Below are 72,089 nucleotides of genomic sequence, written 5' to 3'. Positions count from 1 at the left end.
CGTTTGGGCATTACAACATAATACATAGACCGTAATACAACTGCGTCTATGACTAATAATCCACCTTCCGGTTATCATCCGAACCCCTTCTAGTATTAAGTTGCAAGCAACAGATTATCGCATTAACCAATGTGTGCAAAGTAAACAATAGAATTACCCTTAGATAAAACATTGTTTTTTCTCCCTACTAGAAACAACACATCTACAATCTTAGAAGTTATTGTCACTCTTCCAGAAAACTAGAGTCATGAACCTACTATCGAGCATAAATACACCCTCTTGGAGTCGCAAGCATCTACTTGGCCAGGGTATCTACTAGCAACATAGAGCATGCAAGATCACAAATAACATATGACATGGATATATAATCGACCTCAACATAGTATACAATATTCATCGGATCCCAGCAAACACAACATGTAGCATTACATAAAGATGAACTTGATCATGTAGGGCAACTCACAAGATCTGAACATGAGGCACAAATTGGAGAAGACAACCATCTAGCTACCTCTCTATGGACCCATAGTCCAGGGATGAACTACTCACGCATCACTTCGGAGGTGGGCATGGCGATGTAGATGCCTCCAGCGATGATTTCCCCCTCCGACAGGGTGCCGGGAAGAGCTTCAGAACCCTCTCTGCAATGGCGGCCACGACGGAACTTTTCGTGGAGGGAGGCTCGGGTCTTCAGGGTTTTCCCGAGATGGTGAATAAATAGGCGGAGGGGCGATGTCGGTGGAGGCCAGGGTGGGCCACACCACCCCTAGGTGCGGACCAGGGCTAGCCCGCGCCTAGGGATAGAGTGGCCGCCCTGCTGCCCCCCTTCGACTCCCCTCTGGACTCCGTCTTCGTTACGGTAAAATACTAACTTCGGCTTTTCTTTCGTCTAATTCCGAGAATATTTCTTGTACAACTTTTCTGAAATACAAAAACAGCAGAAAACAGGGAACTGGCACTGTCGTTGCCTAATCGACGGTACCTCGGAGGAGGGATCCTCACGAGGGGGAGAAGAAGTAGGGGCCATAGGGCGGAGTGCACACGGGACGGTGGTACGCGAGTTACCCAGCTTCGGAACACCCGCACGATGACGAGGCCTACCGCTGCTTGTCCGGAATTATCCGGGCGCTTTCGCGTTGTTACAATGAGTTGTGGTTGTGCCTCTTGGGCTCCCGGGATCCGGCTTATAAAGGCGCACGGATCTAGGGTTTACATGGAGAGTCCTAGCCGGATTACGTGATAGCCTAACTACGGTACAATGTCTTGCCGTGTACGCCACGGATCCGCCTTCCATATACGTCGACTCGGATCCGGGTTCCTCATGGGCCTCCACGGATCCGGGTTCCTCCCAATGTCGGTACGGATCCGGCTTACCGATCCCGGGGCCGGACTTCTTCCTTCATGATCAACAAGAATCGGGCCGCCCGATGGGCCACATGCCTCATCACCATCCGTGGGCCACCCGGGCTTGCCGGATCTAGGCACTGTCGATGGTACACCCATGAAGTATAGCCACAACAGTAGCCCCTAGAGTTCTCCGAGTTTCACCTGCTGTTTCCGCCTCGCTAGTCCATCATGGTCTCCGACAATATTGGTAACGCGGAGAAACTTGAAGAACTCCAACTTCACATTTTCTTCTTTTCCCAACTTTTTAGTCGGAAAATGCTCCCATCCTGCGGGACTTCATCCATCGACGGTACTGGATACGTTTCCGGGTTAGTTCCCCGCTTGCGAATGAAAGCTTTTTATCTCCACGCGATTACCCGGAATCTTTAAAAGACTCAAACGGCTCCGCCAATTCTGGCGCCATTTTCGCGCGATTTCTGCGGTAACTTATCTCTAGCCATTTTTACCGTTTAGGGTTTGGGACACGTGTCACGCATCCAACGGTGCGATGCTTGCGTTCCGACCACAGGATGCGGAGCACGAATCTCATCCCGCCGGCCTATAAATATCCGCCGTCGATGCCTCAATCCTCATTCACCCCCCTCTTCACCTCTCTGCCAAGCGCCGCCTCAAGCTCCTTCTCCGCCGTGCCGGAATTTCGCTGGAGCTGCTTCGCCGCCGCGTCGAGTTCATCTTGTTCTTAACATCATCGAGCCACCGCGCGGAAACCTCGTCGCCGGCGACTCCGACCACCGCAGAAGCCATTACGGTGAGTTCTCGAACCTTGCTCTCGCGCCGTAGTTGGTAGGGATGAATTTGGAGAAGACGATGCTGGATCCGACTAAAGAACGTTTTTCCGCGATCTTTTTTACATCTTCAGATGTCTTCCACGACTCCGCCTCCTACCAGTGAGCCGATCATGGCAACGCCCATCTCCTCCGCTCCGCCTCCCTTCGTCCCAGTCCAGCTGGATCCCACTAAGGATTCCGGCAAGGACACCGAAGGCATCTCAGCTGTCCCGGAGAAAGCCTCCGAGGCGGAGAAGAAGGCGGAAGAGGCTGCTGCCAAGAAATCCAAAGCCCGCCAGTGGGATTCAGAAGCCAAAGGGAAATGGTGTCTCTGTGAGGGCTTCTTGCAACCCGGAAGCTGGAGGACAACTCCGAATGCCTTAGCTCCAGTCCCCCAAGACGACGAGATGGTGCTGACGAAAGCGCTAGTGGAGCGGGGCTTCTCATTTCCGCCTTCGGACTTCTTCCTGGAAATCCTCGAAGGCTTATGGGCTCCAGCCCCACAACATCTCGCCGAACAGCCGTGCTTGCGATCAGCAATCACGTCACCCTCTGCGAGGGCCATCTCCGGGTAACTCCCGAGCTCTCCCTGTTTCAATACTATTTCACTGTCAAGAAGGAGAGGATCCGGCAGTCCACCGAGTTGGCGACATGCGGATCCATCACCTTCATGATCCGCCCGGGCCGCGTCTATCCCCACACCGACCGTCACGAATCCGCGCGGTACTGGTCCGGGGGTTTCTTCTATTTGAAGGACGTCTCCGACCCCGCGAGCGCAAGAAAGCTGCCACCGTTCAAGAACTGCCCCGCCACCGAGCTTCCGGCCTGGTCGCATTGCCCCCACCTCTCCGAGTCACTCCAGCTCACGCGCGCCCTCAGGCGGATCTGTAAGCTGACGGAGGAGGGGCTGACGGGAAAGGACTTGACCCTTTCCTGGTTCACCAAGCGGATCCAGCCGCTCCAACACAGGGACCGCTTGATGTTCCAGTACACAGGGCGCGACGACCCGATGCGCGCCACAAAAGACAATCTCTCCGCCGACGCCATCGACAAAAGGATCCGGCTCCTCATCAAGATCCCACGTGAACTTCACGTTCACGTGTGCAACAAAGACATCCATATGAACGGTTCTGGAACCGCAGTACGTCGGCTTGACTGTAATCTATTGTTTCTCTTTGCATTCAAACTTTTGTCTAAGTGTTTAACTCTGTATTAGCTCGAGGCGCTCGAAGAAAGCGAACTCGGAACTATCCTCCGGGTTCCTTCCACCGGCAACACGGATCCGGAAGCCGCATCGGAGGCGGAAGCTCCCGAGGCTTCCCGCCCCGCTAAGAGGAAGAAGCCCGCTCCTTCCAGCCCCTATGCGAAACGCGCCCGCGAAGTGCTTAGCACCGCGGCTTCCTGAAGCCGGAGGCGGAGAAGAAGCGCCTCAAACTGATCAATACCAGCAACAAGGGGCAGCCTGCCATCCAGCACTTTTTCAAGCCTTCCAGGTAAGCGTCTATTTCCGAGATCCAAGTTCTGGTTTCACGCTCAAACTCTTATTATACTCTTTTGCTTTTTCTGAAGCTCCGGAAGCCAACCCCCCAAAGCTCCAAAGACCCTGAAGAAAAGAACCAAACCGTCTCCGGCTTCAATTCCAGTTACTCCCGAAGTTGAAGTTCCGCCCAAGGCTTCATCCGCCTCCAAGCCGGATCCCAAAGATGTCATCAACCTTGATGACCTTCCGGAAGATCCTGCTGACCATGGGGACTCCGCCAAGGGGGCCTCCTCGTCCGCTCCTCCGCCAGACCAACCAAGCGGCGCTTTCGCGGAGCCCACAGAAGAAGAACAGGAGCAAAAGGCAAAGCTCCTCCAAGTTACCAACACAACTCGGGTCGACCCTCGACCGACTCCGTCCCTTCAAAAACTTACCGTCGCACAGCGCCATGCGGAAGTCTCCGCCATGCTGAACAAAGTGTGGGGAAAGCCGGACGAGGAGATCCGAGAGCTTGCCGACCTGGAGGACGGCCTGAAGGTGTTTTTCGCCAAGCACAAGGAAGTGCGGCAGGTAATACTAGCCCCCAAGCATTGGGTGATATATTTCCGTGTAACATGTATTATCTGATGCTTTCCCAAAATGTACCTTAGGCGGAAATTTAAAATTTTTATAACTCAAAGACTTTGAATTCCTCGCTAGCCCCCAAGATTTTAAATATCCGGCTAACTCCTTGCTGCTTCGCAGACCACGCGGAAATTGCATGAAGATTTGCGCGTGCACGTGCTAGAGCAAATCACGAAGATCCAGGGGCTGCGCCAGAATGCGAAAAACAGCCAAAAGGCTATCCAGCTGCTTGAGACCCGCCTTCGGGGTACGAGATCCGGGTCTTACTTTTTGTGCTGATATAATTGTCCAAAATGCATAATATGTGCAACTTTTTGCCTACAGAGGAGAATGCCAAGCACTCCAAGTTTGACGAGCTATCCGCCAAAGTCCAGAGCCGGAGGCGGAGAACGAGTCCCTCAAGACCTTCATGAAAGAGTCCTCTGACAAGGAGAATCAGGCGAGGAAGGAGCTCTCCGAAAAACACGCCCGCGACCTGGCGGAACTGAACGACAAACTCAAGAAGAACCAAAGTCGTGTGACTTCCTTGGTATCGAAGAACAAAGTTCTGGAGACGGAGGCGGAGACCATCGACAAACTCATCTTCCGTAAGTATCTTTCCGCCTGGCTGTTCCGACTACCCTCGTATGCTTTATTCTCCGAAACAGAACTGAGCTTCCTTTTCCCACAGCGAGCCTTGGCTTTGAATGGTCGAAAGAGTCTAACCTGAAGAGGACGGAGGCATACGAAGAGGTGCGAACTTCCATTGGCGCACTGTTTGAAGCTTGTCGCGGAATTGCCAAGACTCTGTCTTTGAAGAAGGCCAAAACTTCCGTGATCGACACGATGACACAGCTCATGGAACAAGTGCCAGATTTCATCAAAGATTGGCAAAAATCTTCTGCGCGCGGAGTCGCCTCTCTGGTCTTGGCCACCCGCAAGGCTCATTTCCCCTCGCTCAACTTTGCGGATGTTGCGCGCGGAGCTCCAAAAGGTTCCGACATGGGCGCCATCCTCGCGGAAACCCAAGGGTACGAGCAGTTGTTCGTCAGGCGAGTGAATCACTCGTTCTGGTACGGCAAGCACGCTTTGCCCAAGGGGTTTTCCGATGCAGAGGAGGAAGAAGGCGAGCCGGAGTTTTACGGGGAAGGCTCCGGGTCGAGCATCGATCGCTCCGAAGGGGGCTCTGACGATGGCTCCGAGGCCGGCTCCGGCGACAGCGACGGCGACGGCTCCGCCTACCAGGAATCTGAAGAGGAGAGCTCCGAGTAGAGTTCCTGTTTGAACAATGAAACACAGTTGCATCATTTTTGCCCCGAAGTGGGTTTGTAATAAGACTTAAATTCTTAAGTAGCTAGGGACGAAACGACTATGCATGGGGCGGAAACACTTATCCTGCTATCCGTTAATATTATGTGCATGTTTCGTTTTGTGTCGGAAAGCAAGTGCTGATTTCGTTGTTTTCCGGCTTGCTCGCTTGACTTTCCGCGAGCCGGAAGACCTTAGCCGGAGACGCTCGCCAGCAGCGACGAAACCCAATGGTAATCCGTCAAAAACCGCCGAAACAAGCCCCCAAGCATAGGTGCCGAAAATCGCTACTAAGAATCCACGAGTTCGCAACAGATAACAATTTAATCAGAAGACTTAAGCTTACGTCCTAAAGGACGATTTTCGAAAATCACAACTTTTTATACACGCCTAGGCGGAAATATCCAGCTCAACGGTTTTAGTCGGAAAACACACATGATCTAAAATGAACAAGTAAAGGAGGTAAAAGACTCGAAGAGTGAACCATAAGCTTTATTTCATTGATCATGTATAACTATTACAGAGTTTATAACTCGGAAAGAATACGCTAAGTGTGGAAAGGACGTAGCCGTGCGATGTTCCAGGGGCGATCTCGTCTCGTCGTAGATGTCATCCGGATCCTCACGCTTGCGTTTCCGGCGCCAATTAGCAGTGTCCGTCCCTCGGCCTCTCGGAAATCAACAAGGTAGTACGATCCGTTATGAAGCACTTTGCTAACGATGAAGGGTCCTTCCCATGGGGACTGCAACTTATGGTCTTTCACCTGCCGAAGGCGGAGGACCAGGTCTCCTGTCATGAAAGAGCGATTCCGTACTCGACGACTGTGATAGCGTCGGAGCTTCGCCGATAGATGGCGGAGCGCCGGTCGCCCAAATTCCGAGCTTCCTCGATCAGTGTCCACAGAATAGCCGTCTCGGCCTCGTCGACCGTTTCTTCATTGTAGGCGGAAACCCGCGGTGAATCGTGGATGATGTCGGAAGGAATCACGGCTTCGGATCCGTATACCAGGAAAAATGGGGTAAACCCCGTTGACTCGTTAGGGGTAGTTCGCAAACTCCACAAGACAGACGTCCAATTCGTCGCCCCAAGCTCCACTGCTCGTCGCAGCGGTTCTTCAAGGCGTGGCTTGATTCCTGATAATATTAGACCGTTAGCCCTTTCAACTTGACCATTGGATTGTGGGTGAGCCACAGATGCAAGGTCCAATCGAATCCCCATTGTCTCACAATAATCCTTCAATTCACCCTGAGCGAAGTTTGTGCCATTATCTGTGATTATGCTGTGTGGGATGCCGAATCTCATCACGAAGCTGCAGACAAATTTTAGCGCCGTAGCACCGTCGGCTTTTCTCACTGGCTTTGCCTCGATCCATTTGCTGAATTTGTCAACAGCGACCAAGAGGTATTCACAACCGCCAGGAGATGATCTTTTTAACTTACCAACCACATCGAGCCCCCAGACTGCGAATGGCCAGGTGATAGGTATGGTCTTCAGCTCTTGGGCTGGAGCGTTTGGTTGAGTAGCGTAGTACTGACAACCTCGGTAGGTCTTGACTATTTTGTCAGCGTCTTCTTTAGCTGTGAGCCAATAAAAGCCTAGCCGAAAAGCTTTTGCAACGAGTGACCTGGGAGCGGCATGATGCCCGCAGTCCCCTGCATGGATCTCTCTAAGGATTTCAATGCCATCTTGATTAGAGACGCATTTGAGAAATACCCCTGTTGCGCTTCGTTTGTAGAGCTGTCCATCAACAATTGTGTAGGATCTTGCTCGTCTGATGATCTGTCGCGCGAGGACCTCGTCCTCTGGCAACTTCTGATCGATGAGGTAGTCCAGGAAAGGTTGCGTCCAAGCCGGAATGATAGCCATCACTTCTCTAGCCGGAGATACTGCCACGTCTGGGTTTTCCGGATTAGCGCCCTTCACCGAGGGTATCCGTAGGTGCTCCAGGAAAATGCCAGGCGGAATTGGTTTCCTGCCGGATCGGAGCTTGGATAGCATGTTCCGCCGCTGCATTGTCGTCTCTCCGGACGTACTTGACTTCGTATCCTAGAAAGCACTTGGCGATCTCGTCAACTTCGCCTCTGTAAGCCACCATGACGGAATTTCGGCGTTCCAGTGTTCCGGCTACTTGTCAGTGCCACCGTGTCGGAATCTCCGCAGCAGATAATGTGCTTGATCCCTATTTCCTTAGCGATGCGCAGTCCGTGTAGTAGAGCCTCGTACTCCGCCATGTTGTTCGTAGCTTCGAGTGGATCTCGCAAAACGTATTGCATTTCTTCTCCGAGAGGGGACTTCGTGGTGACTCCGGCTCCCGAGCCTTGATGCCGCTTGGATCCATCGAAGTGCATAACCCATGTCTCGGTTCCGGCTCCGCATTTGCATCCGGAGCTTCTGTCCAATCTGCGACGAAATATGCCAAGACTCGGGATTTGACCGCGGTCCCGGCTTTGTAGCCGATGTCGAAGGCGGATAATTCAATGCCCCATTTTGCCGTGCGTCCCGTTGCGTCAGCCGTTGTTGAGAATCGTTGACAGCGGAGCCTTGCTCACGACCGTTCATCGGATGTTCTTGGAAGTAATGTCTCAGCTTCCTGCTACCCAGGAATACTCCATAGGCTAACTTCTGAAAGTGGGGGTAGCGCTGTTTGGATTCCGTAAGGACCTCGCTGATATAGTAGACTAGCCTTTGGACTCCATATTCGTGACCTTCTTCCTGACGTTCCACCACGATGACGAGGCTGATGACCTCGTTGGTGGCTGCCGTGTAAAGGAGCATGGGCTCGACTCTCCCGGAGCTGCTAGGATAGGTGGGGAGGTGAGTATCTCCTTCAACCCTTGTAGTGCTGCATCCGCTGCCTCGTCCCTGCATAAACTTATCTCGTTTTCTTCAATAGCTTGTACGAGGGAAGTGCCTTCTCGCCAAGACGGCTAACAAACATGCTGATTGCCGCGACACAACCAAGTGAGCCGTTGCACATCTTTGAGACAAGTTGGCCTTTTTATGCACAAAATTGCCTTGATTTTTTCCGGGTTTACTTCAATGCCCCCGTTAGAGATAATGAAGCCAAGGAGTTTTCCTGACTGGTACGCCAAAGACGCACTTCAGCGGATTCAACATCATCTTGTACCGACGGAGATTCTCAAAGGTTTCGTGAGGTCGCCGATCAAGTCGGATCCTTTCCGAGTCATGACCGCGATGTCGTCGACGTAGGCGTGTACGTTCCGGCCGATCTCGGTCCTTCAAGCACCGCCGCATCGTACGTTGGTAGGTGGCACCTGCGTTTTTCAAGCCAAAGGGCATAGTAACATAGCAAGAAGTGCCAAACGGGGTGATGAATGAGGTCGCCTTTTGGTCAGACTCCTTCATCCGAATCTGATGATACCCGGAATACGCATCAAGAAAACACAAAAGTTCCGCCCCTGCCGTCGAATCAATGACTTGGTCAATGCGCGGTAGGGGAACGGATCTTTCGGGCAGTGTTTGTTCAAGCCAGAGTAATCGATGCACATTCTTAGTATTTCAGTGTTCTTTTTGGGTACAAGGACGGGATTTGCGACCCAATCAGTGTGGATTACTTCTATTACAAAACCTGCCTCTAGTAACTTTGCTAATTCCATTCCTATGGCGCGGCGCTTCTTATCTCCAAAGCGTCGCATAGCTTGCTCGACCGGTTTAGCCCCCGGGTTTATGTTGAGGTAGTGCTCGGCGAGTTCCCTTGGTACTCCGGACATGTCAGAAGGTTGCCATGCGAAGATATCCATGTTAGCGCGGAGGAACTCGACGAGCGCGTCTTCCTATTTGGGGTCCATGTTGGCTCCGACTGAGACCTGCTTGGAATTGTCGCCTTCCTTGAAGTTGACTTTCTTGGTCTCTATCGCGGCCCCGAAGGAGTTTTTCTCGCTCGGAGATCCGCTTCTTGGTGGTCTCGCATTTCGCCGGATCCACCGCGGCTCGTAGCCTTTCGGCCTCTTCCCCGCATATCACGTACTCGCGAAGGCGGCTTCGCCTAACTCGCACTCATGAGCCTTTTGTAGTCTCCGGTTATGGTGATCATACCGTTAGGACCCTGAATCTTGAGCTTGTTGTAGATATAGCACACTCTTGCGTGGAACTTGTGGTAGGTGGGCCCGCCGAAGATGACATGGTAGGAGCTCTTGAAGGGCACAACTTCAAACGTGATCTTCTCTTCGCGGAAATTGTGAACATCGCCGAAGGCCACGGAAGTGTGATGTCGCCGAGGGAATTCCGCCTTCTTACCCGGAACCACGTCGTGAAACTCGCTGTTGCTGTGTTTGAGCTGTTCCTTGGTGAGGTTCATCCGCTCCAGAGTCTCCAGTGTACATGATGTTCAAGCTGGCTCCACCATCCATGAGGCACTTGGAGAAGTCATACCCGTCTATGCGGGGACTTACAACCAAGGCGTAGTATTCTTTGGCACAATGGCAGGATGATCCTCTCTGTCAAATGTGCACGGAACTTCCGACCACCTGACGTACCGCGGCACAGCCGGAACTGTGGCGTTCAGGATCCGGGTAGCTGACTTTGTAGCGCGGACTGTTGGGGTTCCGAGGAAGGTGTGGTAAGCCCCCACGCTCTTTTTCTCGAAGGGGTTGGATTTACTCGCGGATCCGGCTTTGGGATCCGGCGAGTTATCATCCTCGTCCATCGCCTCGGAACTGTCCTCCTCCTTGTCCTTGTTCTTGCCCTTGCCTCCTTTGCCGCGTGGCGGTGCTTCGGGCTCGCTTGTATCCTGCCTCCGGGTCGTTCTTTAGATCATTGACCCACTTGCAGTTGCGGTTGGTGTGAGTGGACTTCCCTGTGACCGGATCCAAGTGGGCCAGGCAGGGCATGTCTCTATACTCCTCGTAGGTTTGCGGGGCGCCAGATCCGCCAGTTGTGACCTCAGTGCCATGCGTCGTCGACCCCCGCCGGCTCCGCCTCCACGGCCACGTCCTCTTCCGCCTCCCCGAACCTCCGCGTTGGAACGCCATGGCGACCATGTCGGATCCGCCACTCTTCCGGTCATCGTGGTTTTTGCGTTTATGGCCGTCTGTTGTTGCCGTTATCACGGTTCTTCTTTTGTTGGTGTAGGGGGATTGTCAGTAGCTGCGATGTCACCGCCTCGCGTCATCATCGGCGGCGAGATGGTCGCCGGCAATGGAGATCATCTCGTCCAAAGTCAGTTTATTTGCGTTAGCCAAACAAGTGAGCTTATGCCTCAGCAATCCTCCTCTCTGCAGTCCACCAATGAAGGCGTACATGGCAGTGGTGTGGTCGACGTTTTCGCACTCGTTCCCGCATGCCAACCATCATGTGAGGAAGTTTCTTGAGGATTCTCCCTTCTTCTGGATACAAGCTTGTAAGTCGCTTGCCGTGGCAGGTCTTTTGTAGGTGCCTCCGAAGTGTTTCTCGGAGCGCCTTCGGATCAAACCAGCAAAAGATGGAGTTCTTCTCGAGGTCGCCGAGCCGGATCCGGGCCGGACCTACGAGGTACAACCGGAGCATGCGTGCAGCGATATTAGGGGTTCCTCCGGCAAAGGTTATTGCATTATAGTAATCCTCAATCCAGTATCCGGCCTTTCGGTGCCATCATAATGCTTCAGGTTTCCGGGTAGCTTGAGGTTCATCCTTGGCTTTGGTTCCTCTCGAATCATCCTCGCCAAAGCACTTCGGTCCGATGTAGTCGGTCTCAGTATTCGCTGAGGCGTTCTCGCGCGTCGCGCGAGCCGTGGCGAGGGGACTGTGAGCGAGAGCGAGATCTCCGGCCACCGCCTCCGCCTCCACCTCCGCCGCCACCGCCAGGTGGTGGTGAGGGAGACCTGCGAGGTGGTCGATCCGACTTCTTGCTTCCACCTTTAGATTCTCCCCGGCCTTCCCGGTGCTGGCTCCGGCTCCTGTGGCTGCCTTCACCGTGGCGCTGGCTGCCCTGGTCGTTCCGGCTCCGGCGGGGCTCCGGGTCGCGCTCCTCATTCCGACTCCTCCTAAGCTCGGGCTCACGATCGTTGTTCTGATTCCGGCGAGGTTCCGGCGTGCGCTCCCCGTTTCTCGTTTCTTGAGGGCAGCACGTTGTCGCGGATAACAATTCCACCATGCCCCCGAGGCCCGGTGTTTCCGGCTGGACTACGGCGGCGAGGGGGACGCGGGTAACCATTAGGCGGAGGAGAGGGGTTGCGGTACTTGTCTCGTCCAGAGTACATTGCATCCTTTCCCTTTCTTGGATCTGACGGTGGCGTCTTTGATGGTACGGGGATTGGATTTGGGTGTTCCCTGGCTTTCCTTCTTCGTTCCGAGGATCCGGTTCGCGATTCGTCATTTCGATGGCGATTGTCGTGGGCGTCCTTCTGCGCACTGGAGATGCAATGCTCTGGGTTAGATTCCAGCTTGCGCGAAGTGTCTGCCTTGCTCTGCTGCTTGACCGCTGAAGCGACGAGCGTGCGAACGTAGTCGATGTCAATCTCCTTGTTGCTTCTTCAAGATCTCCGCAGCCTTCGTCATATTGTCCTTTGGGGTTGCGAGCGGCTGTTGCTCCGTTGGAGTTGCGAAAGTGATCCTGCGGGGAGCTATCAACTCACGCCGGACCTTTTCGACCTCCTGGTGAGCTTCAACGATCTTGTCCTCCCAATGCTTTCGGAGTTCCTTGACTTTCGCCAATCCTTCGTCCACCTCCTGCTCCCGCTGGATGAAGTCTTCCACAAAAACTGCGGCGTGCTTCCTTTCCTCCAGCATGGCGGCTGCGGTGTCCTTAAACTTTTTGGCTGTGGCCAACAGCTCCACTCTCTTAGATTCTAACGCTTCTACATCTTCGGGAGTGATGGGTTTGTTAAGAATATCAGAGCGATAAACCGCATCCATGCCTGCTTGTGCGACCATCTCTTCAGGCGACAGGAGGTCCTCCGAGGAAGAATCCCTGCGGGGTCGCTCCCGTGACATTGGAGATCCCTGATGGGATGGCTGGGGGTCGGATTGGGTGCCTGCCTCTTCTGATCCGTGTTCTCCCAGTGCCGCTACCGTTGCAAGTACCTGTTTTGGTTGGGCGGAATCAACTTCAGGCTGATCACCGTATCCATATTCCTTCACCTTGCGATCGAACTCTTCAGTGTACATGGATTGGGTGTCTCCGGAAATTGGGCTTAGGTTGCCCAAAATCGACTCTTCAACCGGATCTCCGCTTTCTCCGACAGCCTCTTGCTGATCCGGAGCAAGCGTTGTTTTCCGGGGCCTCGACCTGCTCGGGACCAGCTCCGGCTTCTTGAGGGGCGGTTCCGGCGGTATGGGCCAAGAAGTGCACGAAGTGACACCTTTGCTTTTCTAACACTCGGGAGACCCGTGCGGATCTCGCATTGGTCTTCCACCGTTATTTCCGCTCGCAGGCGGATTGGGTGGGATTTGATTTTTTCGGATCTAAGGCGGAATCTTCGCGAGGAATTTCCTGCGTCTCGTATTGGATCTTCGCGACCGCGTCCCGCTCGCGGCGGTCGCGTCGGCGCTACTTACCGCTGGTTTTCCGTCGGAATCGACGGTTTCCCCGATGAAGATGTGTATGCCGCCAACTGGGACGATGGAGAGATTGACGGGGTCGGTTTTAGCCGGAATCCAACACTCATCCGGGGGGACGATCGGCAGATTTCCGGCGTAAAGGACACGCGCCCACAGCGATGGTGTCGTCGTAGCCTCCCATGGCGGAACCCTCCCGGTTCCGGCCTCCAGACGCCGCAGGCCCCACGGTGGGCGCCAACTGTCGTTGCCTAATCGACGGTACCTCGGAGGAGGGATCCTCACGAGGGGGAGAAGAAGTAGGGGCCATAGGGCGGAGTGCACACGGGACGGTGGTACGCGAGTTACCCAGCTTCGGAACAACTGCACGATGACAGGGCCTACCGCCGCTTGTCCGGAATTATCCGGGCGCTTTCGCGTTGTTACAATGAGTTGTGGTTGTGCCTCTTGGGCTCCCGGATCCGGCTTATAAAGGCGCACGGATCTAGGGTTTACATGGAGAGTCCTAGCCGGATTACGTGATAGCCTAACTACGGTACAATGTCTTGCCGTGTACGCCACGGATCCGCCTTCCATATATGTCGTACTGGATCCGGGTTCCTCATGGGCCTCCACGGATCCGGGTTCCTCCCAATGTCGGTACGGATCCGGCTTACTGATCCTGGGCTGGACTTCTTCCTTCATGATCAACAGCAACTGGGCCGCCCGATGGGCCACATGCCTCATCACCATCCGTGGGCCACCCGGCCTTGCCGGATCTAGGCACTGTCGATGGTACACCCATGAAGTATACCCACAACAGGCACTATGGCATCTTGTTAATAGGTTAGTGCCGGAAAATGTATAAAAGTGCAACGAGGTATGAGCATCAAAAATTATAGATACTTTTGAGACGTATCACCGACGCATTGATTGTTTTCTTTGGGAGGTATGCACTTGATGCTTCTTTGCTTCTTTTGCAGCGTCAAACTCGTCGGCTTTTGTACTCCGATTGTCGGTACGTGGCTGCTTGTGATCGGTGAGTACGTCTAGTTCATTGAGCACTTTTCTAACTTCAAATTTGGTGGCAATCTTCTGGAAGTCTTTGTCGAAGTTATCGGAACGAGAGAAACTTCCATGAACAGTTATTGTGGTCCCATTATTGTCTGGCATCTTGAGTTTCAGGTACACATAATGTGGAACTGCCATGAACATAGCGAATGTTGGTCTGCCAAGAATAGCGTGGTACTGTGATTCCCAATTCACTACCTCGAACTCGAGTCTAACCTTCCTGAAGTTGTCGTGTGTACCGAAAACAACATCCAATGAGATTTTGTCAAGGGGATATGCGGGTAGGGTCGGGATAATGCCATGAAAACCTGTGTCGGATTCCTGTAGCATATCAACTGTAATACCCATTGTCTTCATTGTGCTTGCGAACAAAAGGTTTAAGCCGCTACCACCATCCATGAACACCTTACTCATGTTGAATCCACCAATATGTGCTTCGAGTACTAGGGAAGCGTTACCAGGCCTGGGTATAGCCGTTGGATGATCAGCCCTACTAAATAAGATGCTTTGCTCTAACCAGTCGATGTATTCTGGTACACTTGCCATGGCTACTTCTGCAAGCTTTACCTCCCGCGTAAACTTCTTAGACTCCCTTTTAGAGATGCCAGCCTTGTGGATCATATTCACTTGCACTCGCGATACAGGAAAGACTTCGGCTGGGACACGAGGACGTTCCTGTAGCTCGAGCGGTTGAATGGAGGTAGTTGTACCCTGTATTGTTGGGTGCGCCCGTGTGTCAGAGTAGGACCTCAATTCTTCACACGGCTTCTGGATCTCGTGGAATTGTCGACAGCCTTTGAGCCAAGTGAGTTGCTTTATTGATGTTATCTTTTGGATTGATGTAGACTTGCAAATAACATGGGGCGTTTAGCTGCTCCATAGTTGGCAGGGAATCGATTATGTCGGCTATTCCCAGGTCCGTTATGGTTACTAGCCCGTCGCTCGCCACATTGCTCGTCATACTGATCATTGCACTAATAAGCGCGACTGGTGGTGGTTTTGTCAGTGCGATCAATTGCTTCGTAGTTGAATTCTCTTCTCCTTTTTCGGCGCTCCTGTCTTCTCCCGATGCTACTCGGGCACCTTCGATTACTTTTATCGTTGTCACTCAGCGGGCGTGATTTTCTTGTGCAATCTTCGCCATCAGCACAACTCCGTCAGTTGAGTTCTGATTGCTCTCTGACTAGCCGAACGCACCTTTGCGTTGTATCCCACTCCGTTTGGGAGACTTTAATGGTGGCCCTATCAGTAGCTTTTCCATCCTAATGATGATCGTTTTCTATGTGCGCAATGTTACCAATGCAGACCTGGTACTGCGTGGGTCAAGTCCTGGCTAGAGAGAGGTTTGTGCTTGCCGATGCTTTCCCTGTCAATGCTGCAGATGAAGGGAGGAACATCCGAGCTAAGTTCGTGCCTGGTGTCACGGTTGAGGCAGTAAGACGATGTCAGATTGATGTTCCGGAGTCATCAGACCCAACAGACATGGTGGACATGGTATGGCGCGGTGATGATGATGATGGAGACGCCAGAGCCGACATCGATGGTGTAGCCGATAGATCAACCGCGGTTGGTGATGAAGTAGTAGACGTAGTTGTCGATCTAGTCATGGTTTTCGCCGCGCTAGAAGCGATCGGGTCCGGGAGCTGAAGAACGCCACCAGACCCGACACGGAAGTGGATGCTCCCGAACTTCATGTCCATCCCGCCGTGCAGTCTTGAGAAGGCCGAACGCAACGCGTTGGTGTGCAGAGTCGAAGGACCCGAAACGAATCGAGTTCCCCGCGTTTTGCGATGATGGAGCCGGTGATGGTGGTAATGCTGGCGAAGATGTCACCGATACGATCGGAATAGCCGATGAAGTGACTTGTACTAGCAGGTTTCCCACAGACGGCGCCAATTGATGAGGGAGATCCTCGGCAATACCCACCATGAGGGGCTTAGGGTTGATGGAATCCTGCAGGTTAACACGAGACATCGGATACCAAACGAATAGGGAGCGATATTTACCCATGTTCGGGGCCCTCGATGAGGTAAAACCCTTACTTCATGCTTGTCTGATCTTGATTTATTGATTAAAATTGGTTACAATGGGGCAGCCGATAGAATGCTATGGTGAACTCGCCGAGAGGCAAGGCTTCTATGGTTTGTGTATGCTAAGTTGCGAGGGTTTCATGTGTTTAGGTTCGGCAGGCCCTCTCCTGGCCTTTATATAGCAGGCCAAGTCTCGAGACTCCTGTCCAAACTCATCTATGTTACATTGAGACCTAATCTATTCTTTCCTTTACCGACATCTTCTTGCCTTGTTCGTCAAGAATCCGTCTTCTCGTAAGTATAACTACTATATTAAAGATGAACAAACATCTTTTTTCATAGAATTTTGGAGTATGATTAGGATTTATTGTGCTGCTAACACGTATGCTATTTAGATAATTTGATTTCTCTAGAGGGCATACCGTGTACACTTCTGGTGTCTTGTGAGAATTTTTAGGTGAGCTTGCGGCTCCTGCATTGTTACCACGTGCACATTCTGGTTCCTTCTTCTCTTTTTAGCTTTAGTGTTGTGTTATATTGCGATGTGGCTTTTGCTATTTAGGTAGCTGCTCAGGTTTTGTCTGGCACTGCTTAACTCTTTACCTGCTAGATCTGTTCTTGCCGCACCGCTTTGATCCCCTCTAGAAAATTCGCGTCAGTGCCCACGCGACACGTCCTCCCTTCATCTCAGGCTTTCAGCCACTTCATCCCCAGCACAAGCCCTTCCGTTTCCGGCGGTCTTGCGACCTCCAACGCGGTGGTTGTCACCGAGGCGAACCCGCCGTCCCCCGCCGACGTTGTAGCTCCCCTCCTGGATGGCTGCTCTCGAATCGACCGTCCGGTTCGCCGGGTGGGTGCACGACGACCAGAAGCGCTGGCGGCTGCTCCGGATCGGGGAGCACTGCATTACCTCGGGCCGCCCTGCTGCCATCGACGACGCCGTGGGAGAGGTGGGGTGCAGAGGATAGTTCCAGCGTAGCGGGGCAGAGGCGCACGAACGGAGGGGATCCGGGTGGCGGCGGCTCTTGGCCTTGCCGCTTCGTGAGCATTGGGGGCAGCTGCGGCGGCCGGCGCTTCTCGGTCGCGAGTTCAACAAGGGGGCACCGCAATTTTATCCAGGCGAGAGAAGGGGTGGCGTGCGGCCAGGCCACCCACGCACGACATGGCTCGACGGCCGCCGCGACCACCTCGCTGTTCCAAGATGCGGCAGCGCTCGACAATCACCTCCGTAAGCGCCACTTCGTGGTGCTGCACGCCAAGCCGCTCGCCGTCACTCGCCGGACGCTTCGCCGGCGACAGGAGTACGCAGTGGTAAGAGCGGTTTCACGCCGGCGAACACAAGAGGGCCGCGGTGACCCTGGAGGGCAGGTGCGAGGAACCATCCACCGCGGTTTCTACGCCGGGTAGGAGACGCCCTGCTTCCTGGATGAGCTCACTGATACGTTTACCTCATGCACCCGTCGACTAATGGTGAGCTCATCACCTATGGATCATGCTACCGCCATGAACTGGATTATGATCTCAGTCTTGACCCAAAATCTTCTGCCGTTTGATTTTTGCTTGCCAGGCTGAACCATGGCTGCCAATAATCCAATATCATGTCGGAAGTAAACACTGAAGTGGAGGACAAGGAGGGGAATCTGAAGCTCAAGGTCGAACTTATGTGCTCATTCAATTCACATAATTTCCATAATTCTTTTTGATATTTTAAGGTTACTGTCTTCTTCTCTTCTCACCTGCAAGCATGCTTTATGAATCCTATTGATATGGCATATATAAGAACTTTGAGCATCTTTGCATCAGATATGTGGTGGCAACAAACAACGACTACATACTAATTATCACAGAACTTTTCAACGCACTCTTTTTTATATTGCCGTCAATTACCATGATCTAAATTGTATCTGACAAAACATGACTCAGAGACGCATTTCTTACAGATAACTGACTGCAGACTGGAGGTTGATACTGATAAATTTATCAACTACCTGTGCCTTGAAACCTCTTGGATTTCCTATGGTCTGCGACATTTTTCCATTAACAACAGAGGTTGACAACAAAACACTTAGACATGTTTGTTCCACGGGTATTTTTTTTCTTCTCTTTAATCAAATGATGATGAATTGAACTTAAAGTTACTTCAACACTCTCCCTCTTTAATCAAATGAGAATACTCTAAATTTGAGCTCTCCGCGAAGAAACAATTTTATTTGTCTTATTACCTCTAGAAATTTCTCTTATCAATGCCTCCGTTGTCCAAGCCACAAAGCTTCAGTTTCTAGGGAGAGGTTCTCTGTCATACTCTGATATGCATAGGACATACAAGTGCGCTCATAATCTGAGTATAGTAAAATGGATGAGTCTGAACAAATTCACCCAGTATACTATCTCACTTTCTTTTCAAAATTCAAACCCTTCACTTGTATGTTACATTGACTACATTATTAGCATAACCAAATTTAGATTTATTTGTACCGAAATTGCTGAACATGAAGCAGAAGTGAGGAACCGGAGATGTATGTAGTGTTTGCGTGCATAGGTATGGTCACACATGTTCGGAGATTTAAGTTGCAAGTTAGCTACACACCCAATGGAGCCATGTTGCATAACCACTTTTAGATTTATTTGTACCGAAATGTCTGAACATAAAGCAGAAGTATATCTTCTTTGATGAATGAGGAACCGGAGATGTATATATTGTTTGCATGCATAGGTATACATGTACGGAGATTTAAGTTGCAAGTTAACTACACACCCAATGGAGCCATGTTCAAGTATGAATTGCATTAGCTTAACTTCCCACTGGTAATCCACTCCTCAGATGAACCAGATATCATCTTGTGCAAATACATGAAGGGTAATCTTGAGCATTGTTTTAAGGGATTCTCGAAAGTTTATATGCAATTTACAGTCTTTAGGACTTCTCGAAAGTTTATATGCAATTCCATTCAGCAGTTTGTCACATTATGTACAGGTTTGTTATTGTTCTGCAGGACATGGCCTTTATCTTTGGTCTGGGCAACACACAATACTTTCGAACTGATTAACACCTATGTGTAGTATATAGCGTAAGTATTCAGCGAACAATTATGCTTGGCGTTAGATTTGCTTTGAAATCAAGAGACATGACCTGAATCATTCACACATACTTCTGATTTCTTTGCTTGGCCATGTATATTTTTTCACATTCTTAATTATCTTTTCAACTGCACTTCATTATTTTCTACATTCAAACTTTCTGGCCAACTATTTTAACAGTTAACTACATTAGAATTTTTTTTAGTGATTGCCTTATGTTTCAATGTTGACACCTTACAACAAATTTTTTCCGCTGATGCATCTCATACTTAGTTAGAAATACATGTAAGGAAGCGTGAACTTTTGCAGGTTTCTTTTCTTTTTTTTTTTTTTGAAACGGAGGCAAAAGCTTTGCCTCATCCATTAATTAAGTAGAAGGTGCACAGTTTTTAGGAGAAAACCGGGCGAAAACCTACAACAACGGGACAAAGCCCACACCTACAAGGGGCACACCCAGCCACCCTGGCTACCCACAAAAGCTAAAGCTCAAGCCGGCCTATGCCAAACAGGTGGCTCTTCAGGAAGAGACCGGCAGCTCCGATTCTGAAGACGAGCCCCGAAGAGGAGAGGCGCAAGACCTGCACGCCGAATAGGACCTTATGGTATATAGTGCAGGCGGATATTTGAATGGACTTACAGGTTAGTGACCGCGACAAAGGTTCCAAGGTTACCATTGAGAGGCTACGGTAAACTTCTGTCGCTTTATTTTCAAGCTTAATGTCAAGATCCACAAGAACATTGGTGTTTTCTATTTTGTTTTGATGTGAGTGCTGGTGGTCCATTTCTGGAAATTATTAAGGGGGTGCATTATTTCTTATTAGCCTATAAAGTTTGGGTATATATATTTGTTCATTAGGACAATGGTTATGCTCGATACTATCAGGACCCTTCTCCATGTGTGATGCTTAGTCCTTGAACTATCATTTAGAATTCAAAAGTGCATCTACTAAGATGTTGCTACTTGACTATTTGAAAGGAGTGAAACATAACGAGTAATCAAGGTCCATGAATTTTTGCAATGTTATCAAAGATACATCAAATCTTCACAGCAGACAGTATTGGCTTAGGCCAAACAACCAACCTCCTCATACTATTGTTTTCATAATTTCCCAATAAATTAAGTTACATCCATAGAAACAAATAATCAGGTTTTTGTGCATAGAATGACTGTAACGGTCATGTTACTTCATAGAATTAGAGAAGCATTAGCTATGATTTAATGCTTTACGTCGACTTGACTCAAAATGCTACTTGACTATTCGAGAGGAATGAAACATAACAAGTAATCAAAGTCCATGAATTTTTACAATGTTATCAATGATACATCAAATGTTCACAGTAGACAGGATTGGTTTAGGCCAAACAGCCAACCTCATGTGTGCATACAGTTGTTTTCATAATTTCTTAATAAATTAAGTAACATCCATAGAAACAAACAATCAGGTTTTTGTGCTTAGAATGACTGTAATGGTCATGTTACTTCATAGAATTAGACAAGTATTATCTATGATTAAATGCTTTATGTCGATTTGACTCAAAAAATACGAGCAAACTTTATACTAAGTAACATCACATACATGCTTATAGAGACGCCTGGTGTGCCCCGTGCACACTTCTTCCTTCTCTGATTTTTGGGTCGAAAGTAGTTTCTGTGAGATCACCACGTGGGAGTCGTTACAGATTTTGTTTGCAGCACCACTTCACCAGATCTATCTTTCTGCTTCACCATAGACCTTTCATTTGTATTTTTTTTCTTTACCCTGCTCTCCTGGAGTCTACCATTTTCAGCAACCAATGCATAGATTCACTACATTACATGTACATGGATAGGCATTGGATTATTGTCTTACTAAACTAAGGCAATTTGCCATTTTCTTTCCTGGTTTAGCTATCTGATTATTTTCTTTTACTTCTAGAGACCTCGAGAATCTTCTCGCCATCGGAGTCCTGACCTGAATCTAAGAAGCCCACGTCCTCATTGGGATATCTCTAGATTCCATGTCAGAGAAGAACTTGGGTCTTCTGCATACATATATTATTTTATTTTACTTCTAGAGACCTCTAGAATCTTCTCGCCACGGAGTCCTGACCTGAATCCAAGAAGCCCACCTGCTCACTGGGATATCTCTGCATTGCCTGTCAGTGGAGAACTTGGGTCTTCTGCATACAGATAGCCACTACCGTTTATCTCACAGAGGAAAGGATAATGCAAAGCCAAGTAAGCGCTTCATGATAGGTGCACTGATGCCTCAAGTTATGCATGTATGAGACAAGGTTGTCATCTTTTTTGTTTGAGGCATGAAATATGGAAGGAACATTGAAAATTGATTCTAACAAAGGTGATGCATCCTGGTGCTTAGGGAAGGCCAAGCCTCTTGAGTTTTTCCATCCATGTATCAGCTTGGCTAACAAAATTTATGATAAGGCAACTGTTTATTTCCTGGAATTCGTCTTAATGTGATCTATGTATTCTGCTTGAGTGTTGGTCAGTATATTAGCTATTTGGAAACATAATGGTAGTGAACATAATGGTAGTGATCAGGTCAGTGTATGCTATATCAGATTTTGTTACCAACCATCTTAGAGCCTATTGGTTAAGTGAGAAAATTTTCATTACTTCTATCAATCCAAGTGTGGCCTTAATTTTCTTACAACCATCATATTACACAGTTGGCGCGGCGTGCCGTCGCGCCCATCCGCGCCCATCCATGCTAGTTCTTTGTAGTAACCGACGTATGGGCCCACCTTAGATTAGGGCAATCTTCATGGGCTCTTTGTTGGGCTAAAAGAGGTAGACTAATGTCGGTTACCAAAAGGATAATGTCCATATCAGGGTTGGCTTCGATTCCTCGGGCAAATATGAAGGACTCGAGTACTTGGCCTCCAGGGACCCCGAAGAAGAACTTCTATGGGTTCATCTTGATGTTGTAGCGGTCGAGGTTGTTGAATGTCTCCCGAAGATCATCGATGAGCGTGGTGGCGTCCTTGGTTTTTACGATGATTTCGTCGATGTAGACCTCGATGTTTCTGCCGATCTTCTCCCAGAGGCAGGCCTGCATGGACCGCTGGTAGGCCGCGCCTGCGTTCTTTAAGCCAAAGGTCATGACGTTGTAGCAGAAGACACCATGAGGTGTGATGAATGTTGTTAGCTCCTGATCCTTCTCCTTGAGCTTGATTTGGTTGTAGCAGGAGTAAGCGTCGAGGAAAGATGGGAAATCGCAGCCCGCCGTGGAGTCGACGATCTCGTCGATGCGCTACAGCGGAAAGTGGTCCTTCGGGAAGTGCTTGTTGAGGCTGGTGAAGTCGATGCACATGCGGAGGACCATCATATCTTTCTTTGGCACCATAATTGGATTGGCTACGCACTTGGGTTCCTTGAGTTCTTGGATAAATCCGGCCTGGCGAAACCGATTGACTTCTTCGCCGATGGCCTTGCGCTTCGGCTCCGACAGGTGGCGCAGTGTCTGCTGGACAGGTTTGGCTTTGGGGTCAACCTTGAGGGCATGCTCAGCGAGTTCCCTGAGAATACCTGGCATGTCGGATGGTTCCCATGCAAATATTTCCCAGTGCTCACGGAGGAACTCGATGAGCGCGCCTTTCTATGCGATAGTAAGGTCAACCGACGTGTTGACTGTTTTCTTCGGGTAGGAGGGATGCACGTGATGATTATTTGCTTCCTTGTCAGCGTCAAACTCATTGATTTTTGTGCTCCGATTATCAGTAGGTGGCTGATTGTGGTCGGTGAGTACGTCTAGTGCATTGTGCTCCTCCTTGACCCCGAACTTGGAGGCGATATTATGAAAGTCTTTTCACAATTATCGGATCGTGAGAAGCTTCCGTGGATGGTGATTGTGATCCCGTTGTTGCCTGTCATCTTGAGTATTAGGTACGCATAGTGGGTTACTGCCATGAATTTGGCGTATGCTGACCTCTCGAGGATAGCGTGGTACTGCGATTTCCAATTTACTACCTCAAACTCGAGTCGTTCCTTCCTGAAATTATCGGGTTTGCCGAAGACAACATCCAAGGAGATCTTGCCGAGAGGGTATGCGGGCAGGGTCGGGATGATGCCATGGAAACCTGTGTCGGATTCTTGCAGCATGTCGGTTGTGATGCCCAACGCCTTCATCGTGCTTGCGAACAAAAGGTTTAAGCCGCTGCCTCCGTCCATGAATACTTTGCTCATGTCGAACACACCAATTTGTGCTTCAAGTACTAGCATGGCATGGCCTAGCCTAGGAACGACCATCGAATTATCGGCCCTGCTGAATAGGATTCTCTGCTCGAGCCAGTCGATGTATTCTGGGACGTTCGTCATGGTGACTTCCGCAAGGTTTATCTCCCACGTGAATTTTTCCAGCTCCCTTTTGGAGACGTCGGTCTTGTGGATCATGTTCACCTGCCCCCGCGGTGGAGAAAAACTTCTGTTGCGAGGTTGGACCTGCTGGTCCTGGAACTGGGATGCGGGTGGCTGGTTAGGGGCGGGTGCACCATTATCGCCAGGTGCGTCTGCGTATTAGAATCAGAGTTCAGTATTTCATAGAAGTTCTGAAACTCGAGGAACTGCTGACAGTCCCTGAGCAGGTGAGATGATTTTCTGATGTTGTCTTTTGAGTCGGTGTAGGCGTGCAAGTAGCAGGGAACGTTTAGCTGCTCTACAGCCGGTAGGTCGAGCACCCGTGGCGGTCGGTCTCGTCGGCTGCTTTGGCTACCTCCGGCTCCACCGCGATTGTTATCCCGACAGTCATCGCGTTGATCGTTGCGTTGGTCATCGCACCAGTCAGTGTAACCAGATGTAACAGTGTTGGTGCCGCCGGTCGCTTCGTAGCCGCAACCTCTCCTCCTCTTGCGGTGATCGTTGTCGCGATCTTGTCGACTCCCCGAGCCATTCACGCACCTTTGATTGTTTTCGTTGTTGTTTCTGCGTGGGCGGGATTTTTGCACATTGTCTTCGCCGTCAGCCCAACTGTTGGCGGTCTCCATCAATTTGGTGATGGACTTCGATATATCAGCCGCCAGCCGACGTTGATTGAGTTCCGATTGCTCGTTGACTAGTTAAACACAGCTTTGTGCTGCATCCGATTCCTTCTGAGACTAAGATGGTGGTTTTGGCGTTGCTGCCACTAGCTTCGCCATCCCACCGCCGATCGTTCCGAACATGTGCAGTATTGTCGCCAACATGGGTTTCGGTTCCGGACTCTGGATCGAAGGTGCCACAGACCTGATATTGCGCTAGCCGTGCAATGGACAAAGAGATGATGTCGCCATGGTTGCCGATGCTTTCCTCGTCAGAGGAGTACTCGATGCCACACACGAAGGGAGGGGCGTTCGAGCTGAGCTCGTGCCTGGTGTCGCAGTCGATGCAGTAGTATGACGTCAGATCCGACGACTCGGAGTCATCAGACCCGACGGACATTGTAGATGTGGTCCGGCACGATGGTGACGCCGATGGTGATGATGGAGCCGACATGATCAGTATTGCCGATGCAATGGTCGATGAAGTCGTGATGGCGTGTAACTCACACGTTCGTTGGGAACCCCAAGAGGAAGGTATGATGCGCACAGCAGCAAGTTTTCCCTCAGAAAGAAACCAAGGTTTATCGAACCAGGAGGAGCCAAGAAGCACGTTGAAGGTTGATGGCGGCGGGATGTAGTGCGGCGCAACACCGGAGATCCCGGCGCCAACGTGGAACCTGCACAACACAACCAAAGTACTTTGCCCCAACGAAACAGATGAGGTTGTCAATCTCACCGGCTTGTCTGTAACAAAGGATTAACCGTATTGTGTGGAAGATGATTGTTTGCGAGAGAAAATAGTAAAACAAGTATTGCAAAGCAGATTTGTATTTCAGTATTTAAAGAATGGACCGGGGTCCACAGTTCACTAGAGGTGTCTCTCCCATAAGATAAAAGCATGTTGGGTGAACAAATTACAGTCGGGCAATTGACAAATAGAGAGAGCATAACAATGCACATACATGTCATGATAAGTATAGTGAGATTTAATTGGGCATTACGACAAAGTACATAGACCGCCATCCAACTGCATCTATGCCTATAAAGTCCACCTTCAAGTTATCGTCCGAACCCTTTCCAGTATTAAGTTGCAAAGCAACAGACAATTGCATTAAGTATGGTGCGTAATGTAATCAACAACTACATCCTTAGACATAGCATCAATGTTTTATCCCTAGTGGCAACAGCACAACACAACCTTAGAACTTTCTGTCACCGTCCTGGTGTCAATGCGGGCATGAACCCACTATCGAGCATAAATACTCCCTCTTGGAGTTAAGAGCAAAAACTTGGCCGAGCCTTTACTAATAACGGAGAGCATGCAAGATCATAAACAACACATATGTAATAACTTGATAATTAACATAACATGGTATTCTCTATCCATCGGATCCCGACAAACACAACATAGAGTATTACGGATAGATGATCTTGATCATGTTAGGCAGCTCACAAGATCCAACAATGAAGCACAATGAGGAGAAGACAACCATCTAGCTACCGCTATGGACCCATAGTCCAGGGGTGAACTACTCACTCATCACTCCGGAGGCGACCATGGCGGTGTAGAGTCCTCCGGGAGATGAATTCCCTCTCCGGCAGGGTGCCGGAGGAGATCTCCAGAATCCCCCGAGATGGGATTGGCGGCGGCGGCGTCTCAGTAAGGTTTTCCGTATCGTGGTTTTTCGCCTCAGGGGTTTCGCGACGGAGGCTTTAAGTAGGCGGAAGGGCAACGTGGGGGGCCACACGAGGGCCCCACACCACAGGTCGGCGCGGCCAAGACCTGGGCCACGCCGCCCTATGGTGGCGGTCCCTCGTGGCCCCACTTCGACTCCTCTTCGGTCTTCTGGAAGCTTCGTGGCAAAATAGGACCCTGGGTTTTAATTTCGTCCAATTCCGAGAATATTTCGTTACTAGGATTTCTGAAACCAAAAACGACATGAAAACAAAGAATCGGCTCTTCGGCATCTTGTTAATAGGTTAGTTCCGGAAAATGCACGAATATGACATAAAGTGTGCATAAAACATGTAGGTATCATCAATAATATGGCATGGAACATAAGAAATTATCGATACGTCGGAGACGTATCAGCATCCCCAAGCTTAGTTCTCGCTCGTCCCGAGCAGTGTAAAACGATAACAAAGATAATTTCTGAAGTGACATGCCATCATAATCTTGATCATACTATTTGTAAACATATGTAATGAATGCAGCGATCAAAACAATGGTAATGACATGAGTAAACAAGTGAATCATAAAGCAAAGACTTTTCATGAATAGTACTTCAAGACAAGCATCAATAAGTCTTGCATAAGAGTTAACTCATAAAGCAATAAATCAAAGTAAGGGTATTGAAGCAACACAAAGGAAGATTAAGTTTCAGCGGTTGCTTTCAACTTATAACATGTATATCTCATGGATAATTGTCAACATAGAGTAATATAACAAGTGCAATATGCAAGTATGTAGGAATCAATGCACGAGTTCACACAAGTGTTTGCTTCTTGAGGTGGAGAGAGATAGGTGAACTGACTCAACATAAAGGTAAAAAGAATGGTCCTTCAAAGAGGAAAGCATCGATTGCTATATTTGTGCTAGAGCTTTTATTTTGAAAACATGAAACAATTTTGTCAAGGTAGTAATAAAGCATATGAGTTATGAAAGTTAGATCTTACAAGTTGCAAGTCTCATGCATAGTATACTAATAGTGCCCGCACCTTGTCCTAATTAGCTTGGACTACCGGATCATTGCAATACACATGTTTTAACCAAGTGTCACAATGGGGTACCTCCATGCCGCTCGTACAAAGGTCTAAGGAGAAAGCTCGCATTTTGGATTTCTCGCTTTTGATTATTCTCAACTTAGACATCCATATCGGGACAACATGGACAACAGATAATGGACTCCTCTTTAATTCATAAGCATGTGGCAACAATTATTATTCTCATATGAGATTGAGGATATATGTCCAAAACTGAAACTTCCACCATGAATCATGGCTTTAGTTAGCGGCACAATGTTCTTCTCTAACAATATGCATGCTCCAACCATTAAGGTGGTAGATCTCTCTTACTTCGGACAAGACGGACATGCATAGCAACTCACATGATATTCAACAAAGAATAGTTGATGGCGTCCCCGAAGCATGGTTATCGCACAACAAGCAACTTAATAAGAGATAAAGTGCATAAGTACATATTCAATACCACAATAGTTTTTAAGCTATTTGTCCCATGAGCTATATATTGCAAAGGTGAATGATGGAATTTTAAAGGTAGCACTCAAGCAATTTACTTTGGAATGGCGGATAAATACCATGTAGTAGGTAGGTATGGTGGACACAAATGGCATAGTGGTTGGCTCAAGGATTTTGGATGCATGAGAAGTATTCCCTCTCGATACAAGGTTTAGGCTAGCAAGGTTATTTGAAACAAACACAAGGATGAACGGTGCAGCAAAACTCACATAAAAGACATATTGTAAACATTATAAGACTCCACACCGTCTTCCTTGTTGTTCAAAACTCAATACTAGATGTTATCTAGACTCTAGACAAACCAAATATGCAAACCAAATTAGCAAGCTCTAAGTGTTTCTTCATTAATGGGTGCAAAGTATATGATGCAAGAGCTTAAACATGAGCACAACAATTGCCAAGTATCAAATTATCCAAGACATTTTAGAGTTACTACATGTAGCATTTTCCAATTCCAACCATATAACAATTTAACGAATAAGAAACTTCGCCATGAATATTATGAGTAAAGCCTAAGGACATACTTATCCATATGCTACAGCGGAGCGTGTCTCTCTCCCATAAAGTGAATGCTAGGATCCATTTTATTCAAACAAAACAAAAACAAAAACAAACCGACGCTCCAAGCAAAGTGCATAAGATGTGACGGAATAAAAATATAGTTTCGAGGGAGGAACCCGATAATGTTGTCGATGAAGAAGGGGATGCCTTGGGCATCCCCAAGCTTAGACGCTTGAGTCTTCTTAGAATATGCAGGGGTGAACCACCGGGCATCCCCAAGCTTAGAGCTTTCACTCTCCTTGATCATATTGCATCATACTCCTCTCTTGATCCTTGAAAACTTCCTCCACACCAAACTCGAAACAACTCATTAGAGGGTTAGTGCACAATAAAAATTAACATGTTCAGAGGTGACACAATCATTCTTAACACTTCCGGACATTGCATAAAGCTACTTGGACATTAATGGATCAAAGAAATTCATCCAACATAGCAAAAGAGGCAATGCGAAATAAAAGGCAGAATCTGTCAAAACGAACAAGTCCGTAAAGATGGATTTTATTAGGGCACTAGACTTGCTCAAATGAAAATGCCCAAATTGAATGAAAGTGGCGTACATATCTGAGGATCACTCACGTAAATTGGCTTAATTTTCTGAGTTTCCTACAGAGAATTAGACCCAGATTCGTGACAGCAAAGAAATCTGTTTCTGCGCAGTAATCCAAATCTAGTACTTACTTTACTATCAAAGACTTTACTTGGCACAACAAAACATAAAACTAATATAAGGAGAGGTTGCTACAGTAGTAAACAACTTCCAAGACTCAAATATAAAACAAAAATACTGTAGTAAAAACATGGGTTGTCTCCCATAAGCGCTTTTCTTTAACGCCTTTCAGCTAGGCGCAGAAAGTGTATATCAAGTATTATCAAAGGGTGGTGCATCTATAGCGGGGTTTGGAGTTTTCTCAACCATGCATAGTATATTGGATACATAAGTTTCAGCGTCTCCCTTTTCATTAGTCTTGGGCTTGCTACTCTCATCGAACAAATTTTCAGGAACAAGCCAAGCATAGTTATTTTCTAGTGCATCATTCATAGCTAGGAGTTTACATGGTATTGGTGCTTTGATCTCCCCACCATTATTAGCATTATTAGTGTACCTTATTCTATCCATGTCCATTTTTTCAAGGAGACCAACAAAATTAGTATGAGAACCAAGCATATTAAATTTAGTAAAGACCTTTCTAGCCTCTCTTGCTAGACCACCAAATTCTCTAAGAAGGGTTTCTAAAACAAAATCTTTCTTTTCCCCCTCTTCCATATCACCAAGTGTGAGAAACATGTGTTGGATTATAGGATTGAGATTAACAAATTTAGTTTCCAACATGCGGACTAAAGCAGCAGCAGCAATTTCATAAGTAGGAGCAAGTTCTACCAAGTGTCTATCTTCAAAGTCTTCAATGGTACTAACATGACTGAAAAATTCTTCTATATTGTTTCTCCCAATTATAGACCCGCGTCCTACCGGTATGTTTTTTGTGGTAAAATTAAAAGGAAACATGATGAATCAAGTAAAGTAAATGCAAGTAAACTAATTTTTTTGTGTTTTTGATATAGAGTGCAAGACAAGTAAATAAAGTAAAGCTAGCAACTAATTTTTTTGTGTTTTGATATAATGCAGCAAACAAAGTAGTAAATAAAATAAAGCAAGACAAAAACAAAGTAAAGAGATTGGGAAGTGGAGACTCCCCTTGCGGCGTGTCTTGATCTCCCGGCAACGGCGCCGGAAAAGAGCTTGATGGCGTGTAACTCACACGTTCGTTGGGAACCCCAAGAGGAAGGTATGATGCGCACAGCAGCAAGTTTTCCCTCGAGAAAGAAACCAAGGTTTATCGAACCAGGAGGAGCCAAGAAGCACGTTGAAGGTTGATGGCGGCGGGATGTAGTGCGGCGCAACACCGGAGATCCCGGCGCCAACGTGGAACCCGCACAACACAACCAAAGTACTTTGCCCCAACGAAACAATGTGAGGTTGTCAATCTCACCGGCTTGCTCGTAACAAAGGATTAACCGTATTGTGTGGAAGATGATTGTTTGCGAGAGAAAACAGTAAAACAAGTATTGCGAGCAGATTTGTATTTCAGTATTTAAAGAATGGACCGGGGTCCACGAGTTCACTAGAGGTGTCTCTCCCATAAGATAAAAGCATGTTGGGTGAACAAATTACGATCGGGCAATTGACAAATAGAGAGAGCATAACAATGCACATACATGTCATGATAAGTATAGTGAGATTTAATTGGGCATTACGACAAAGTACATAGATCGCCATCCAACCGCATCTATGCCTAAAAAGTCCACCTTCGAGGTTATCGTCCGAACCCCTTCCGAGTATTAAGTTGCAAAGCAACGGACAATTGCATTAAGTATGGTGCGTAATGTAATCAACAACTACATCCTTAGACATAGCATCAATGTTTTATCCCTAGTGGCAACGAGCACAACACAACCTTAGAACTTTCGTCACTATCCCAGGTGTCAATGCAGGCATGAACCCACTATCGAGCATAAATACTCCCTCTTGGAGTTAAGAGAAAAAACTTGGCCAGAGCCTCTACTAATAACGGAGAGCATGCAAGATCATAAACAACACATATATAATAACTTGATAATTAACATAACATGGTATTCTCTATCCATCGGATCCAGACAAACACAACATAGAGTATTACAGATAGATAATCTTGATCATGTTAGGCAGCTCACAAGATCCAACAATGAAGCACAATGAGGAGAAGACAACCATCTAGCTACTGCTATGGACCCATAGTCCAGGGGTGAACTACTCACTCATCACTCCGGAGGCGACCATGGCGGTGTAGAGTCCTCCGGGAGATGAATCCCCTCTCCGGCAGGGTGCCGGAGGAGATCTCCGGAATCCCCCGAGATGGGATTGGCGGCGGCGGCGTCTCGAGTAAGGTTTTCCGTATCGTGGTTTTTCGCCTCGGGGGTTTCGCGACGGAGGCTTTAAGTAGGCGGAAGGGCAACATGGGGGCCACACGAGGGCCCCACACCACAGGTCGGCGCGACCAAGACCCGGGCCGCGCCGCCCTATGGTGGCGGCCCCTCGTGGCCCCACTTCGACTCCTCTTCGGTCTTCCGGAAGCTTCGTGGCAAAATAGGACCCCGGGTTTTAATTTCGTCCAATTCCGAGAATATTTCGTTACTAGGATTTCGAAACCAAAAACGAGCAATCGGCTCTTCGGCATCTTGTTAATAGGTTAGTTCCAGAAAATGCACGAATATGACATAAAGTGTGCATAAAACATGTAGGTATCATCAATAATATGGCATGGAACATAAGAAATTATCGATACGTCGGAGACGTATCAAGTCGCAGCCGATAGATCGGCCGCGGTTGCTGTTGAAGCAACAGACGTGGCAGTCGATGAAGTTGCGACTGCCGCGGGGCCTGAAGTGATCGGGTTAGGGAGTCGGAGAACGCCACAGGCGCTAATGTTGAGGTGGACGCTCCCAAACACCATATCCATCCTGCCGCGTAGAACCGAAAAGGTCGAACACGACGAGAAGGCCTGGGGGGTAAACTCGAAGGACCCGAAGCAGATCGAGTCCTCCAAGATCGGCGATGATTGAGCCGATGACGATGATGCCGACGCAGATGTAGCCGGCGCGATCTGAACAACCGATGATGTGCCTTGGACGAGCAGGGTTCCCACTGATGGCGCTAATTAACGAGGGGGATCCTCGGCAACGCCCACCATGAGGGGCTTAGGGTTGACGGAATCCTGCAAGTTAGCACAAGACATCGGATACCAAACGAACAGAAGGTGAGATTTACCCAGGTTCGGGGCACTCGATGAGGTAAAACCCTTACTCATGCTTGTCTAATCTTGGTTATCGGTGAAAAAGGTTACAATGGGCCAGCCTATAGACTGCGTGATGATGATCTCGCCGAGAGGCAAGGTTTATAGGGTTTGGTGTATGCAGGGTTGTGTAGGTAGAATCCGGCATGCCCTCTCCTGACTATTATATAGGAGGCCAGGTCCCGAGAGTCCTGCACGGATTCGACTAGGTTACAGGTATTATCTAATCTATCCTTCCTTTAATCGACGTCTCCTTGCCTTGTCCGTCAAGTAATCATCTCCTTCCATTTTTCCACCTTTGCAACCGATGTGTTGATCCACCTTGGGCTGCAGTGATTCTCATGGGCCCTCTGTTGGGCCAAGGGACGTAGGCCAATGTCGGGTACCCAAAGGGTAATGCCCACATCATCTCTCTCTAGTTTTCTTCTTCGTGTGGTTCCCCAAAGAACTGCACAGGGAGGGAGACAACTACACCCAGCAAGCGGGAGCGCCACTGGGATCCGGATCCAGAAGATCTACTTCCGCAACTTCGTTGGATAGGAGCTGGGAGCGTCGTTGAGCACTGTACACGAGAAAAACTACGAGGTGCTGCACCTACGGCACTCGTCGTCATGGGAGAGGACTTCTACACGATCCTGAGGTTGGCGACGAGAGTACATCTAAATCAACCACGTTCTAGCGGTACGTTAACCGCTATCGGTCTACGAGGGTATGTCACCGATATCATTGATGGCGTGTATTTCACACGTTCGTTGGGCAACCCCAAGAGGAAGGTATGATGCGCACAGCAGCAAGTTTTCCCTCAGAAAGAAACCAAGGTTTATCGAACCAGGAGGAGCCAAGAAGCACGTTGAAGGTTGATGGCGGCGGGATGTAGTGCGGCGCAACACCGGGGATTCCGGCGCCAACGTGGAACCCGCACAACACAACCAAAGTACTTTGCCCCAACGAAACAGGTGAGGTTGTCAATCTCACCGGCTTGCTGTAACAAAGGATTAACCGAATTGTGTGGAAGATGATTGTTTGCAAAGAAAACAAGTAAAAACAAGTATTGCAACAGATTTGTATTTCAAGTATTAAAGAATGGACCGGGGTCCACGAGCTCACTAGAGGTGTCTCTCCCATAAGATAAAAGCATGTTGGGTGAACAAATTACAGTCGGGCAATTGACAAATAGATAGGGCATAACAATGCACATACATGGCATGATAAGTATAGTGAGATTTAATTGGGCATTACGACAAAGTACATAGACCGCCATCCAACCGCATCTATGCCTAAAAAGTCCACCTTCGGGTTATCGTCCGAACCCCTTCCGGTATTAAGTTGCAAAGCAACGAGACAATTGCATTAAGTATGGTGCGTAATGTAATCAACAACTACATCCTCGGACATAGCACCAATGTTTTATCCCTAGTGGCAACAAGACACGGCACAACCTTAGAACTTTCTATCACATCGTCCCAGGTTTCAATGCGGGCATGAACCCACTATCGAGCATAAATACTCCCTCTTGGAGTTAAGAGCAAAAACTTTGCCGCGAGCCTCTACTAATAACGGAGAGCATGCAAGATCATAAACAACACATATGTAATAACTTGATAATTAACATAACATGGTATTCTCTATCCATCGGATCCCGACAAACACAACATAGAGTATTACGGATAGATGATCTTGATCATGTTAGGCAGCTCACAAGATCCAACAATGAATCACAATGAGGAGAAGACAACCATCTAGCTACTGCTATGGACCCATAGTCCAGGGGTGAACTACTCACTCATCACTCCGGAGGCGACCATGGCGGTGTAGAGTCCTCCGGGAGATGAATCCCCTCTCCGGCGAGGTGCCGGAGGAGATCTCCGAGAATCCCCGAGATGGGATCGGCGGCGGCGGCGTCTCGATAAGGTTTTCCGTATCGTGGTTTTTCGCATCGGGGGTTTCGCGACGGAGGCTTTAAGTAGGCGGAAGGGCGAGTCGGGGGCCGACGAGGGGCCCACACCACGAGGCGGCGCGGGCCCCCTTGGCCGCGCCGCCTTGTGGTTTGGCCACCTCGTGGCCCCACTTCGTATGCTCTTCGGTCTTCCGGAAGGTTCGTGGCAAAATAGGCCCCTGGGTCTTCGTTTCGTCCAATTCGAGAATATTTCGTTACTAGGATTTCTGAAACAAAAACAGCGAGAAAACGAGAAGCGGCACTTCGGCATCTTGTTAATAGGTTAGTTCCAGAAAATGCACGAATATGACATAAAGTGTGCATAAAACATGTAGGTATCATAAATAATATGGCATAGAACATAAGAAATTATCGATACGTCGGAGACGTATCAAGCATCCCCAAGCTTACTTCGCTCGTCCCGAGCGGGTAAAACGATAACAAAGATAATTTCGAAGTGACATGCCACCATAACCTTGATCATACTATTTGTAAACATATGTAATGAATGCAGCGATCAAAACAATGGTAATGACATGAGTAAACAAGTGAATCATAAAGCAAAGACTTTTCATGAATAGTACTTCAAGACAAGCATCAATAAGTCTTGCATAAGAGTTAACTCATAAAGCAATAAATCAAGGTAAAGGTATTGAAGCAACACAAAGGAAGATTAAGTTTCAGCGATTGCTTTCAACTTGTAACATGTATATCTCATGGATAATTGTCAACATAGAGTAATATAACAAGTACAATATGCAAGTATGTAGGAATCAATGCACAGTTCACACAAGTGTTTGCTTCTTGAGGTGGAGAGAGATAGGTGAACTGACTCAACATAAAAGTAAAAAGAATGGTCCTTCAAAGAGGAAAGCATCGATTGCTATATTTGTGCTAGAGCTTTTATTTTGAAAACATGAAACAATTTTGTCAACGGTAGTAATAAAGCATATGAGTTATGTAAATTATATCTTACAAGTTGCAAGCCTCATGCATAGTATACTAATAGTGCCCGCACCTTGTCCTAATTAGCTTGGACTACCGGATCTTTGCAATGCACATGTTTTAACCAAGTGTCACAATGGGGTACCTCCATGCCGCTTCGTACAAAGGTCTAAGGAGAAAGCTCGCATTTTGGATTTCTCGCTTTTGATTATTCTCAACTTAGACATCCATACCGGGACAACATGGACAACGGATAATGGACTTCTCTTTAATGCATAAGCATGTGGCAACAATTATTATTCTCATATGAGATTGAGGATATATGTCCAAAACTGAAACTTCCACCATGATTCATGGCTTTAGTTAGCGGCCCAATGTTCTTCTCTAACAATATGCATGCTCCAACCATAAATGTGGTAGATCTCTCTTACTTCGGACAAGACGGACATGCATAGCAACTCACATGATATTCAACAAAGAATAGTTGATGGCGTCCCCGAAACATGGTTATCGCACAACAAGCAACTTAATAAGAGATAAAGTGCATAAGTACATATTCAATACCACAATAGTTTTTAAGCTATTTGTCCCATGAGCTATATATTGCAAAGGTGAATGATGGAATTTTAAAGGTATCACTCAAGCAATTTACTTTGGAATGGCGGATAAATACCATGTAGTAGGTAGGTATGGTGGACACAAATGGCATAGTGGTTGGCTCAAGTATTTTGGATGCATGAGAAGTATTCCCTCTCGATACAAGGTTTAGGCTAGCAAGGTTATTTGAAACAAACACAAGGATGAACGGTACAGCAAAACTCACATAAAAGACATATTGTAAACATTATAAGACTCCATACCGTCTTCCTTGTTGTTCAAAACTCAATACTAGATGTTATCTAGACTCTAGAGAAACCAAATATGCAAACCAAATTAGCAAGCTCTAAGTGTTTCTTCATTAATGGGTGCAAAGTATATGATGCAAGAGCTTAAACATGAGCACAAAAATTGCCAAGTATCAAATTGTCCAAGACATTTTAGAGTTACTACATGTAGCATTTTCCAATTCCAACCATATAACAATTTAACAAAGATGAAACTTCGCCATGAATACTATGAGTAGAGCCTAAGGACATACTTGTCCATATGCTACAGCGGAGCGTGTCTCTCTCCCATAAAGTGAATGCTAGGATCAATTTTATTCAAACAAAACAAAAAACAAAAACAAACCGACGCTCCAAGCAAAGTGCATAAGATGTGACGGAATAAAAATATAGTTTCAGGGGAGGAACCTGATAATGTTGTCGATGAAGAAGGGGATGCCTTGGGCATCCCCAAGCTTAGACAGCTTGAGTCTTCTTAGAATATGCAGGGGTGAACCACCGGGGCATCCCCAAGCTTAGAGCTTTCACTCTCCTTGATCATATTGTATCATACTCCTCTCTTGATCGTTGAAAACTTCCTCCACACCAAACTCGAAACAACTCATTAGAGGGTTAGTGCACAATAAAAATTCAAATGTTCAGAGGTGACACAATCATTCTTAACACTTCTGGACATTGCATAAAGCTACTGAACATTAATGGATCAAAGAAATTCATCCAACATAGCGAAAGATGCAATGCGAAATAAAAGGCAGAATCTGTCAAAACAGAACAGTCCGTAAAGATGGATTTTATTAGGCCACCAGACTTGCTCAAATGAAAATTCTCAAATTGAATGAAAGTTGCGTACATATCTGAGGATCATGCACGTAAATTAGCTTAATTTTCTGAGCTACCTACAGGGAGGTAGACCCAGATTCGTGACAGCAAAGAAATCTGCAATCGCTAGCAGTAATCCAAATCTAGTACTTACTTTACTATCAAAGACTTTACTTGGCACAACAAAACTCAAAACTAAGATAAGGAGAGGTTGCTACAGTAGTAAACAACTTCCAAGACACAAATATAAAACAAAAATACTGTAGTAAAAACATGGGTTGTCTCCCATAAGCGCTTTTCTTTAACGCCTTTCAGCTAGGCGCAGAAAGTGTATATCAAGTATTATCGCGAGATGGAGCATTGACATTACCTTGGGCTTTACCCTTACCTTTCTTGTCCTTACTCTTTGGCTTAGGGAATATATGACTACCCCCGGGTGTAGAGGTAAATTTTATGGTGCCTTCTCTCACGTCTATGACTGCTCCCAATAATTTCAGCAGGGATCTTCCGAGTGTGATTTGTCCTGTTCCTTGTGGAGCTCTTTCCGTGTGCCATTCAGAGTAATTAACCATCATATTATCAAGGAGCTTTGTTGCTTTACCAAGAGTGATGGACATAAAGGTACCTCCAGCAGCTGAATCCAATAAATTCCGCGAAGAAAAATTTAGTCCTGCATAGAAGGTTTGGATGATCATCAAAGTAGTCGGTCCATGGGTTGGGCAATTTTTAACCAGAGATTTCATTCTTTCCCAAGCTTGAGCAACATGTTCATTATCAAATTGTTTAAAATTCATTATGCTACTCCTCAAAGATATAATTTTAGCAGGGGGATAATATCTACCAATAAAAGCATCCTTGCATTTAGTCCATGAATCAATACTATTCTTAGGCGAGAGATAGCAACCAATCTTTAGCTCTTCCTCTTAATGAGAAAGGAAACAATTTTAATTTTATAATGTCACCATCTACATATTTATACTTTTGCATTTCACATAGTTCAACAAAATTATTGAGATGGGCAGCAGCATCATCAGAACTAAGACCAGAAAATTGCTCTCGCATAACAAGATTAAGTAAAGCAGGTTTAATTTCAAAGAATTCTGCTGTAGTAGCAGGGTGGAGCAATAGGTGTGCATAGGAAATCATTATTATTTGTGCTAGTGAAGTCACACAACTTAGTATTTTCAGGGTTGGCCATTTTAGCGAGTAGTAAATAAAACAAACTAGATAAAGTAAATGCAAGTAAACTAATTTTTTTTGTGTTTTTGATATAGAGTGCAAGACAGTAAATAAAGTAAAACTAGCAACTAATTTTTTTGTGTTTTGATATAATGCAACAAACAAAATAGTAAATAAAATAAAGCAAGACAAAAACAAAGTAAAGAGATTGGGAAGTGGAGACTCCCCTTGCAGCGTGTCTTGATCTCCCCGGCAACGACGCCAGAAAAAGAGCTTGATGGCGTGTATTTCACACGTTCGTTGGGCAACCCCAAGAGGAAGGTATGATGCACACAGCAGCAAGTTTTCCCTCAGAAAGAAACCAAGGTTTATCGAACCAGGAGGAGCCAAGAAGCACGTTGAAGGTTGATGGCGGCGGGATGTAGTGCGGCGCAACACCAGGGATTCCGGCGCCAACGTGGAACCTGCACAACACAACCAAAGTACTTTGCCCCAACGAAACGAGTGAGGTTGTCAATCTCACCGGCTTGCTGTAACAAAGGATTAACCGAATTGTGTGGAAGATGATTGTTTGCAGAGAAAACAGTAAAAACAAGTATTGCAGACAGATTTGTATTTCGAGTATTAAAGAATGGACCGGGGTCCACAGTTCACTAGAGGTGTCTCTCCCATAAGATAAAAGCATGTTGGGTGAACAAATTACGGTCGTGCAATTGACAAATAGATAGGGCATAACAATGCACATACATGGCATGATAAGTATAGTGAGATTTAATTGGGCATTACGACAAAGTACATAGACCGCCATCCAACTGCATCTATGCCTAAAAAGTCCACCTTCGAGGTTATCGTCCGAACCCCTTCCGAGTATTAAGTTGCAAAGCAACGAGACAATTGCATTAAGTATGGTGCGTAATGTAATCAACAACTACATCCTCGGACATAGCGCCAATGTTTTATCCCTAGTGGCAACGAGCACAGACACAACCTTAGAACTTTCGTCACATCGTCCCAGGTGTCAATGCAGGCATGAACCCACTATCGAGCATAAATACTCCCTCTTGGAGTTAAGAGCAAAAACTTGGCCAGAGCCTCTACTAATAACGGAGAGCATGCAAGATCATAAACAACACATATGTAATAACTTGATAATTAACATAACATGGTATTCTCTATCCATCGGATCCCGACAAACACAACATAGAGTATTACGGATAGATGATCTTGATCATGTTAGGCAGCTCACAAGATCCAACAATGAAGCACAATGAGGAGAAGACAACCATCTAGCTACTGCTATGGACCCATAGTCCAGGGGTGAACTACTCACTCATCACTCCGGAGGCGACCATGGCGGTGTAGAGTCCTCCGGGAGATGAATCCCCTCTCCGGCAGGGTGCCGGAGGAGATCTCCGAGAATCCCCCGAGATGGGATCGGCGGCGGCGGCGTCTCGGTAGGGTTTTCCGTATCGTGGTTTTTCGCATCGGGGGTTTCGCGACGGAGGCTTTAAGTAGGCGGAAGGGCGAGTCGGGGGCCGACGAGGGGCCCACACCACAGGGCGGCGCGGGCCCCCTTGGCCGCGCCGCCTTGTGGTTTGGCCACCTCGTGGCCCCACTTCGTATGCTCTTCGGTCTTCCGGAAGGTTCGTGGCAAAATAGGCCCCTGGGTCTTCGTTTCGTCCAATTCCGAGAATATTTCGTTACTAGGATTTCTGAAACCAAAAACGACGAAAACGAAGCGGCACTTCGGCATCTTGTTAATAGGTTAGTTCCAGAAAATGCACGAATATGACATAAAGTGTGCATAAAACATGTAGTCATCAATAATATGGCATAGAACATAAGAAATTATCGATACGTCGGAGACGTATCAATCATCTCCATTATTGCATTACTCCTTGAATAGATCTTGGACATATTAGGGTTTGCGTTAAGTTAGGAAATTTTCATATTCTATTGCGAACCCCTATGGTGGTATCAGGCCAATCTATGGGTAGTATGCTTGTATGGTTAGAAGGCATGTTCTACATGCGGGCATCGACTCTATAATTGTTACCCCCTCACGTGTACTTGTTCATTACTGCGGCATTGTTCGATGAAGCGGATCTGACTGACCTCACACGTACACTTACGCGAAATTGGTTCCGCACTTGACTCGTAACTTGTGCCATGTACGTGGCTAGAGGTGTCTGTCGCTCTTACTTTAGCGGTGTGACATTTGCAATGGAGGCCCCGCCATGGGTGTAGTAGAGACAATTATCTAATCGGTGTTGTGGTTGTATGTTCGTAGGTAAGAACAATTCTTTTTCGTGAAAACCCTAACATCCACGTAAAATGTGCAACTAATAAAGTAGAAGAGTCTATTTTCGTTGCAAGGAGGCTTGTAACGTTTTATGGTCATGGTGTAAAATAGTTTTCTACTAGTGGTCACTAGGTTGTAGTGATAGCACGGGTTCAAAGAAATATGTTCATGGATAAAAAAATGTGGCATGTTTCGAAAAAATGATCATGGTTCAGAAGAATTCATGTATTCGAATATACCGAGGTTAAAAAATGTTCATGGTACAAAATATGGTCGTGTTCGATTTAAAACAAAACACACTAAAACAAAAATATATACACGGTTGGTTGAAAATTTCACGAGTTTGAAAAAGAGCATGCTTAGGGATTCGAAGAAATGTTCTCAGGTTCTAATAAGATGTAGTATTAAACTACCGATTTACAAATCAAATTTCTAGATTTATACAAAATTAGAATCAAAATAAGAAGTAGGATCAGCCATACACAAATCTTGATGATATATGAATCATGCATGTAGTGAAAAAAAAAGTAACTATCAAAACATTTTTCGAACTGTACAGCCAGGGTGGGGGAGAAAGAGACATTTTTTTTAGCACAGGGGGAGAAAGAGACATAACCAAGCAAAGCAACGCAGTCGGTTTTATGGGGCCCAATTTGAGCAGGCCATGAAGCCATGGTTTCAGGTGGCGCGGGCAAGTGGTGCGGCTAGGCCCGCTACGAGCCCCTCCCCTGGCGCGCGCAGTGGGGAACTACTATATGCCGACCGGGTCGGCAAGTACGTGGTGCCGCACACCCCTCCGATCCGACGGCTGTTAACTGGGCCGCGGCCCATCAAGTAAATCACGTTTTCTTTTTCATGTTCTTATTATTTTTCCTTTTTCTGTTTATAGTTTTGTTTTAAAAAAATAACAATTTTACATAATTTTTTATGTTTTCGAAACTTGTTCAAAATTTTCTGTCTATAGATTTTACAAATGTTTGATTTTAAATTCGTTCAAAATTTGGAAATCGTCTGTAATTCAAAAATTGTTCAACACTAAAAATTTGTTCAAATTTTAAAAATCGTTAAAATTAAAAATTTGTTCAAATTTCAAAATTCATCCATAATTGGAATTTTTTTCAAGATTACTTTTTTTCAAATTTCAAAATTCTTTCAAATTTGGAATTTTTTTTCAAATTCCGATAGTCGGTCAAATTTTGTCAATTTTGAACATTTTCTAAATTCATTCAATTTTTTAAAATAGAAATATAAAATTAGAGAAAAAAGGAAACACTAAAAAATAGAAAAAAAGAAAACAGAAAACAGAAAAGAAAAGGAAAAGGAGAAAAAACAAGGAAAATCGCCTTACCGGGCCAGCCCACACCGCGCGCGGGGGTGTGCGACGCGGTGCAGGTGCCGACCTGATCGGCATATAGGATTTACTCGGGCACTGCAAGTTCGCACCGCGTGGTTGTCTTTTATTTCCTTGTCGCTAGCTGCACTCTCTATCCCGAGTCTTTGGCCGATAGGGCAGTCCACCGGGGCATTCCGTGTGGAACATGCACTCCGGGCTCCAGAATTCCACAACGTCAATGTCGCTCACTAGTCACTGTCATCGACGCTTCGCTGCTGCCAAGCACAATCATTCAAAGCAAGAATCCGCTGCCCTCAGCTCTCCACTCTCCAGCCATGGCAGAGCAAGCACGCACCTCGCGAGCACCCCTCGTGTGCTTCTTCTTCTGCCTCCAGCTCCTATCCTCTTCCCAGCAGGCGATGAGCAAGTACCTCGACGACGACGACCATGACCTTTGGGTTATACCCACAATACCTTCGCTACCTTTGGGTCGAAAGCACGACTAGACCTAGCAGGTATCTTTTATCATTTCCGTTTTCTAGGTTTCCTACTAAATTACTTTTAAAAATTGTTCATATTTTTAAAAAGGTAAATTTTAAAATATTCATATTTTGAATATAATTTAGATTTACAAAATCAGATTTTTTTAAAACATGTTCAGAATTTAAAAAATATTCAGATTTTAAAAATGTTAAGATTTCGAAAAGAATTTAGATTTTTTAAAAAAATGTCAGAATTCTAAAGGTAACAGAAGGAAAACTTAAAAAAAAACCCAAACGCTAAAAAGTGCTCGGAGGCCAGGAGACACGATCGAGCCTCCGATTGCTGGCCGTCGGATGAGTTCGATCAAGCCAAATCGCGCCGCGCGTCCGGACATGTCGGCACCTGGGCCCGACAATTTCCCACCTGGCCCCGCGCATGACGTGTCAAACAGGTAGACGCGCCGCTCGTCCTCTCTCTCGCTCGAAATTCCCCATTTCAGTTTGCTAGGGTTTCGTGATGCTCCGGCGATTTTCCTTGCCGGTGGAGGGGCCGCGAGGGTGAGGGTGTTGTGCTCGCAGGTAGAGGTAGCACGCGCAGGCACGCGCGAGTTCAAGGTCGTTGTGCTTGTCGGCGGCGGGGTCGCCGGCGAGCCGCGCGGAAGTGCGGTGAGATCTGCGTCGAGGAGCGAGTCGCGCGCGGGAGGGCGGAGAATTCGTCAGCGGGGGTGCTTGGTGACGAACATTCGGGATGGCGACTGCCTGAGGTAATCGTCCATCCTCAAATCCCACTATATTTTGCTCGATTCGTACTGCAGTTGTGCAAATCATGGCCATATTCGCGATTAGGATATGGGGATTCGTCTCACGCTTCCAACCCGTGCTATTTTTTTTTGTCACTGCACCTATACTGCTGATTTATCGGTAGGTGATAGAAATTCGTGTGGTGCGGGTCATCATGGCGCCCATCTGTTGGTCAATCAATCTCCGATATGTCCTTGGTCAGCTGATTTTTCCCATTGTCTTCTGACAGCACGTTTCTATATCAGAGATTTTTGCTAGAATCCCCTTGTTATCTGTAGGATTATAGGTTCCATGAGACATTGGAATTTACCAAGTAGTTTCTGTAATGGTCAATCATCATACCCATATTTTGTGTTCATTTTTGTCCTATTCCTAGATGTAGTAGGCAGTTTAATCAGATAGCATGGCTCAACGTGGCTAAGTTTGGTTATCGAATTCAACATAGGCGCTTTTTTTCACCATAATTTAGTTGCTTTTTATTATCTGCAAGTTAAGTTTTTTTCCAGCTCCATGATTTTTAAGTTGCACACAGAATTTTACTTAGTTGCTTGCTCAACATGGCTAGGTTGCTTGCCTTCGGGACATTTAAATAAATCTGAATCTACTTTCATACCGACTGGAGCCAGAGTGATGCTATAGAGAAAATTGCAGTGGAGACTCTTCTTGGAGATTGCCTTCGTATATTGTGTTGCATCTTCATTGTTAGAAGCATGCTGATAGCTTTACTCACATGGATAGCTATGCCTCACTGATCAGCAGTTGGTTTGCTGTTGTACAGTATGTTAGTTTTTTCATTTTGTCTGAGCCTTCTAATGCTAGAAAAGGTTGGATGCTTTTCATAGATATGAGAGTGGTTGGGTGTATGGGAGTCGTGCGAATGGAAGTAGATGTGATGAAACTTCTTTTCGTAGGCACAACTAGGATAATTTCCGTAGAAAAATGAGCTAAATACACTCAAAATATTGATTGACCTTTTATTGCCAAAGTAAACGCTGGAGAGGCTTGCACGTTGCACCTGACCTGGTTGCCTGTGATTAAGATCTACATGGTACGTTGTGGAACTCAACGCCATTGATATTTTGTTGGGGCACAGGTCAGGGCCGGGTCCTTATCAATCAACAACGTAATATACTCTTGACAGATTTTCTATTAAAGCCCCACCACAGCACCACGCGGTCGATGACTGACCGTCTCCCCACCAAGTCCGGTGATGGTAGGTACCTAAGGTGATTAAGTTGGTTCATCAATGTGATTAAGTTGTCTACTAGAAGTACCTAAGGTGTCTACTAGAAATAAATAAGTTGCATACTTATTTTTTAAAAGTAAGTTTGCTCTTTTTGAGATTTTTATGCCATGAAGAATTATGCATAAGTTGACCTAAGTTTGTTCATCATTGTGATTAAGTTGTCTGCTACAAGTACCTAAGTTGTATGCTAGAAGTAATTAAGTTGCATACTGATTTTTTCAAGTAACTTTGCTCTTTTTGAGATTTTTATGACATGTGTTATTTATAAGTTGTCCATTACTTTTCAATTTAAAATAATTTGGTTCATCATTACGATTAAGTTATCTACTAGAAGTACCTAAGGTGTCTGCTAGGATTAATTAAGTTGCATACTTATTTTTTCCCTTTTTAAGATTTGTATGCCACGTATTATGCATACAAAAAGATCCATAAGTTTTCATTTTAAAATAAGTTGGTTCATCATTGTCATTAAGTTGTGTACTAGAAGTACCTAAGGTGTCTGCTAGAAGTCATTAAGTTGCATACTGATTTTTTTCCAGTAGATTTTTTTCCAGTAAGTTTGCCCTTTCTTAGATGCCATAAATAATGCATAAGTTGGCCATTATGTTTACTGTTAAAAATAAGTTGGTTCATCATTGTGATTAAGTTGTCTACTAGAAGCCAAATGTGTCTACTAAGTTGCATACCGATTTTTTTCAGGTAAGCCTTTTTTGAGATTTTTATGCCATGTATTATGCAAAAGTTTTCCATTATTTTTAAGTTCTATAAAAGTTGGTTCAATATTGTGATTAAGTTGTCTACTGGAAGTAAATAAGTTGCATGCTGATTTTTTCAAGTAAGTTATCGCTGGAGTTGTTGTCAAAGTCCCGGAACACTGCCTCAAAGTTTTCGCTTGGAAGAGGCGGCCTCTGTTGCTTGTCTCGTCTGCCCTTAGGCCTTAGTACAGAGGCGGCCCGCAATGACGTGCCCCATTGGCACGCTCGGGATGAGCTCGCCAAGGATTGTACCACCACATATATTTGCTTTGCTTTCTCTTCCAAATTGTGATGGTGCCATGTTCCTTGTTGTGGTGGTTAAGAGCGACATCTCTAGCTGTGTTTTGATAATTATGTCTAAGTTGGCTTGTGAAAGTAATTGAATTGTTTCAATAATTATGCCTAAGTTGGCTTCTGAAAGCAATTAAGTTGTTTTGGTAATTATTCCTAAGTTGGCTTGTGAAAGTAACTGAATTGTTTCGATAATTATGCCTAAGTTGGTTTCTGAAAGTAAATTAAGTTAGGTTATTCAGTTTTTTTAACAACCCCTAGTCATGCAAGCTACAAATAAATGATAAGTAACTTTTATGCATTTTTCAGTACAACAACCCACAAAAAACTCACTACTGTACTAATATGGTTGCATTCTTCCAGACCAGCAGTTTGCGTTGATGGCAGCATGATCAATGAAGCAAAATGTTATTCCTACATCGATGCTACAACACATGTACAAAGTCAGATAAGAAACATGCTTTGTATTTAGAAATTACAGTAGTCGAAGCTACCTTCTTCTCGAAAACATGTTCCTGAACTTCATCTTTTATGTCAGTACAATATTAATCTTTTGTCGCACAAAAGATATGTCCAAGAACTATTACTAGCATGTTTGATTCCGGGGAGCCTCAATTTTGTGTCACACCTGCTTAATTTTTCCTATTTTGTGCACATTGATATATGGATACAAGCTGCTCAAGTTTTGTTCTACTATGTCATGATATTGCACCTGGGAGTTAAAGTTCTTGCACTTGTACTCCTCTGCTATCCATGATTTTTTCAAGTATACACTTCCATTTTTTATGTTGCCACAGGTATGTTACTACTTACTAAGTTGTACCTATGTAATCTACTAATATGCTTCCTGGATGTAAAGAATTGTGTTCCTTTCCTAGTGCCCCAGCTTTGTTACCAAATGTGGTTTCAGCAAATATCTAGTTGCACAGAGTTTTTGTTCGCACTATCTACTAGAACTGTGTACCCGGAGTTCCTACTTGAACTTGTACCTGAGAATTTTCCTCCAGTTTGTTCTAAATAATATGATTTCTTCTACTCCATGGAAGCTACATCAGATCTATTTTCACCTGAGTTGGGATTTTACGTCAGAAAATAACTTACCTACTATATTAGAAACTATGGTAGAAACTAGTAGTGCAAAGTTGTGATTCTTAGTACTATGAAGTGGTTGCTAAGTGAGTAATATCAAACTGAATTGGGTACAAAATATTCAAAAAAATATACTGTAAGCAACTCAGTATACAAAGTTGTTTTGCCACAACACTAAAGTTGTTTTCAATTTCTTTTTTTTTGAAACATACACAAATGGGATTTACTTTTGAAGATATCGCCGCGAGAAGGCCAACGGTGAAAACGGATCACAGTTCCGACAAACAGTCTAAAAGTTACGACTTTTTAAAATGTTCATGCATGAAAATTAATTGCACGTGTGGGCTTTTCGGGTGATTCCAGGTTCTATTAGGCTCTTTCCTTTTTTAGACAGGTGCACTAGGTACTTTCCATTTTTGGGGTGAAGGCTAGTTAGAACAAACGGGCCTCCGTTTGCTCCCTAGACACGTCCAAAAAAAAATGGCCCAGATGAATTACTGTCCGGAGGGACCGCACAGAGCGGTGAATAGGCCGCTACGAGAGGCCCTCCTATCCCCTGGCGCGCGCACTGCTAGTTTCGCACAGCGTGGTTGTCGCTAGCTGCACTCACTATCCCGAGTCTTCGGCCGGTAGGTCAGTCCACCGGGATTCCGTGTGGAACATGCACGCCGTGCTCCAGAATTCCACACCGTCAATGTCGCTCATCAGTCACTATCGTCGACGTTTCGCTGCCGATGCTGCCAAGGCATCCAAGTGCGCAATCATTCAAAGCAAGAATCCGCTGCCACAGCTCTCCGCTCGAGCTCGAGCCATGGCAGAGCAAGCACGTACCTGCCGAACACCTCTCCTGTGCCTCTTCCTCTGCCTCCAACTCCTATCCTCTCCCCAGCAGGCGACGAGCAAGTACCTCGACGACGACGACCATGACACCTTCTCCGGCGGCCAGCCACGGAGGACCCTCTCCTCCGGCGTGCCGACCCGTAACTCCTCCAACAGCTCGGGCGCCGGCGCGGCCTTCTGCAGGCTGCTCTCCCTCCAGATCCTGGACCTCTCCAACAACCGGCTCACCGGGGAGCTCCCCGACTGCTGGTGGGACCTGCAAGCGCTGCAGTTCATGGACCTCTCCAACAACTCCTTCTCGGGCGAAATCCCGGCGGCCGAGCCAAGCCACAACTGCTCTCTCGAGTCAGTCCATCTCGCCGGCAACAGGTTCACCGGCATCTTCCCGCCGGTCTTGAGGGGCTGCGACTCGCTGGCCACACTGGACATTGGGAACAACAGGTTCTTCGGCGACATCCCTCCATGGATCGGTACCCAGGTCCCGTCGCTGAGGATCCTGAGCTTACGATCCAACAGGTTCACCGGAGAGATTCCTCGGGAGCTGTCGCAGCTCTCTCACCTCCAGCTGCTCGACATGGCTAACAACAGCTTGACCGGACAGATTCCGGTAGCCTTCGGCAACCTGACCTCGATGAGGAACCCAGAGATTGTCTCCAGCATCGGGTCGCTAGACGGGTCAAACTACCAGGATAGGATCGACATAATCTGGAAGGGCCAGGAGCTCATCTTCCAAAGAACCATCCGGCTACTAACCGGCATCGATCTGTCAGGCAATCTGCTATCCGACTGCATCCCCGAAGAGCTAACCAGCCTGCACGGCCTCCGATTTCTCAACCTTTCAAGGAACCATCTGTCGTGCGGCATCCCCAGAGACATTGGAAGCTTGAACTTTCTCGAGTCTCTTGATCTATCGTGCAACGAGCTTTCGGGGGCCATCCCACTGAGCATCTCGGCCCTGTCGACGCTCAGCACCTTTAACATCTCGAATAACCATCTGGCGGGCAGGATACCATCCGGGAGCCAGATTCAGACCCTGGTCGACCCTTCCATTTACAGCAACAACTATGGGCTCTGCGGACTTCCACTAATCGACGTTCCCTGTGCAAATACTTCGCTTGCGTCCGATGAAAGAAACGGTGAAGGGTTCGATCAATGGCTTTGCTACTCCGTGATTGCTGGGGTGGTTTTTGGATTCTGGCTATGGTTTGGGATGCTATTTACCATTGAGACCTGGAGATCTGCTCTTCTCTTTTCTGTTGATAAAATGCAGTGCAAGGTTATGCAGAAGGTGTCACGTATTGATCAGTTTCTTTCGAAAAGAAACACTGATAAATTTTTGTAGCTGTGTTTCTTACTTCTTTACACCAGTAGAGCATCCCCAGTAGTTGTGTGTGTAAGGATATGATAAAGCGTTGTACTTGAACTAGAACATCACCGTGAAGCAATTTGTACAACAAAGGTACAATTTGTAGCATTTTATAACCTTATGTGATTAGATTGATCTTGTCCACAAAATACATTTCTTACATTAATATACAGTATGTATAAGCGGAAAGTCCATAATCCGTCCGAGCTTGCATGCTCCCGATAAATATGTGGTGCACGTTCATCGCTTCATAGGCTCAACTGGTATAGCTATGTGTATTATTAAATCTATAATCCTAGGGAGAAATACATGACGGGACCCATGCAACCACTATGCCCGTATGATTTTTAGGAGATGCAGCCTAGGTAGGACCGTAGGAGTCAGGCCCGGCACCGTGACAAGCACCGGTCAATGTGTTCAGGGCATCTCCAGCGGGACGACGCAAACGGACGTTTTTCGTCCGTTTGCGTCTGCACGGACAAAAAACGCCCTCCAGGGGCGGCACAAAACGTTCGCAGTGTCCGTCCTGACGCAAACGTGGACCAAATATGCACCAGGAATGCGTCTCTGCGGACGCGTCCGCGCGTCCGTTTGTGTCCGGTTGGGCTGCATGCAGCCCTCTCTCTCCTCCTTTAATCACGCATGCGCTTATTCCTAGCCACAAACAGAATCTTTCCCTCTCTCTCCTCCCTAATCACGCATGCGGTTAAATAAATGCGTCCCTGCCGCTGGAGAAGGGGCAGACGCATGCGGACATGCGGACGTTTTTTATGTCCGTGCCCGACGCAAACGGACGTAAATATGCGTCGCCCCGCTGGAGATGCCCTCAGGAGCGGAGGGGCTAGTAGCTATGCTGAGGGCATCTCCAGCGGCGCGACGCATTTTAGCGTCCGCGCGCGTCCGTTTGCGTCGGCCCTTTCGGTCGAAAACGACCGCACGTCCGTTTGCGTCGGGGGTGGCTCCAGCGGCACGACGCATTTTTTTTAGGACGAATCATTTTTTTGAACTGAAACATAATTTTCAAAAACTGAAACATAACTTACATACTTGAAAACATAAAAAAAACCTAAAACGCCTATCGCTGCGCATCGTGGCCGTGCTCGCTCCTCGTCGTCGTCGAGCAAGATGACCTCGGGTATGTCCCACGGCCGGTAGCCATCCGGGGAGCGTACGCCGGGCGCGATGGCGATGCTCGAGGTTGAGGAGGCTGCGACCGAGGCGACGGTGGAGGCGCCCGGTGGCTGCGGCCGTGGCGGCGGATGAGGAGCCCAGCCATAAGGCCGTGGCGGCGGCTGGGGAGGCGCCCAAGGCCGTGGCGGCGGTGGAGGAGGCGCCGCCGAGTCCGGGAGCGCCTGTCGAAGGACTTCATCCGCGGACGAGGCCCGGCGGCATGACGGCCGGTGGCGTAGCGGGGCAACGGCGGCCGCACAGGCGCGTCGTACTCGGAGACGAGGAGGCCGACCTTGGCCATCTCGTCGTCCGTCATGTTGTCGGGGAACTCGAAGTTCCGGCCCTCCGCCATGGCCTGCTGCCATTCGTGGAAGACGAGGCCGACGTAGTCGCCGCTGTCGTCCTTCACGTCCTCGCTATGGTACGCGAGCGCCTCGATGTAGTCGTCGTCGTCGTCGTCGTACATGGCGTAGGCTTCGTCGTCGTCGTCGTACATGGCGTAGGCTTCGTCGTCGTCGTCCTCGTCCTCGCGGTCGTTGTGCTGCGGCTGCTGACGACGCGTCGGCGCCTGCTGACGACGAGCCGGCGGTGCAGGGCCGAAGGGATAATCCCCGTCGCCCATGCAAGCCGGCCCTTCGTCTCGCTGTCCGTCTCCGGTGGACGAGTACGTACGCCAACTCTCCGAGTCGATGGCGTACGCCGGATCGGCGAGGAGGTCCGCCGGTAGATATCGCCTCCGCCGCCGGATCTCCTTGGTCCGCTCGGGCTCGCGCGCCGGTACCGGAGGGATGGGCACCCGGCGGCAGCCGAGCCGCCAGCCGCCGGCGGCCGCACGCCGGACCAGGCGGCCGCACGGCACCCATTTGCCGTGCATGAGCCTCCCCACCGTGACGGGGAGCGGCACCTTCTTGCTGCCGCTGCCGGAGGCCTCGAAGTCGTTCTTCTTCCCCATGGCGCAGCGGCGGGCGTGGTGCGAGTGGAGCCGTGGGCGAAGGAGCAACGCGGCCGCTGGACTTTTAAGGGCGGCCGCGCACGGGATACGATGCCATTGAAGGCGCCGCAGAAGCCCAGCCGCCGCCCGCCAGTGCACGCGCAGAACAGGAAGCTGCGGCATTCATGGCGGCGCAGACGCGGAAGCGCTTACCGCGGAAGCGATGCCCTCCATTAAGGCTCGCTGCCAGGCGGGCCCGGTGGAGACCGCAGCGGACACTTTGCGCGTCCGCGCAGCGTCCGCCGAGATGCTGTTATCACCAGATTTTGGCCAAATCAGGAGATAGGCCGTAAGTGAGATGGGCTTAGAAGATTACACGTGAAGCATCTTTGAAGCGGCCTTACACGAAGAGTTTGGGCTAAATTGCCCGTGTATTTGTATTAGATCGCATCTGAGTTTAGAAGTTAGAGTTTGGCCCGTGCACGGTTAGGTGCACGCCTGAATTAGAAAGTCCCCAGGACTATAAATATGTATCTAGGGTTTATGAAATAAACAACAATCAACGTTCACAACAAACACAAACCAGGCGCATCGCCACCCCTTCCTTCGAGGGTTTCCTTCCGGGTAAGCATCATGCTGCCTAGATCGCATCTTGCGATCTAGGCGATGACGTGTTTATTCGTCTACCTTGTGTTACTCGTGTCTGAAGCGTTGTTGATGGCGAGTAGCACTACCTATCTTAGGTGTTTTGGGGCTTGCATTGATGCTTTTCTTATGCATATCTGCTTAGCAATGCCGTCCCTCGACACCTAGCTGCCTTACGCCTATCTGGGCGTAAGGGAAGCATCTTGCTTGTTCGATGCTTAGTAGATCCGATCTGTTATAGTTGCTCCTTGTTCTTCAAGGATTAGTTTAATATCTGCATGATTAGGCCTTATGCTGGGGTTGGAGGATCCGGTAGCGCGCTAGGTGTTGTTTACCGTTCCTATAAGGGATGTTCCGGGAATTGACGTAATGTTGGTTTTTAGGCCTCTTCTAGGGATAGTTTGCATCATCTTTCGTGTCTGCTAGGCCCAACTACGCGTAGGACGTTCCGGTTAAGCGGTGAAAACCCTAAACTGTCGTAGATTGGTTTAGCTTTGTTTTGATCAAGCAGGATCCCCATGTCATTGCAAATCCAACGTGAACCATGGGGCGATCGGCTCTTTGAGCCGATCCACGGGCAACTCTGAGAGCCGATAGGGCTCGTATTTAATGTTTACGTGTCTACCATGCGGGAACAATCGAAGCAATCTAACACCTTCCCGATCGGGTCTAGGTCGGGTGGCACGCCCTTGCAACCGCCGGGACGTGTGCAGGAAACTTGCGGGATGACGCGAGGTGCCGGGGTCCACTAAGCGGCCTTGGGAGCCTCCCGGCTCTTCGTGTTTCTTAACCACCGCTCGCCGGTGAGTTTTGGCAGGCAACACATTACGGCACGCCCGGTGGGACCATCTTCGACAACATCCACGTCAACACCTGCGTCCGAGATGGCGGACGAACCGATCAAGTACGAGGATCTCCCTGCGGAGCACAAGAAGAAATACGATGAGCTGAAGGCCATCTGTGAAGCCGAACTCATCGGCTCCTTTGAGAAGACCCGTTTGCACGGCATCAGGGTCAAAGGGGACACGCGTCCGTTTCCTGGCGTCAACATGGTGGATCTCAGCCACTCCATAAGGTGCGAGCCAGGGTTCTCTTTTAGTGTCAACATGGCAGGGCTTGTGAGCCGCCATGGCGAAGATAAAGCAGAGAGCAGCCACTCCCGTGGCAAGGATAAAGAGGAGGCCGATCCACGCGACCGGCCCCATGACGATGATAGATGGTACCTAACCGAAGAGGAAGTTAGAAGCGTGCGGTATCAGCGTCCACTCTCCGCGCATCTCCTTAACAAATATGAGCAGCAGTATGACCGATGTCGGCGCTACAACGTAGATGATGAGAGATATCGTCGGTCTGATGTCGAGGACAGGAGGTATCGTCGGCATGACAGAAACAACAACGGGTACGAGCTTCACGCTAGAGGGAGGTCAAGGGAGCAAGATGACATGGATAGGCATTGGGACTGTCCTTTCTTTAAACATTGCTGGGACTCAGGAATGAGCCGATTGCCAACAATCGAGAACTGCCCAGAATGCAGACAGCAAAGGAAGAGGACAAACAAGGTTTCAGTGTTCGAGCGTCTAGGACCCCTCCCACCTCCGAACAAGCGAGCTGAGTCATCCCCTGAAGAAGACTTTGAGGAGTCAGATGGTGAAGAAGATAGGTATCACCGGCCAAGGTGGTGCCCTGATGGACTCAGCCATTCTCAGAAGCGTAGGGTGCAGCGGCTACGAAATCTGGAGGAAGCCGAGGCACAGTACCTGTACACGTTGAGGAAAGCACGGCCCGATCTGGCCGTGAAAATTCAGCAAACATTGGAGACGGTGGCGCGCCCGCCGAAGAAAGTATGGCTCCCTAAACGGACAAAAGCCGATGCAGAGGCATCGGCTGATACAAACATAGTGTCCATGATCCTGACAGAGTAGCAAGGTCCAAGACAATGGATGTACGTGGCGAGGCCGATCCCAGCGATCGGCCCCAAAAAAATGGAAAGCAAAAATCTCATCTCAAGCGTGTCACGTAGCTACAGTAAGAGATCAAGACGTGGTAAAGCTTGACTAAGCATTGCACACGAAGAAGGAGGCCGATTCCAGCAATCGGCCAAAATTATCCTCGACATACGTTTTTACCTGGGTTCAGCATTGATCTAACAGGGAATGCCTGAAGAGCCGATACCCTCAATTACTTGAAAGAATCGGCTCGGGGGGCACTTAGATAGAAAGGACACGAGGATATGAAGTTTGAAGTGGCTGTCAATTGCCCAGCAGCTCAAGATATATTCTTTGATGATGATGGGTATTGAAGTATGGGGGCCGATGCATAAATCGGCCGTAAAAAATTCAAAATTTTTAAGCACAGCCGATGCACAGACATCGACTTCAGAATAGAAAGCCGATGCGCAGCCATCGACTCAAGAGGTACAAACTGTTATAAGCAGAGGCCCAATGGAGCAGTTATCAAGCTACATGGAGAGGCTCTACTGGATGAACTCCTCAATGGAATTGTTGGTGACTCAGATCCTCTCTTCAAGGACCTCCAATTTCTTTTGCAAGTCTTCAAGTTCAGCACTGGGGCAAGTTTGAGGGATCACAACCCGGACCAACAACAAGAACAGCATGAACATGCGGATCAGGTTAAAGGGTGAGTTGCATCGATCGCAAAGAGGATGAGCTAATCTGAGCAGCAAGGCGCAAGAATTAAACTAGGAGGAGTTGGAGAGCCATTACATTTGAGCCTTCTTAGTTCGAGGAATGGATTTGCTGATCCTTCCGAACCCTTTCAGTGCGTCGGCTCTTTGAGCGTAAGATTTCTTGCCACATTTCGATGGGAGCTGGAGAGGCTCGGGGGGCAGCTCACCCTGAAGGTTTTTCGCTTTGGGAAGCCGATTTTGTTGGAATCGGCTAGCTCTGCATTACGACTTGGAGGCCGATGGTGGCCCATTTGGGCTGGCTCACTTCGTTGTTCTCGCCTTGATTGAGGCTCGGGGGTCAGCCGACTGCGTAGATACTCTGTTCTTAAGAAGCCGATTGGGACTTCATCGGCTGGCCCTCCATCATAATCTTCTTCAAAGGGATAGAGCAGGGTTAAAGTATATCACTGAGGAGATTTGCGAGCAGGTGACATCTGTCCTCCAGAAGTATCGGCTTCAGCGTCAAGTCGATTCAGCAGTGGTTCTGGGGCTCTCTTGAAGGCATTGGTCTTCCACATTGTCCACCAGAACTAAAAGTCATCGGTCGAAGAAATGAACTCTCTTGAAGGCTTATTGGACATTGACCAAGTTTACGGTCACTCCTTAGTCGAAAAGATGAAGGGTGGATTATGAGGGACCGATGCGTTGCCATCGGTTCATTGAGCATTAGCATAAAGGAAATCGACAAAATCAAATTGGGGAAATTCTTCATTGATAAACGAGATTTCTTACATAAGGAGCTGATTGCTCTCAAAAGGAATTACTAGGGGGTACATTGCCCCATCTACTACTACTGGCCCTATGCTGAAGATCCTATCTAGGGGCCGTTGCTGCCCTCGTCGTCATCGTCGTCGTCGCCGCCTGTCGGCGCTGCTCCCCGGCCGGCTCGTCGTCGCTCGTCTGTGCGGCCGCCGGCGGGACCCTCGTTGTCCTCGTCCTCCTCGTCGGCGTCGTCGTCGTCGCCGTCGAAGTCGCCGAGGTTCCCGGGCCGGGGCGGAAGCGCTTGGCCGGCGGCTCGTCGGAGGAGCTGTCGTCCTCCTCCTCCTCCTCCTGCTCCTCCTCTTCGGGGGAGGTGGAGCCGTCCCAGGGGAGGCGATCGTCGTCGCTCTCCTCCTCCGATTCCCCGTTGGCGAGGAAGTGGAGGTCACTCTCCCCGTCGGTCGAGGACTTATCGTCCTCAGACCAGATGGAGAAGTCGTGGCTCGCCTCGTCCCCGGCCTCGATGGCGCGGCGGGTGTTGGCCGCATGGGCCTCCTCCGGCTTCCACTCCAGCGTCGGCTCGCGGGAGGAGGAGGACTCGATAGAAAGACAAGATGAAGCAGAGGAGGAAGAAGACATGGTGGCGCAGGAGGGCTTTTGGAGTGCTAATGCGAAGGGGATGAAGAGGAGAACTGTTCGATGCGGTTAAATAAAAGGAGATGGGGTGGAGGTTTAATGTTCGAGCAGTTTTCGAGGATGTGGTGCCAAAAATGTCAAATCGTGCAGAGAAGTTGGGAAGGCAAGTCGTCATGATGAAAAATACTGCGACGGTTACGCTGCTGCCACGACATGACCCTCGAAGGAAAAACGAGTGGTTTTGAAATTATCATTACCAAAACCAGGGGAGCATGTGTTATCACCAGATTTTGGCCAAATCAGGAGATAGGCCGTAAGTGAGATGGGCTTAGAAGATTACACGTGAAGCATCTTTGAAGCGGCCTTACACGAAGAGTTTGGGCTAAATTGCCCGTGTATTTGTATTAGATCGCATCTGAGTTTAGAAGTTAGAGTTTGGCCCGTGCACGGTTAGGTGCACGCTGATACGTCTCCAACGTATCGATAATTTCTTGTGTTCCATGCCACATTATTGATGTTATCTACATGTTTTATGCACACTTTATGTCATATTCGTGCATTTTCTGGAACTAACCTATTAACAAGATGCCGAAGTGCCGGTTCTCGTTTTCGCTGTTTTTGGTTTCGAAATCCTAGTAACGAAATATTCTCGGAATTGGACGAAACGAAGACCCGGGTTCCTATTTTCACCGGAAGCATCCGGAACACCCGGGAAGGACCCGGAGGGGGCATCGGGCCCCCAGACCATAGGCCGGCGCGGCCCAGGCCCTGGCCGCGCCGCCATATGGTGTGGCCACCCCTTCGACCCTCCTGCGCCGCCTCTTTGCCTATATAAAGCCTCCGTCGCGAAACCCCTGATACGAAAAACCACGATACGAGAAACCTTCCAGAGCCGCCGCCATCGCGAAGCCAAGATCTGGGGGACAGGAGTCTCTGTTCCGGCACCCTGCCGGAGCGGGGAAGTGCCCCCGGAAGGCTTCTCCATCGACACCGCTGCCATCTCCACCGCCATCTTCATCACCGCTGTCTGCTCCCATGAGGAGGGAGTAGTTCTCCATCGAGGCTCGGGGCTGTACTCGGTAGCTATGTGGTTCATCTCTCTCCTATGTGTTTCAATACAATAATCTCATGAGCTGCCTTACATGATTGAGATTCATATGATGATGCTTGTAATCTAGATGTCATTATGCTAGTCAAGTGAGTTTTACTTATGTGATCTCCGGAGACTCCTTGTCCCACGTGTGTAAAGGTGACAGTGTGTGCACCGTGTGGGTCTCTTAGGCCATATTTCACAGAATACTTATTCACTGTTGAATGGCGTAGTGAAGTGCTTATTTATATCTCTTTATGATTGCAATATGTTTGTATCACAATTTATCTATGTGCTACTCTAGTGATTTGTTATTAAAGTAGTTTTATTCCTCCTGCATGTGTGCAAAGGTGACAGTGCGTGCACCGTGTTAGTACTTGGTTTATGCTATGATCATGATCTCTTGTAGATTGCGAAGTTAACTATTGCTATGATATTATTGATGTGATCTATTCCTCCTACATATGCATGAAGGTGACGAGTGTGCATGCTATGCTAGTACTTGGTTTAGTCTGTTGATCTATCTTACACTAAAGGTTACTAAAACATGAGCATTATTGTGGAGCTTGTTAACTCCGGCATTGAGGGTTCGTGTAATCCTACGCAATGTGTTCATCATCCAACAAAAGTGTAGAGTATGCATTTATCTATTCTGTTATGTGATCAATGTTGAGAGTGTCCACTAGTGAAAGTGTAATCCCTAGGCCTTGTTCCTAAATATCGCTATCGCTGCTTGTTTACTTGTTTCTTCAGCGTTACTACTACCGCATTACTACCGCTTGTTTACTCGTCCTGGGCAAAGCACTTTTCCGGTGTCGTTGCCGTTGCTACTGCTTATTCATACCACCTGTATTTCACTATCTCTTCGCCGAACTAGTGCACCTATTAGGTGTGTTGGGGACACAAGAGACTTCTTGCTTTGTGGTTGCGGGGTTGCATGAGAGGGATATCTTTGACCTCTTCCTCCCCGAGTTCGATAAACCTTGGGTATCCACTTAAGGGAAACTTGCTGCTGTTCTACAAACCTCTCGCTCTTGGAGGCCCAACACCTGTCTACAAGAATAGAAGCTCCCGTAGACATCAAGCACTTTTCTGGCGCCGTTGCCGGGGAGGAAAGGTAAAAGGCACTCATACTACGGTCTCAGGTAAAGTATTTTTCTGGCGCCATCGTGTGTGTGCTCGAAGCTATTTCCTTTAGATCCTGCAATTGCATCTTGTTGTTTCTTGTTTACACTAGTTTGGCATAATGTACAAGAGTGAGCTTCTTATTCTATTTCCTGATTTAAAACATGGATTGTTTGATGCGAAAATTAAAAAACCTATGAAATCTTGTTTGCATGCTGGTAGTAATATTAGTATGAACGCTTTGAACACCATTATTGATAATGATATAGAAAGTTCTAAGCTTGGGGAAGCTGGTTTTCATGATCTTTTTAGTCCCCCAAGCATTGAGGAGAAATTTTTCTTTGATGATACTTCGCCTCCTATTTATGATGATAATGATAGTGGTCTTTTGGTGCCACCTACTATGGAGAGTAAATTTTGTTGTGATTATACTATGCCTCCTACACTTGATGAGAATAATAATGATAGCTACTTTGTTGAATTTGCTCCCACTATTACTAATAAAATTGATTATGCTTATGTGGAGAGTAATAATTTTATGCATGAGACTCATGATAAGAATGCTTTATGTGATAGTTATATTGTTGAGTTTGCTCATGATGCTACTGAAAGTTATTATGAGAGAGGAAAATATGGTTGTAGAAATTTTCATGTTACTAAAATGCCTCTCTATGTGCTGAAATTTTTCAAGCTACACTTGTTTTATCTTCCTATGCTTGTTACTTTGCTCTTCATGAACTTGTTTATTTACAAGATTCCTATGCATAGGAAGCATGTTAGACTTAAATGTGTTTTGAATTTGCCTCTTGATGCTCTCTTTTGCTTCAAATACTATTTCTTGCGAGTGCATCATTAAAACTCGCTGAGCCCATCTTAATGGCTAAAAAGAAAGAACTTCTTGGGAGATAACCCATGTGTTATTTTGCTACAGTACTTTGTTTTATATTTGTGTCTTGGAAGTTGTTTACTACTGTAGCAACCTCTCCTTATCTTAGTTTTGTGTTTTGTTGTGCCAAGTAAAGTCTTTGATAGTAAAGTAAGTACTAGATTTGGATTACTCGCGCGTGAAACAGATTTCTTTGGCTGTCACGAATCTGGGTCTAATTCTCTGTAGGAAACTCAGAAAATTATGCCAATTTACGTGAGTGATCCTCAGATATGTACGCAACTTTCATTCAATTTGAGAATTTTCATTTGAGCAAGTCTGGTGGCCTAATAAAATCCATCTTTACGGACTGTTCTGTTTTGACAGATTCTGCCTTTTATTTCGCATTGCCTCTTTTGCTATGTTGGATGAATTTCTTTGATCCATTAATGTCCAAGTAGCTTTATGCAATGTCCAGAAGTGTTAAGAATGATTGTGTCACCTCTGAACATGTTAATTTTTATTGTCCACTAACCCTCTAATGAGTTGTTTCGAGTTTGGTGTGGAGGAAGTTTTCAAGGGTCAAGAGAGGAGGATGATATACTACGATCAAGAAGAGTGAAAAGTCTAAGCTTGGGGATGCCCTGGTGGTTCATCCCTGCATATATCAAGAAGACTCAAGTGTCTAAGCTTGGGGATGCCCAAGGCATCCCCTCTTCATCGATAAATTATCGAGGTTCCTTCTCTTGAAACTATATTTTTATCCGGTCACATCTTATGTGCTTTACTTGGAGCGTCCGTGTGCTTTTGTTTTTGTTTTTGTTTGAATAAATTGGATTACATCATGCTTGTGTGGGAGAGAGACACGCTCCGCTGGTTCATATGAACACATGTGTTCTTAGCTCATAATATTCATGGCGAAGTTTCCTCTTCGTTAAATTGTTATATGGTTGGAATTGGAAAATGATACATGTAGTAATTGCTATAATGTCTTGGGTAATGTGATACTTGGCAATTGTTGTGCTCATGTTTAAGCTCTTGCATCATATACTTTGCACCTATTAGTGAAGAATACATAGAGCATGCTAAAATTTGGTTTGCATAATTGGTCTCTCTAAAGTCTAGATAATTTCTAGTATTGAGTTTTGAACAACAAGGAAGACGGTGTAGAGTCTTATAATGTTTTCAATATGTCTTTTATGTGAGTTCTGCTGCACCGGTTCATCCTTGTGTTTGTTTCAAATAAGCCTTGCTAGCCTAAACCTTGTATCGAGAGGGAATACTTCTCATGCATCCAAAATACTTGAGCCAACCACTATGCCATTTGTGTCCACCATACCTACCTATACTACATGGTATTTTCCCGCCATTCCAAAGTAAATTGCTTGAGTGCTACCTTTAAAATTCCATCATTCACCTTTGCAATATATAGCTCATGGGACAAATAGCTTAAAAACTATTGTGGTATTGAATATGTAATTATGCACTTTATCTCTTATTAAGTTGCTTGTTGTGTGATAACCATGTTTACTGGGGAACGCCATCAACTCATTGTTGAATTTCATGTGAGTTGCTATGCATGTTCGTCTTGTCTGAAGTAAGGGCGATCTACACTGAGTTGAATGGTTTGAGCATGCATATTGTGAGAGAAGAACATTGGGCCGCTAACTAAAGCCATGATCCATGGTGGAAGTTTCAGTTTTGGACAAACATCCTCAAATCTCTAATGAGAAAAGAATTAATTGTTGTCAAATGCTTAAAGCATTAAAAGAGGAGTCCATTATCTCGTTGTCTATGTTGTCCCGGTATGGATGTCTAAGTTGAGAATAATCAAAAGCGAGAAATCCAAATGCGAGCTTTCTCCTTAGACCTTTGTACAGAGCGGCATAGAGGTACCCCTTTGTGAAACTTGGTTAAAGCATATGTATTGCGGTGATAATCCGGTAGTCCAAGCTAATTAGGACAAGGTGCGGGCACTATTGGTACACTATGCATGAGGCTTGCAACTTATAAGATATAATTTACATGATGCATATGCTTTATTACTACCGTTGACAAAATTGTTTCATGTTTTCAAAATCAAAGCTCTAGCACAAATATAGCAATCGATGCTTTTCCTCTATGGAGGACCATTCTTTTACTTTCATTGTTGAGTCAGTTCACCTATTTCTCTCCATCTCAAGAAGCAAACACTTGTGTGAACTGTGCATTGATTCTTACATATTTGCATATTGCATTTGTTATATTGCTTTGCATAGACAATTATCCATGAGATATACATGTTATAAGTTGAAAGCAACCACTGAAACTTCATCTTCCTTTGTGTTGCTTCAATACCTTTACTTTGAATTATTACTTTATGAGTTAACTCTTATGCAAGACTTATTGATGCTTGTCTTGAAGTGCTATTCATGAAAAGTCTTTGCTTTATGATTCACTTGTTTACTCATGTCATACACATTGTTTTGATCGCTGCATTCACTACATATGCTTTACAAATAGTATGATCAAGTTTATGATGGCATGTCACTCCAGAAATTATCTTTGTTATCGTTTTACCTCGCTTCGGGACGAGCAAACTAAGCTTGGGGATGCCGATACGTCTCCAACGTATCGATAATTTCTTGTGTTCCATGCCACATTATTGATGTTATCTACATGTTTTATGCACACTTTATGTCATATTCGTGCATTTTCTGGAACTAACCTATTAACAAGATGCCGAAGTGCCGGTTCTCGTTTTCTGCTGTTTTTGGTTTCGAAATCCTAGTAACGAAATATTCTCGAATTGGACGAAACGAAGACCCGTGTTCCTATTTTCACCGGAAGCATCCAGTAACACCCGGGAAGGACCGAGAGGGGGGGCACGGGCCCCCAGACCATAGGCCGGCGCGGCCCAGGCCCTGGCCGCGCCGCCCTATGGTGTGGCCACCCCTTCGACCCTCCTGCGCCGCCTCTTCGCCTATATAAAGCCTCCGTCGCGAAACCCCTGATACGAAAAAGCCACGGTACGAGAAACCTTCCAGAGCCGCCGCCATCGCGAAGCCAAGATCTGGGGGACAGGAGTCTCTGTTCCGGCACCCTGCCGGAGCGGGGAAGTGCCCCCGAAGGCTTCTCCATCGACACCGCTGCCATCTCCACCGCCATCTTCATCACCGCTGCTGCTCCCATGAGGAGGGAGTAGTTCTCCATCGAGGCTCGGGGCTGTACCGGTAGCTATGTGGTTCATCTCTCTCCTATGTGTTTCAATACAATAATCTCATGAGCTGCCTTACATGATTGAGATTCATATGATGATGCTTGTAATCTAGATGTCATTATGCTAGTCAAGTGAGTTTTACTTATGTGATCTCCGGAGACTCCTTGTCCCACGTGTGTAAAGGTGACAGTGTGTGCACCGTGTGGGTCTCTTAGGCCATATTTCACAGAATACTTATTCACTGTTGAATGGCATAGTGAAGTGCTTATTTATATCTCTTTATGATTGCAATATGTTTGTATCACAATTTATCTATGTGCTACTCTAGTGATTTGTTATTAAAGTAGTTTTATTCCTCCCGCATGTGTGCAAAGGTGACAAGTGCGTGCACCGTGTTAGTACTTGGTTTATGCTATGATCATGATCTCTTGTAGATTGCGAAGTTAACTATTGCTATGATATTATTGATGTGATCTATTCCTCCTACATATGCATGAAGGTGACAAGTGTGCATGCTATGCTAGTACTTGGTTTAGTCCGTTGATCTATCTTACACTAAAGGTTACTAAAACATGAGCATTATTGTGGAGCTTGTTAACTCCGGCATTGAGGGTTCGTGTAATCCTACGCAATGTGTTCATCATCCAACAAAAGTGTAGAGTATGCATTTATCTATTCTGTTATGTGATCAATGTTGAGAGTGTCCACTAGTGAAAGTGTAATCCCTAGGCCTTGTTCCTAAATATCGCTATCGCTGCTTGTTTACTCGTTTTATCGCGTTACTACCGCTGCATTACTACCGCTTGTTTATCGTCCCGGGCAAAGCACTTTTCCGGTGTCGTTGCCGTTGCTACTGCTTATTCATACCACCTGTATTTCACTATCTCTTCGCCGAACTAGTGCACCTATTAGGTGTGTTGGGGACACAAGAGACTTCTTGCTTTGTGGTTGCAGGGTTGCATGAGAGGGATATCTTTGACCTCTTCCTCCCTGAGTTCGATAAACCTTGGGTATCCACTTAAGGGAAACTTGCTGCTGTTCTACAAACCTCTGCTCTTGGAGGCCCAACACTGTCTACAAGAATAGAAGCTCCCGTAGACATCACACGCCTAAATTAGAAAGTCCCCAGGACTATAAATATGTATCTAGGGTTTATGAAATAAACAACAATCAACGTTCACAACAAACACAAACCAGGCGCATCGCCACCCCTTCCTTCGAGGGTTTCCTTCCGGGTAAGCATCATGCTGCCTAGATCGCATCTTGCGATCTAGGCAGTACGCGTTTATTCGTCTACCTTGTGTTACTCGTGCTGAAGCGTTGTTGATGGCGAGTAGCACTACCTATCTTAGGTGTTTTGGGGCTTGCATTGATGCTTTTCTTATGCATATCTGCTTAGCAATGCCGTCCCTCGACACCTAGCTGCCCTTACGCCTATCTGGGCATAAGGGCAGCATCTTTCTTGTTCGATGCTTAGTAGATCCGATCTGTTATAGTTGCTCCTTGTTCTTCAAGGATTAGTTTAATATCTGCATGATTAGGCCTTATGCTGGGGTTGGAGGATCCGGTAGCGCGCTAGGTGTTGTTTACCGTTCCTATAAGGGATGTTCCGGAATTGACGTAATGTTGGTTTTTAGGCCTCTTCTAGGGATAGTTTGCATCATCTTTCGTGTCCGCTAGGCCCAACTACGCGTAGGACGTTCCGGTTATGCGGTGAAAACCCTAAACTGTCGTAGATTGGTTTAGCTTTGTTTTGATCAAGCGAGATCCCCATGTCATTGCAAATCCAACGTGAACCATGGGGCGATCGGCTCTTTGAGCCGATCCACGAGGCAACCCGAGAGCCGATAGGGCTCGTATTTAATGTTTACGTGTCTACCATGCAGGAACAATCGAAGCAATCCGACACCTTCCTGATCGGGTCTAGGTCGGGTGGCACGCCCTGCAACCGCCGTGACGTGTGCAGGAAACTTGCGGGACGACGCGAGGTGCCAGGGTCCACTAAGCGGCCTTGGGAGCCTCCCGGCTCTTCGTGTTGCTTAACCACTGCTCGCCGGTGAGTTTTGGCAGGCAACAGACGCAAACCTGGCGCATACTTGGGCTAGGTTCGCTCCGCGGACGGCCCGGTCACTTTGCGTCGTGCCGCTGGAGAGGGTGCCAGACGCATTTATGACCAAAGTGGGCGCAACGACCGTTTGCGTCGCGCCGCTGCAGATGCCCTGACCGCGCAATTGACACGAACCTCGAGTTTGGCTTCTGCTCACCGCGGACGGCGCCGGCAACCAGCCTGAGCTCCGAGCGCGGACGAGAGGAATCTCACTGGCTCCGCCGCCACCCACCGGCCACCCCGCCATGCCGTCATCCCGTCCAGGGGAATGGAGAATTAGGGGTGAAGATTTGGTAGAGAGGAGACCAGAACTGTTTGACATTACTAGAAGAACCAAGTTCGTCGTGTCTCTCTGTCTCTCGTTCAGTAACGCGACGGACAAAACGGGCCTTAGGCATCTCCAGCGGGCGCGACGCATTTTATTGTCCACGCGCGTTCGTTTACGTCGTGCCGCGGACGCTCAAATGATCGTTTTTATCCGCGCGTCCATTTGCGTTTGGGGTGGCTGCAGCGGGGCGACATATTTTTATTTTTATTTTTTTCTCTTCTCCATTTAAACATAGTTCCAAATATTATATATTGAAACATGATTTTACACAAGCTAATACATAGTTTGGAACATGGTTTACACAAACTAATACATAGTTTGAACCATGGTTGACACAAATAAAACATTGGAAAATGAAGAAACCACTTGTGTTGATTTCCGTATGTTCGCTGCCAAGAAAGAACATTCGAGGGCACACCCTGTCACCCAAACTGGAAAATCCAGCGGGAGATGGTGTACTTGTTGATTCTACCGAGGAAGAACAGACAGAAACCTCCACTGCTGGCTTCGTCTGGCCCGTAGCCAGATTCGTTGCAAAGAAAAAACACTCTAAGTTCTAACTCTCGGTATTCGAGCCGGATTCGCTGGTGTGGTAGTGCCTACGGCAGGCTGTGTCGTCGAACACCTTGACGATCATCTCGCCGTCCCCCTCATAGAGGAAGGTGAGCTGGCAGTCGGGCTCGAGCGCGAGGTCACGGACGAACTTGTCCCACCCCGTGTGCAGGTACATCTTGCCCTGCCCGTCGAACAAGACCTCCACGGTCCAGCGGCAGAAGTTGCAGCTGGCCTCCCGTAGCTGCAAATGCGCCGGCTCGACACCATCGATGAACTCGGCGAACTTGTCCGGGAGCCGCTTGATGCTGAGTGGGTCGTCGTCGATGCGGAGGAGGAACTCGAAGCAGCGGTCCTCCTGCGAATACGAGGAGGGCGCAGGCGACGGCGAGCGTGGGGGCCGTAGCTTCTCCACCACGGCGGCCCCTGCCCCAGCCCTGGGGGCGCCCAGGGCCGCGGCCTCGACCGCCTCGCCGGCCACCAAGACCGGCCATCCTCGCAGGCTTGGCTGCGTCGCAGGAACACCTAGGCGGCGCTACGGTCGAGCTTTGTGGCGGCTAGGGTTTCTTTGGAGGAGTGGATGAGGAAGAAGAACGCGCGACCCCTTTATATAGGCCGGAGGCATGCGGTGGCCGCGGGACGCGTGGCGTCGCCATTAACGTGGTTGGCGGAGGTAGGCTGACAAGGGATTAACTTGTCAATGCCTACGGGTTGTAGACTAGGGTTTAGTTGGAAGTAGAGGGCAAGTAGATCTCGAAGATTTCAGCCGAAAAGTACTCGACGATTATGAAAACTAGGGTTTGAGAAACAATGATTCGATGCTTTCTTTGTCCCTCGACTCCCCTTTATATAGGAGGTGGAGCCGAGGGATTCGTATTGTACAAGTTACAGAGTCCGGGAGGGTTTCCAACTCATCCCACAAGATTACAAACATCATCTCCTAATACAACTCTAACTTTTCTTAATATCAACTTGGGCTTCTGATTCTTCTTATTCTTCGAGTCGTGGGCCCTCAGTATACCCCGGGTACTACCTTCGGCAGGCCCATTGGGGATGCCTATGTCAGTAGCCCCCGAGATTTTGCTTGAATCGTAGAGTCAGGGAAAATCTCCACTGTTTATATTTACTCGACAACTTTAAACTTCTCTATATTTCTTCATATGAATTTCTATATTGTACAAGGATAATGGTAGTTGGGGCTAGTTCATCTGACAGATCGGGTACTAGTTAACTCGCTCTAGTGGCAATCCGCAAAAACCTACTTCAAGATCACGTCCCCGGACATGATCTCGGGATACTCGGTGTAAACTTCGACAGTGCCGCTTAAGGTCTTACCATTCTGTCGAGTCCCAGTCATATTTATCGGGTACCTAACGCGTCCGTTAGGATTTTTCTTCGTATCTATTGATACGGATAGAAGTAGCAAACCGACGTCAGAGACGGCGCCACGCCACTCAGAACGGATCTGGGGTCTTACCTTCGCAAAGTTTTGCGGCATTCAGAAATTGTTCGCAACTTTGGCGTTCTGAGAATATATTGTCGAGTGCTTATTCGGCTGTTGGAATGGCACATTTTATTGAGTCAACGGATGACTTATATTGCTCTCCCGATGGGAGTATATGTAGAGTTACTTATAACTCGAAATATACTCTCTTGTTCTTCTATCTCTTCTTTCTCTCTCTTTTTTTTAATAATTTCATCGGGCACGCGAACAGCGTTCCCGATGGGAGTAGCCCCCGAGGCTACAGCCAAGGACTTGTGCTTGGGTGTAGGCTCCACGTCTTATGCCGCTATATTTTCTTTCTCTCCCGAAATTTTCAAATCTCTCGGGTGCGCGAACAGCGCTCCCGATGGGAGTAGCCCCCGAGGCTATGAGCAAATATTTGTATTTGATCATAGGCTCACACCATTTCTATTTTGTCTTTCTCGAATTTTTCATTTTTCCAAAGTAGCCCCCGAGCATTTGATCAAAAACTTGTATTTGATCAAAGGCTCTCCAATATTTTTTGCCGTCGCCTTTTTTATGAAGTTGTTAAGTCGAGTTTTTCTCTTGCTAAAGTGATGTCATTGTCGACGATAGCCACGATCGCAGTTCTTGGAAATCGCGAGAAGTTCTCTCTCGCTGCCTTGCGGGCCCAAATTACGCATCGTATTGACACGTCGTGCAAGTGGGGGACACACGTCCTCCGCTTTTCTCGGCGCACGTACCGTAACTCCCCAGGGTGAAATTACTTTTTACCCCCGTTCCACGTGTACATCATCTCGCCGCACACTTTTTCCATCCAACGGTACGCCGCTTCGCCACACCTCTATTTAAGGTCCCCTTCTTCTTCCTCCAGCACTTTCGCTCGCGCCGCTCCCCTGCTCTCCTCTTGCAAAAATCTCCTCTTGCGCCCCACAGTTCCCTGAGCTCAACTTCTCTCGAGCTGCACTCCTGCGCCATTGTTGATGCCACCGCGCAGACTGACCAGGCACAGCACGCCGGAATCAACGATGGCTTCCGCAGATCTGGGGAGCGCTGAGTGGGAGAGATCCAAAATCTCTGCCCAAGACATCAACCTCCTGAAGAAACTGGGGATCAGCAAGAAGCCCAAGGCGCTGTGCTTCCCCAGCGAAGAGAGCTACCCAACCCCTCCAATGGAGTATCGGGTTAGTTTCGTCGATCATCTCATCCGCGGTCTTTCTGCCCCCATTCACCCTTTTCTTCGGGGGTTGCTTTTTGTTTATGGACTGCAACTTCATCACCTCACACCCAACTCTATCCTCCACATTTCCATCTTCATCACCCTTTGCGAGTCCTTCCTCGGCGTCCAGCCTAACTGGGCGTTGTGGAAGCGTATCTTTTTCTGTCGCCGCAATGGCTCTCCCAATGTCACCTATAACATAGGCGGCGTTGTTATCTGCGTTCGCCCTGATGTCGAGTACTTCGACGTCAAATTCCCTGACTCGGTTCGAGGGTGGCGCAAAAAATGGCTGTACATTCATGAGGAGAACCATGGGTGTGCTGAAGACAACATCCCTCCTTTTGATGGTGCCAAGAAAATCTACCGCCGCCGTTCCTGGGATGCAGAGGCTACCGACGAAGAAAAACGGCGACGGAGGCATTGATGACCCGCATCCACGAGCTGCAAAACACCCGCGGCAAAGAGCCGTCGGGTATCCGGATCACGACATATTTCCTTAGAATCGAGTGCAGCCTCCGCAGGCTCGCAAAATCCCCTCTCGGAAGTATGTCGGCGACAATGATGTGGATCGGTTGTCGGTGGATTTATCGGTCAAGGATTTAGAAAAACTTGTCCGGAAAATCTCCTCCCTCAGCAAGAAAGATCCTGTCCCTTCTTCTTGTCGCGTAAAACCATATAGCGCCACCAATGCGCTTCCCAAGGTAACCTTTGTCGACTTGCTCATTTTTGTTTGACATCCTTTTCATAACTCTTTTATTGACATCTCCCTTTATTTATTTTTTATAGAACCATCCAGACCTTGTCTCTCTTCCTCCCCTTCCTGAAGGTGGAGAAGTCGAAGAACGAGCCGTTGTCACTCATGACAACCAAGATGCTCCTTCCTTTGAGAATGAACCCGCAGGTTCTCGAAAATCTGCGGGATCCTCTGAAAAGGAGGCTGCCTCTGAGGCTACCGCATCGGCACAGTCTCCTCCTCCTCCTGCTGTTTCTCCAAAGAACAAAAGGAAAAGGACAGATGTCGAAGATTCCGGCACCTCCAAAGCCGAAGAAGCTGCTCCTTCACGTCGGAAGGCAGCTTTCGATCCATACCTTGACGCCCTCGTCAGTTCGTAAGTTACTCCTTGGCTCTCGCTGTTTTAATTCTTGAAAGTTTTTGTCTATCTTGCTTCTTATACTGCCGCAATTTAATTGTAGTGGTGACGAGGAAGAAATGCCAGCTATTGATGCGACTGCTCGAACGAGTACATCGCATACTCTAGTTGTTTCTGAAGTGCAAGTTGAAGGAGAAGAATCTTCGCCTCCTCAACAAAACACCGACGCACCTACTACTCCCCGCAAGCCCCCTCGTCCCTTCACCAAAAAGGGCGAGGGTTGAATCAATCACAGAGCCTACCCTACAATTGGGTAGCTCCTCGACTCCTCTTCTGGATGATGTAAGTCCTTGAATGCTTTCTGATGCTGTCGATGTTTTCACTGTTTGCTTCTTTTTATTTTGTGCTATCGCACTTTTGTCCCCTACCGACGCTTTCTTTCTCTATCTTTCTTTAACAGCCTTTGATTAAGGAGTTCATCCGCTTCGGTGCCCAATTCGTTGGGTACCGCGAGTATGCTAGCAAAGCTCGAAGGTAATGTCTTTTTACTTCTCTTTAACCTTCCCTTCTCACTCCGTTCTTGTCGTGATTTTGACTGAATTTGACTATCTTGGCGTAAAAACTGGCGGAGGCCAACAAACGTGCCGACACACTTGCTCAAAAATTAGAGCAAAGTGAGGAGGCTCGTAAGAAGGCCGAATCGGATGCTAGTAAAGCTAGGGCAGTAGGCCGACAAGGCCAAAGCAGAAGCTGCTGGTGTCGAAGAACTTCAGAAGAGGCTTCATGACGCCGAGACTGCTTTGAGCGAGCATAAAACCGCACAAGCTGCTCGTGAAGAGGCGATTCTCAAGCGCTTGGATTCACAAAACCGTCGCTTTGTCAGTAAGTACCCAATCTATTTTGCATTCCTTGGGCTTGCTTTTCTTTACTTGTTTGCGGACCAATAGAATTTTTTGCCTCGACAGGGAAAACATCCCAAGAATATGAACTTGAAGATCCCGACAATGATCCTCTTCTTGATGCGCTTGCTTTCCTTGAGTTTCACGGAACAGAAGCACGCGACGGCATTGATCAGGCCAAGGAAGGATTGTCGCGGCTCTACCCTTACTTCTTCCCGAAGAAAAAGGAACCCGCAACCTTTCTTGCTCTTGCCAAGTGCTTCAATCCCGAAGAAGATCTTGGATTAAAGCTTCGCCAAGAAAATATGAAGGTCGCAGTGGAAAGCACTATTGCTCTGGTTGCTGACAGCCAGCAAACTATCGACTGGACCAAAGTTGGCGACACGCAAGAGATGGAGACCACGAAGTGGCAATCACTGATCATGGCTTCAAAGCCCAACTCCAAGAAGATCCTTGCCTATCTTGGGTGCAAGCCAACTTCTACTCCTAGCTCGTCGAAGCCGGAGGTCTAGTTGAATGCCCTATCTTTTCTCGTTTTTATTTTTACTATTTCTTTTGATGGTGTCGTCACCGTAGCTTTAGCGACAACTGTCGTAGTAATCCTTTTGAAGACCCCTTCTGTAATATCTGTGTAAATTTCCCGAAGATCAATGGAATTCTATTTTGCGTGATCATTGATACCGAAATTTTCTTTTCCAGTTGATATTTGATAACTACTCCGCCAATCCTCATCCTGCCGATACTTCTCCTGCTTCTTCCTGCTCGAAGAAAACACTTGTCGATGATAACTTATCGAAGGTTCTTCGAGTAAGCACTCCTCGCAAGATTTGCAAGAACTTCGCCAACAACTTCAATCCATGAAAAAACGGACTATTGCAATGATGGAGCATTCTCGTAAAGCATCCGAAAGAGAGAAGATTGCCCTTCAACAAGCTAAAGAAGCCATAGCTGCCAAGGACGCTGCTATTTCGGAAGCTGAAAAAGCAACTGCTCGAGAAAATAGTATGCTCGAGCTAATGACTGAAGCTAGTGTGGATATGCTAGGTATGGTTTTCAACCCAGCACTGCTTCTGCTTTTTGCTGTACCCCCTTTTTTTGAATTTCTTGCTCTGTCGCTCAATAGGTTCTGTTCTCGACGCTGCTGCTGAAGATGAAAGGGTGAATGTGAGAACGAACCTCCTCGTTAATCTTTCTCTTAACCATGGCTGCCTGTTCTGGGCCACTCCCGAGCGAACCCAACAGATTGTCAGGTTCCAAGACCGCGCCTGTCAGGTTCGCGAATTTCTTAACTTCTGCACGAGAACCTTGACCCTTGTTTACAAGACTATGTTCCCTCGAGATGAAGCTCCCGAAACTCTTCTTGGATTGATGGAAAAGTTCCGAGATGCCCCTCGTATTCATAACTTTGTGCGAGCTCGCTTGATTTGCTGGAGCAAGATTCGCCATGATCATGATACATATTTGCCATCCAAAATTGGACCTGACGAAGATTGTCGCTCACTGCTTGGCCAAAAAATCGCGACGAAAAAATAACATCGACGAAATCAATGATATGGTGACTCCTGTGGCCGAAGCGATGATGGATGAACTTCTTCGGATGGATTCTGAATTCTTCGTCAAGGGGAGCTATGCTGAGCACAAGACAACCAAAGGTTTATCCATAGATAGCATATTAGGCCTTGATTGAGTTGTACTATATTGTGAAAAGTTATGTCTATATTTTTTATCAAATTCTTTGTATTGATGGAGTTGTCTATATTGTAAAGTGTAATCTATATTGCGAAGCCCCCGAGCCTTTGGCTGGAGCTTATACTATTTTGTCGTCTCGAAGAATTTACTTTATTGCGAGAATATATGTATTTTGCTGTCGTGGGTTATGAGCCCCCGAGCCTGTCGAAGAAAAAAGATGTATCTCATCACTATCTTTTACTATATTGCAGCACCGCGAGCCCGCCTCATTAAAAACCTTTCCAGCCCCACTCGGTGCCCTGAAAAGGAAAAGAGTGCGTCTGAAAACTCGCGGGCGTTTCAGTACATTGTATTTTTACAAAGGAGGACTATATTTCGGCTCTAGGCGTAGAAACGCCCGAGCTGCGCCACGTTCCGTGGGTTTTTCTCGGAACCCCTGTCTTCTTGTCCTTGATCCCGTACGCTCCTCCTTCGATTACTTCCGTGACGACGTAAGGGCCCAGCCATGGTGACTCGAGCTTTTCAAGTACTTTGCTGATTGAGCCGTAAGACCAAATCGCCGACCCGGAAAGATCTTGGCCGCAACCGTCGACCGTGGTAGTTTTTCGTGTCCCGCCGGTACTTGGTGACTCGTGAGAGTACTTCATCCCGAGCTTCGTCGTGTGCATCCACATCGTCCTCCAAAGCTCTTCTTGAAGTTTCTTCGTCATACTCTGTGACTCTTGGGGAGTCATGCTCTATTTCAATCGGTAGTACTGCCTCAGCTCCGTGGACTAAAAAGAACGGAGTTTCTTGTGTCGCCGTATTTGGTGTTGTTCGAATACTCCACAAAACACTTGGCAATTCTTCTGGCCAAGTATGCCGAGCCTTTTCAAGCGGTCCTAGCAGGCGCTTTTTAATACCGTTGCAGATGATACCATTGGCTTTCTCGACTTGGCCGTTGGTTTGCGGGTGCCCAACTGACGCGAAGTGCAATTTGATGCCTACTTCTGCGCAATATGCCTTGAACTCCTTGGACGTAAAGTTACTGCCATTGTCCGTGACGATGTCGTGAGGTACTCCAAACCGAAAAACGATGCCCTTCACGAATTTTATGGCCGACGCCGCATCCGGTGAATTTATCGGCTTTGCTTCTATCCACTTGGTGAATTTATCGACAAGCAACCAACATGTACTCGTATCCTCCTCGGCGAAGCCTTGTGTAATTTGCCCACCATATCGAGTCCCCATTGGGCAAAGGGCCAAGACAATGGTATTGGCATCAGCTCGCTCGCCGGGGAGTGTGGTTTTGCGGCGAATCTTTGGCACGCGTCGCAGGTTCGTACTATCTCTTTTGCATCCTCGATTGCTGTCAACCAAGAAAATCCAGCCCGAAAAACCTTGGCCGCAATAGCTCGACCGCTCGCGTGGTGACCACATATTCCCTCGTGTACGTCCTTTAAGATTATTCTTCCTTCTTCGGGTGTAACGCACCTTTGCAGCACGCCCGAAATACTTCGCTTGTATAACTCCCTTTGACCACCGTGAAGGCTTTGGATCGTCGAAT

At 47.4% G+C, this 72,089-nt stretch overlaps 1 protein-coding gene and 2 long non-coding RNA genes across 6 annotated transcripts; all 3 read left to right on the top strand.

Moving 5' to 3' along the window:
• Positions 1–17,366: 17,366 nt before the first annotated feature.
• LOC124705486 lies at positions 17,367–19,527 on the top strand. The gene is made up of 3 exons (XR_007004034.1): positions 17,367–17,609; positions 17,707–17,791; positions 18,080–19,527. It is a non-coding gene; the product is annotated as an uncharacterized LOC124705486 (long non-coding RNA).
• Positions 19,528–42,198: 22,671 nt separating this feature from the next.
• Positions 42,199–45,548, top strand: LOC124705485. 4 transcript variants are annotated; one of them, XR_007004033.1, is made up of 3 exons: positions 42,205–42,344; positions 42,411–42,523; positions 45,216–45,548. It is a non-coding gene; the product is annotated as an uncharacterized LOC124705485 (long non-coding RNA). The 4 variants fall into 4 exon arrangements; XR_007004030.1 differs by having other exon boundaries at positions 42,199–42,523; XR_007004032.1 differs by lacking the exons at positions 42,205–42,344; positions 42,411–42,523 and adding an exon at positions 42,531–43,773.
• A 1,059-nt stretch (positions 45,549–46,607) lies between these two features.
• Positions 46,608–48,255, top strand: LOC124708355 (receptor-like protein EIX2). The gene has a single exon (XM_047240025.1). It carries the CDS (start codon positions 46,636–46,638, stop codon positions 48,121–48,123), a length of 1,488 nt encoding a protein of 495 aa, XP_047095981.1. The 5' UTR covers positions 46,608–46,635; the 3' UTR covers positions 48,124–48,255.
• The last annotated feature ends 23,834 nt before the right edge of the window (positions 48,256–72,089 follow it).

The sequence above is a fragment of the Lolium rigidum genome, chromosome 4, assembly GCF_022539505.1.
Source record: "Lolium rigidum isolate FL_2022 chromosome 4, APGP_CSIRO_Lrig_0.1, whole genome shotgun sequence".
NCBI classification, from domain to species: domain Eukaryota; kingdom Viridiplantae; phylum Streptophyta; class Magnoliopsida; order Poales; family Poaceae; genus Lolium; species Lolium rigidum.
Note: the sequence above shows the minus strand (reverse complement) of the source record. Positions and strands in the feature narration are given on the sequence as shown.

Excerpts from the sequence above, each read along its gene's own strand:
- LOC124708355 (XM_047240025.1), top strand. The coding sequence starts at position 46,636 with ATGTCGCTCATCAGTCACTATCGTCGACGTTTCGCTGCCGATGCTGCC.